The sequence below is a fragment of the Zingiber officinale genome, chromosome 2A (assembly GCF_018446385.1).
Source record: "Zingiber officinale cultivar Zhangliang chromosome 2A, Zo_v1.1, whole genome shotgun sequence".
Classification (NCBI taxonomy): Eukaryota; Viridiplantae; Streptophyta; class Magnoliopsida; order Zingiberales; family Zingiberaceae; genus Zingiber; species Zingiber officinale.
The window spans coordinates 152,489,388-152,561,476 of record NC_055988.1 but is presented as its reverse complement, the minus strand read 5'-3'; the positions used below and the strand labels follow the sequence as shown (position 1 = coordinate 152,561,476).

The 72,089-nt window shown below is 38.9% G+C and overlaps 4 protein-coding genes across 9 annotated transcripts; 2 read left to right on the top strand and 2 right to left on the bottom strand.

Annotated features, from left to right (window-relative positions):
* The first annotated feature begins 27,340 nt into the window (after positions 1 to 27,340).
* LOC122042764 (lipase-like) lies at positions 27,341 to 32,875 on the top strand. 2 transcript variants are annotated; one of them, XM_042603066.1, is made up of 11 exons: positions 27,367 to 27,502; positions 27,618 to 27,687; positions 28,367 to 28,446; positions 29,422 to 29,487; positions 29,643 to 29,690; positions 29,780 to 29,847; positions 30,445 to 30,517; positions 30,630 to 30,791; positions 31,953 to 32,147; positions 32,267 to 32,358; positions 32,447 to 32,875. In XM_042603066.1, the coding sequence occupies exons 2-11, from the start codon at positions 27,621 to 27,623 to the stop codon at positions 32,679 to 32,681; spliced, it is 1,086 nt and encodes a 361-aa protein (XP_042459000.1). In that variant the 5' UTR covers positions 27,367 to 27,502; positions 27,618 to 27,620; the 3' UTR covers positions 32,682 to 32,875. The 2 variants fall into 2 exon arrangements, with proteins under 2 accessions (XP_042459001.1, XP_042459000.1); XM_042603067.1 differs by lacking the exon at positions 27,618 to 27,687 and having other exon boundaries at positions 27,341 to 27,502.
* Positions 32,876 to 33,303: 428 nt separating this feature from the next.
* Positions 33,304 to 36,893, bottom strand: LOC122042766 (protein ENHANCED DISEASE RESISTANCE 2-like). The gene is made up of 3 exons (XM_042603068.1): positions 36,627 to 36,893; positions 34,943 to 35,893; positions 33,304 to 33,668 (listed from the first exon to the last, which is right to left on the bottom strand). The coding sequence occupies exon 2, from the start codon at positions 35,866 to 35,868 to the stop codon at positions 35,122 to 35,124; it is 747 nt and encodes a 248-aa protein (XP_042459002.1). The 5' UTR covers positions 35,869 to 35,893; positions 36,627 to 36,893; the 3' UTR covers positions 33,304 to 33,668; positions 34,943 to 35,121.
* A 1,662-nt stretch (positions 36,894 to 38,555) lies between these two features.
* Positions 38,556 to 40,466, top strand: LOC122042763 (U-box domain-containing protein 52-like). The gene is made up of 3 exons (XM_042603065.1): positions 38,556 to 38,690; positions 38,779 to 38,880; positions 38,963 to 40,466. The coding sequence occupies exons 1-3, from the start codon at positions 38,688 to 38,690 to the stop codon at positions 40,184 to 40,186; spliced, it is 1,329 nt and encodes a 442-aa protein (XP_042458999.1). The 5' UTR covers positions 38,556 to 38,687; the 3' UTR covers positions 40,187 to 40,466.
* LOC122042762 (protein TRANSPARENT TESTA 9-like) lies at positions 40,440 to 69,466 on the bottom strand. 5 transcript variants are annotated; one of them, XM_042603061.1, is made up of 21 exons: positions 69,239 to 69,466; positions 58,777 to 58,828; positions 58,625 to 58,701; positions 58,414 to 58,547; positions 58,227 to 58,323; positions 58,057 to 58,114; positions 57,376 to 57,484; positions 57,152 to 57,275; positions 56,731 to 56,917; positions 56,344 to 56,645; positions 47,204 to 47,292; positions 47,051 to 47,121; positions 46,609 to 46,716; positions 44,159 to 44,215; positions 43,443 to 43,580; positions 42,692 to 42,797; positions 42,532 to 42,603; positions 42,356 to 42,402; positions 41,485 to 41,644; positions 41,246 to 41,412; positions 40,440 to 40,930 (listed from the first exon to the last, which is right to left on the bottom strand). In XM_042603061.1, the coding sequence occupies exons 1-21, from the start codon at positions 69,295 to 69,297 to the stop codon at positions 40,667 to 40,669; spliced, it is 2,478 nt and encodes an 825-aa protein (XP_042458995.1). In that variant the 5' UTR covers positions 69,298 to 69,466; the 3' UTR covers positions 40,440 to 40,666. The 5 variants fall into 5 exon arrangements, with proteins under 5 accessions (XP_042458995.1, XP_042458994.1, XP_042458996.1 ...); XM_042603060.1 differs by having other exon boundaries at positions 58,227 to 58,547; XM_042603062.1 differs by lacking the exon at positions 46,609 to 46,716 and having other exon boundaries at positions 58,227 to 58,547.
* Positions 69,467 to 72,089: the final 2,623 nt, after the last annotated feature.

Genomic DNA, 72,089 nt, shown 5'->3' with positions numbered 1-72,089 from the left:
TGAAGCGTGTTGATATTCATTCTTCAAAATGTTAAGTAAAAGTGTGGAAACTTCCACAAAGACAATGTGGACTATGATTGAAATATTGAAAAATAAATGATAGAGCGCCTCAGTTTGAGATGCTGAACCAATTGAGATGACTTGGTTCAGATATTAAAAAAGTTGGCTAAAATACAGAATCAAATAATTTCCTAATATAGACCAACAATGCTGCTCTACATCAAAGCCTTAGAATTCATCCTTCATTAAATATTTGTTGGCAAAATTAGTTTAAGTGAAAGTGAATAATTACCCTAATATAAGAGTGCCTCTATGTGTTTTATACAGGAGATTAACAAACATGGCAGAAGTAGAATAGGATAACACAAGAAAAAATCCCCAGTAGAGTAAGGAGCTTAAATAACACACAAAGTAAGGAGTAAGGACGAATTAGACATTTAAAAATAAAATCAAATAACAGCGTCCACACACGACTAGAAAAGTAAGTTGCAATCACACAAATTCTATCCAAAATTAGAAATCATCCAACAAGTTTAATCCAAAATGGCATTCATTCAATAAGTTTGTCTTAAATAATATCATAATTGTTCAAAAGTATATCAAAATATAAGATTCAACAACCTAATTCAAATATCTAATTGATTTTCTAATTGGTCGCCTATGGATTGATCTCAGAGAGCTGCTTCATCACATAATCTCTCCTAAATGTCTTTGGCAATGCAAAGAAGTTGTCAACCTTATGTTTATCCTTGAGAATGTACTCCCCAACATCCATAATTTCTTATTGAGAAAAATCAAAAAATTTCATTAACTCATCATATGTCCTCATTTTCCTATCACTGATCTCAATTTATTTCTTGAAGTAGGTAGAAATTCTCTTCATCTCCTCATTCGCCTCTATAGTAACAGTGACATACTTGCTAATCTCTCCTACCAAGTCACCTAGAACATCATCAAACTTCCATTTTTTCTTTATAGTAGCTGCCTTTTTGCTTGATGGATAAACTGATAAATCCTGAGTCTTCATCTCAGATTTCTTTGTTTCCTCTCTGACATATTCTTCATCTTTGTAAAATTCAGCATGTTTATCTATTTCACACTCAAATTTGTCAATTTCTTCATCGCATAAATTTATCTCTTCCACTGCATCGGCTAGGGTTTTTGCTCCAGCTCCTGTGGCATGATCTTCCCCCACACAAACATTAAGTCACCAAGGTGGTGTTGGGGGGGGGGGGGTTGTTTTTTCCTTAAATCAATAGTAGTTGGATGACTCTAAATTAAAAATATACTATTAGCAGAAAAAAACCCACATTCATCAAAGAAATGAAAAACCTTATGAAATTATGAAAAAAGTTATCTTAACCCAATCATCAAACACATCCTTTGATGCAGTGATACATTTCTCAACATCGTTCCACCCAAATCCACTGCTATGATTTATCATCTCGTTGATAGCGTGGAACTATCTCTTCAGTAGCTTGTACCTTGACTCGAAATGAGGGGTAGCCTTCAGATTGCTTGATGGCACTTTAGCAGCCATGAGTTTCTCTAAATGCAACAAGTACCCAGTTCTAAAACCATTCTCACTCTTCCAAGCTGAATCTTTGCTCAACTCAACCAACCAGTCAACTAATGCAGCATTCTCTTGTTTTATCCACAAGTATTTGGTGCTATGATTTTTTTTTAACCTTCATTGGTATTGAACTTTCTACAAGTTCAGTTGCCCTTGATAGAGTTGGTTGTAAAGTTGGTACGTCCTTTGTTGTTGCTACACCTTTTAGCATCTTTTTGTTCTTTCCCTCCATTGGAAACTGAAATTAAATAATCCAAATACAACATTATGCATGTGAAAAATATAATCTAATTGTTTAAATTGATAATATATAAAACCTAAATACAATCAAGTGTTTTAACATAAACAAAATGTTCAAACATAATCAAATTGTTTAAAATTTTCAAATGGATAATAAACTCAAATACAACACAATCAAATAGTTCAAATATATGGAATTGAAACTCAATTTCAAAAAATAACATTATATTTAATTAACTAATGACTGTCAGCTCGTAAACATATCATTTGTAAGTACCTTTGACCTCTATATGGTGCCAAAAATCTTTCCCCATTTGTGTATACAGCATCACATAAATAATAAGCATCTATAAATATTACAAGTGAATATATATATATATATATATATATGCTGCACATCCTTCCCAACCCGGTAAGACATAGCTAAATTGTATGCGCGGTGTACATACATCCAAGACATTGGTTGCAATTTCATCTTTTCTGATTCGATACCTAGGTCTATCATCTGCTCGGACATTCATATTAATATAAGTCTCATCTAATACTCCCAAACAACCCTACACTCAAAGAAGTATCATAAAATTAAATTGATTTTATTGTGTACATTAAAATAATTAAAAAATACATTTATGGAAATTATATACTTGTACCTTAAACCATTTCCACCTCTCATCTGTGTGATTTTCTGGTATTGGTTCTGGTTTCTCAAGTAAAATGTTGTGTAACCTTAGAGTGGAGTTCAAAACTAAATGAAATTTTCTATTAACTGTCTTACCGGATCTAGATGTTTGGCGTTTTAGAACCCTATTCTTCACATTATGTGCAATAATGTGAATAAAAGATATTATAAGTTCACTAATTGATATATTTCTGTTTCCTTGCAATTGTTCACGAGTCGTTAGCAAATAACAAAGTTTGGCTAAAGTCTTTCTATCGATCCTACAGTTATTGATGCATTGTCGATCACTACGAAAAACCATCTCATTTAAGTTTATAGACCTAATATTATATCTACACAATTCTTGATTAGCATATGATATCCTCCTCCTGAACCTAGCACTTCTTCTCTTGACAGCTAAGACAATTGTCAATAATAAAAGCAAAAAATATCATGCTTTCCATCATCTTTATGTGCATAATGAATACAGAAACCATTTTCATCTCTTGCCTTACTGACAACCTAGTCATATCAACCTATCATATAAAAATTAAAGGACAATGAACCAAATAGGAAATCAACAAGGTGGAAAATCCCAATAACTGATAAGAGAAAAACAAATACAAACATAATGTATTTACAAAGATGTATTAGGCATAGATCACAAAACTGAAAGGGATGAGCAAGAAAATTAAAGGTGGGTGATGGAGATTTGAAATGGTCAGAGACGGAGAAACTGGAGTCCAACCGAGACGGAGAAGCTTTAAAAATGTTTTTTTTTACCCGAAATGTGAGATCCTCTTGAAGTTGGAAACTGAGACGGAGAAGCTTGCTACCAATTATTCCAAGGACCCGAGGTGGAGAAGCTTGTTGTCGCCGCCGATTTGAAGAAGACAAAGCAAGAGAAGTCTATCACCATCGATTGAAGAAACGAAGCGAGAGAAGTCTTGTCGTCGCCGCCGGTTCAAAGAAGACAAAGAGGGAGAAGTCTGTCGCCGCCAGTTCGAATAAGACAAAGTGGAAGAAGACAAGCAAAGATGGAGAAGTCCGCCGCCGCTGCTGTTTCGAAGAGAAGTTTGTCGCTGCCCTAAGTTTGCAAAAAAAAATTGGAAGAAAAGTTGTTTGATAGGTAAACAGCGAATGTTATATTTGAGAAAAAAATTTACTTAATCCCGTAATCATCCAAAACCTTACGATTCGGAGGTTTTCTGATTCCGAATTATAATCTCATTTTGCTAACGTGGCGAGAATCAAATATCACTTTGGAATCATCCATCACCCTGAACCAAACAGGATGAAATAATATATCCTTGGTTGGATAACTAAGATTATAGAGAATAATCCTGAATCAAACAGCCCCTAAGAGCATCCATTTGGCATCCATTTGGGAGTTCCTATTATGGATGTGACAGGAGGGAAAGAGCTCCCTCTCATGGTAGGAGGGAGTTCCCTCGTTTTCGAGAAGAAGAAGCTTCCGGTCCTTCCTTTTTATTTTTTTTATTTTTAATTAAAATAATTATTTTAATTTTAATTTAAAAAGTTAATAAATTTTTTATTTTAGATCTTTTATTTCAAATAATGTAATTTATTTTTAAATTATTAATATTATTTAATGATAATTTATGAATTTAAATTTTATTTATATATAAAGTAAAATATAATGAAAAAATGTACGATCCATAAAAGAAAAAGTTGATTAGAGGGTTTTTTTATAATAGAGAAATACGTGAGTTTTTTTATTTTTGACGTGACATATATGTGATAATAAGAGAGTTCATGGACAGGTTTCACGACATGAATGCCCTAAAGGCAATGTTTTTTTCTTTTTGCTTTTTGCTTTTTACTTTTTTTTAATACTTGATGTAATGTAAAATTATGTTTGGTAGATCTTTTTAACAAAATGATTTTTGCATAAGATATTTTTTGCACACCAACTCAAAACAAGGTGCAGGAAAACAGATGAGCTATGCAAAAGTTACAGTTAAATTGAAATAAATAAAAGAAAATTCAGCAAAAAAATTAATTAATTAAAGAGAGATGCCAAAGGAAATACTGAAAATGCTGAAATCATTAAATATTATTCCACAATTCCTGACTGAGAAAAGCAAATTGACAGAAATTTTAAGAAGCATTATTAATTTTCTGTTTCTTATTCTTCAGTAACAGCGGCCGGGGCAGACTGCCACCACCCTCCGCCGGCGAGGTTGCGGGCTGCAGAGAAGCATGAGCAGCAAAACGACGACGACGATGATGAGGAACCCCATCATGTCGATGCTGAGACCGCCGCCACCGTCGTCATCGTCGTCGGAAGCGCAGCAGGCAAATTTCCCCATGGCCGAGAAACGCAGACAGGGCGAGAGAGGGAGAGGAAGGGATTGAGGAGGAAGCACGGAGCTTCTAATTATTAATAATAAATCCCTTCATATTAGTTTAATCGAATTAAATGAATACACAAAATGGGATTGAAGTAAACTTTTGACTTATTCGTTGTCAAGGTAGACTTTGGGTTGTATGATAAAGCATCACGATAAAATAGTCCCTATTGCAATTGATAGAATTGTTAATTGTACTATTCGGTGAGTTTAGATGTGATTATTGAAATTAAAGAAATATGGCAATAATGCAAACGGGTTGTGCTGCGGCGTGATGTGCTGTTCTAGTTAGGTAGCTAAAATAAAACTTAGTAACACATACAAATACATAAAAACAATAATATATATATATATATATATATATATATATATATATATATATATATATATATATATATATATACTCTGATTTTATATTTATCAGTATGTAAATTAAACTATACATTATAATACATGATTTCTCTTACTAAATTATCAAACTTTATGGCTAGCTTTTTTTCTTAAACAATACTATATTTTTTTGCTCCAATATTGATATATCCTTGTTTATATGAGAATGTGTTCTGGAAATTAAAATAATAAGAAAATTTTAAGTTAAAAGTCTTATAGAAATAATGCAAGGTCTATAACTTGAGAAATTCCATATATATTCAAGTACATGTTTAATTTAGCTGATGTTCTGTTAGGACAAGATATATGTATGTCCAACATCCAAAAATATCAATTGGTATCTACTAAATTTTAAAATAAGAAAAGACTCTTCGGATCTATCATCTAATTTCATCTAAGAAATGGAAAACATGAATGGAAGATGAAAAAATCCTATTGTTTTATCCTAACTCTAAGCTAACTCATGCAGCGATTTGCATGGATGTTGTTTCTGAGGTGGAAAATTGTAATTCATCACAATTGACTATTTGTAAGATTCTGAAGTATATAGTTGACTTTTTTTTCTTCGCGTGATACATAGTTCAAATTGGATATTTAGGATTGCTAATGTGAACTTTAAGTTCATGTCGATTATTGTTAATCGTGTGACCTAGATTTTGTATAGATTGAAAATTTCATTTGAATTCTTAATTTAATTAGAAAATAAATGGTGAAGATAGGTATATTATATGAGTCTTATGGGTCGTGCTTAATGTATCTTGATCCGGTGGTAAGGACGAAGGACCCTCGTTGGCGGGAGGTCAACGACACGTGGAGGTCAATGGTCAAGAAGGTCAACCCCAAGGTCGTGCTGACCGGACATCTGGCTAGGGGTCTCCCGGACCGAACGAAAGACAGCCCGACCAGGGGTCAGGGTTCTGATGCTCAGGTAAAAGAGTCCATGGGTCGGGCGGACAGGCAGCTTGGCCGAGCAGCGGGACAATAAGGCGCAATTCCATCCAAGCACATGAGCAGGGCTTCCCCGCCCGGGCCGAGGTATGCGCATTCCCGGAGGCCATGAGCGTCGAGCGGCTAGTCCGCTCGGCCCGGGAACAGGTAAGAGCGCTAGAAGACAAAAAGGACAGCTGATAACTGCATCCTCGAGACACTTGCCGTCGACAAACAGCATGGTCGGCAGCCGAAGCGGACAGAGTATCGTACGGTGGAAGTTTCCACCGTCACATCCGGAATATGCTCGGACGATTGCGGAATGGCGTCAGGCATGCTTTTTCTGACACAACCCTACTGAGGTATGTTTGGGGAAGCGTGCATGCATCGAGAAGCGTGCCCGCGCCTCCCCGGGGTCCTATATAAGGACCCCCAGACTTCGACAGAGGTATGTGATTCTGATCACTGTAGCCACAGTAGCGTTACCTTGCTTCTCTTCTTCTTCACTGCCTGACTTAAGCGTCGAAGGGTCGTCGTCAGGAAACCCCTCCCGGCTAGGCTTCTTTGCAGGTTCGCCGGAGATCCACATCACCAGTCGAAGACAGCGGAGAGTGTCACGTCCCCAGTGTCCATCGACTCAACGCTCGGACAGGATCAAATTGGCGCCGTCTGTGGGAACGCTCATGAATCCCAGCAGAGATGATGGAAGAAGTTGGACGCCAACTCATGGTGACACTCTCTCCCGAAGAACTAGACGCGCTCATCCAAGCGCGGGCAGCCAAGATAGTTGAGCAACAGCAAAAGGCTCAAGCCGATCGGATAGCGCAACAGGCAACGTCGGCATCAGGCGGTCGGGCGGCACCAGACGACCGGCCGGAGCAGCTCTCAATATGGGGCCAGAACAAAGGGCCGACCGGCACTCAGGTGGAAGCCTCGCATGCCCCGATACCGTTCCATCGGGCTTTATTCCAAACGCCCTCAGAAGTCGCGCAAGCCAACCTCGACCGGGGCTCTTCGTCCGATGAGGCGCCCCTCCACGATGCAAGGACGGGCAAGGCGCCACGGACAGACGCGTCCCCCGAGAGGGTCAATAGACAATTCTCCGAGGTCATCCTGCGCGACCCACTACCAAGGCATTACGCGCCCCCGGTGATCAGAGAATACAACGGGACCACCAACCCGAACGACCATCTGGGTAAGTTCGACAACACAACCACTTTGCATCAATATACAGATGTTGTGAAGTGGCGGGTGTTCCTCACCACCCTCTCGGGATCGGCGCAACGATGGTTCCGGAGGTTGCCGGACGGATCGATCATGAGCTTCAAAGAGTTCCGCACGGCCTTCCTCCATCACTTCACGAGCAGCATACGGTGTCCGACAAGACCTACCATACAATGCTTCAAACAGTGTCATTTGGATAGTCGAATGCAAACCGTTGTTGTAGGCGAACTCTACCAATGGCAAATGGTCCTCCCAACTGCCTCCAAAATCCAATACGCAAGACCTCAGCAAGTCCTTTAGAGTCTGAATGGTCCGCTCTAACTGTCCATCTGTTTGCGGATGGAAAGTTGTACTAAAACAGAGCTGCGTGTCAAAGGCCTGCTGCAGACTCTGTCAAAAATGAGACGTGAACCGAGGAAACTTCACCTGCTTACAGATAAGACATCTAGCTACAAATTTCGCGATGTCTTTCTTCATACCGTTCCACTAGTAGGAACGCCTCAAATCTCGATACATGCGGTTTCGCTTGGGTGGATCGTAAATCGAGAGCAATGAGCCTCCTGAAGTAGCTCCGACAAAATCGGGTGAGACTGAGGTATGCATAATCTGCCTCGGAAGTATATAATACCCTCCTCATCTCGTGTGAACTCGGTCTGCTGCCCGAAAGCTATCTGACTGCCAATGAACTGCAAATACTGATCACCAACCTGAGCCTCTCGGATCCTCCTCCTGATCGACTACTGAGCAACCATGGTAACCCGAATACTCTGCTCTGTCTGTCCCTGCTCCTCAGGTCTAACTCAGAGAAACCCTGAACCAAGTCTGTAACTGAAACTCGGTGGCAAGCCAAAGTCGCTCTGGACTTCCTGTTGAGTGCATCGACAACCACATTAGTTTTCCCCGGGTAGTAGCTAATGGTACAATCGTAATCCTTCAGGAACTCCATCCATCTCCTCTGTCGGAGATTAAGCTCCTTCTGAGTAAAAATATATTTGAGACTCTTATGATCAGTGAGAATCTCAAATGTAGTACCGTATAAATGATGCCGCCAAAGCTTCAGAGCAAAAATGATGGCAGCTAACTCCAGATCATGAACTGGGTAGTTCTTCTCATGCTCCTTCAACTGTCGAGAAGCATAGGAGACTACCCTGCCGTGCTGCATCAGAACAGCGCCCAAACCCTGAAGAGACGAGTCGGTGTAGAGTACAAATCCATCCTCTCCAAAAGGTAAAGCCAAAACTGGAGCCAACACTAGTCTCCGCTTCAGCTCCTGGAAGCTGGTCTCGCAATCCTCAGTCCAAGAGAACTTCACGCCTTTTTCTGGTCAGGCGTGTAAGTGGCATAGCAATCCGAGAGAACCCCTCAACGTATCTCCAGAAATATCGAGCTAAATAAAGGAAGTTGCGAGCCTCTTCTATAGACTCTGTCTACACCCAACGGTAACAACCTCTATCTCCTGTGGAACCACGGTATACTCCTACTAGTGACCGTGTGTCTCAAACATCTCACAGAAGACAACCAAAATACGCACTACTGATCTTCACATCTAGACGTTTCCATCGAAACATCTCTAGAACTATGCAAAGATGATGTGCGTGACTCACCGTGGATCCGAAATAGATCACAACATCGTCAACAAAGACAATGGAAACTGATCCAAACATCCTAGGAATACCAAAATCATCAAATCTTTGAAAACATCTAAGGCTTCCCAAACCCTAATGGTAAAATCAAGACACATAATGTCCGTATCACAGACATTTCTAACCATAAGATCCCTGACAATAAATCTGAAATATAATCACCAACAATACAAATCACCAAAGAATAGATCCACCAGTGTGAGAGCAACGCTCCATCACAGAAACCACCACATATGTGGGAGCAACGCTCTACCACAAGAAATCCTCAATGTGTGGGAGCAACGCTCCACCACAAATAATCCGAAATATGTATCTGCAATAAATATGGGAGCAATGCTCCGCTACAAGCAATCCGTAACATGTGGGAGCAACGCTCCACCACAACACAATCCCTAAATATGTGGGAGCAACGCTCTACCACAACAAACAATAATATGTGACCAAGACATCATACTATCCAATTAAAGACTGCACGAGATCACTCAACCACATATCACTGTGGGCAGCCAAGGGTATAACACCCTAATAAGCAAATCAAATCCATAGTCAACTCTATCATTATCCTAGTGGGTCGGTCACCCACTAATAAGAGAATTAGTTGACAAGGTAATACAACAAATATCATAATGTAGACTTTTAACATTCTACATTCAACATAGGTAGAATCATCATGATGCTACCAACAATACACCTGGCACACGTGCACACACAACATAGGTATGATCGACATAATCATCCAATTAGTACACACCAAACACACTCATAGCACAGGTATAAATCAGTGTGATACCTCCAACAATACCTATCGAACCCGTGTGCATATATCAACATAGGTATAATCGACAATACACCTCAAACAACCTCACATGGCATATATACACCTATGTCAAGAGTATAATTAACGTAATACTTCCAACAAAGCCTAATAGACACAAGTGCATCCACAAATCAAATATAATCAATAAGATACCTCTAGTAAAACACTCAAACACATGCGCACATTCCACAACATAGATTAAATCAACAAAATACCTCCAATAACCAATCAGACATGTATGCCTAACCACTCGAGTATAATCTACTAAAAATCCACAATAATCATAACTGGACAAGTATACACCCACTACGTGCAAACTTAAGCCGTCTATTATAGAACTCCTTCAACACATAATACTCATATGTACACACCTCATACCTATGCAAAAATCAGCATACTTAATCCAATCAACCTGATATTCTCTATTCTACCTTCTATGTTATCCAACTAAATACATACAGTCAAAAACTTAAGTACCCATGGAATAGGATACATCGATCCTCTATAGACTGACCAAATCGACAACGGTATACGGCTAAGTCAGTCTTTCCCCACGTCAGTACAAATCATGTACTCAATGTGCTCAAGATATCCAACTAAGCACGAATAACCCAAAGATCAGTATCTTTACAAAATAGAATAAGTCGATACCCTGCTGATCGGACCAACCAAAACAAATGAATCAGTCATCGACTATCTCTACAAGGGTAAATCAGACTTCTACTGACCGATCTAGCAAGAATAAATCAATTATCTACTAATAAAATTAACTAAGATAAAACGACATTCTACTGGCTAAGTCAACAGGAATATGTAGGTATCATCCACTACCCAGTAAATAATAGCAGAGGCTGGTGTGTGCCTCCATTTCATACTAGTAGTAACAGAAACTAAAACTACTGATGGTATGATATGAAAAATCACCAGAGACTATAATCCTTGATCTCTATTAAGGTCAGTCATGCTCAATGGCTAACCCATCACATGTAATATGTGTTACAACAACCAGACAGGTACTAAATAAAGAATGCTAATACATGTCATAAACTATAAAATTAAACATCATACCTATATGTCGTCTGGAGATGTTCCATCGCTGTCCAGTCCCCAACTTCTGACCTCAAAATTCCGAACATGAAAATCGTCGGAAATCTATATAAATTCGAAACGGAAATCCGAAACATAAACATAATGGAAATCCGTGCTAATCCACAATCAACACCCAGTTTGACTCGCAAACTTGGGTTAACCCAAAAATTCAGAACACCAAAAGCAAGTATCATAACCCGCTCTGATACCAATAAATTGGTATCAGATAAATCTCGAAAATCCGTAACACGAAAATCAAAACAAGTATCGCCAACATTGGCGCTCTGATACCAAATAAATTGGTATCAGGTTATCTCAAATATCCAAAATACGAAAACAAAAATCGTAAAACTTAAGCTCTGATACCACTATATTGTCATGCCCCGGAGGAGTCCTTGTCCGAAGAAATTTCGGCAGCATCTCCCCTGTACGGCAGACAATCTAAAACTTTACTACATCACCATATACCTCAGCTACATGCGGCTGGAATAATAACATCAATAAACAAACAATACATAGACATCCAAGCAGTTTAATAAGCAATCAAACTGAACAGTAGTACGCTAACTCGAAAACAACCCTACTCCACTACACCCATAAAGCACAAATCCGACGATAAGATCCACTTACCTCTTCTGTCGTCTAGGCAGGTATGTAGTAAAATATATCGAATAAAAATTCATCGACAAGTACAATCCATACAGAATCCAAAGTATTCAAAACATAACAAGTTCAAAACATAGTCTAGTACATAAAAGCCAAAAGACAAATAACAACATCGTGGTTGCAAGGGACTAGCAACTGGAACTCTCTCCTGGAAGCATCAACCTGAAATAGCAACGGAGGAGGGTGTGAGTCCAACACTCAGCAGGTACAACTGATATACATAGTAAGGAAATAACATCTAGCACTAATCATGCGTACAGTCTCCTGACATAACAAGGATAAATGCAAACTGAGATAAACAGGAGCATAACTGTACTAACCAGGACCAGGTATAAATATCACAGAGTCGTCAGACCAAGAAGTACCAATATCCTGTATGCATGTCAAGCATATGCATCCATCCAAATGCAGCAAATAAAATGCAGCAAACACAAACACAACCAATAAATGCATCATGCATATGATGCCCATGACATGTCCTGGTCACCCCTACTTTCCAGTCAGCCGTCTCACATATGATGGTGAGACCGAGTGGGTAGGGTTGTGACAACCGTGCACTCTGTCGTCACTACTCCTTATGAGTGACCGAGTGGACGGGATGCTGTCGAAGTACACCTATCATCCTACCCCAAATCATAAATGGGGGAGCTCAATGCTCTCATCTCCCGGTACACGATGACGGGGAGGGATCTCTGTCATACTATAACGTTGCGTCACACTAACCCATGAGTGGACCAACGGAGCCCTTGACAAAGCAACTGCTGCAACACACCCTGTCTGAATATACCACTAACCCATGAGTGGTCTGTTGGAACCCCAAGGTGTTTTGATGTGATCAAACAAGCTAAGTTAGGTCCTGCGTTTGTTTAACCCTTGTGTCTAAGTATACAGGAGCTTAGGAACACAGGAAGTCGAGCGGAAGACGCGATTAGCGAGAAGGACGGCACGGGGAGAGAGCCGACGGGCTCGGTGCGTCCGAGGGACGAGGTGACCTCGAAAGAGTACACCGGTGGACGAGAAAAACGTGCACAGCGTCCAAGGGATGAGAAACCGGGAAGGAAGGCTGTTCGAGGAGAAGGCCGGAGATTGGGTTCGGGTGAGCCCTATTCCGGATGGCCGAGATCACCCAAGCGGGCGGATCTGGAGGAGAAGAACCGGACCGAGACGAGCTGAACCGAAGTAGAGCGATCGGACGGAAAAAGTCAACCAGAGTTGACTTTTGGGGTCCGGGGCGCCCGGAGCTGACCGGGGCGCCCAGACCAAAGTTGTTGACCAGATCGAGTCAAACTCGATCTGAACGTTGGGGGATAAAGTTTTATCCCCCAGGTCCCCGGAACCCCTTCAGGGCGCCCCGACTAGTACTATAAATATAGCACTGGTTGCACAAATCATTCAACTCACTTGTAATTCATTTTTCTCTGTGCTTTATTTTCTTTTGTACTGTCAACGTTGTAAGAGGCTACTTCGCCCAGAGGAGAATCAGATAGAGCGTCATCTTTGCCTTGGATTAGCAATCCTATGATTGCAAACCAAGTAAATCCTCTGCGTCTGTTTTAGATTCTGTTTATTTAGTCTCTGTTTCTTTTTAATTACAAGTTCCTTAAATTAGTTGAATATCCGAGAAAGGTTTTGGTTTAATTTTTTAAGGACAATTCACCCCTCCCCTCTTGCCGGCCTCCAAAGGGACTTACATGGTCGTGTGTGCAGATACATGTAACTGGCGATGTGCTCAACAATAATGGAGCCAACAATCACACAGCATGCAATCATGCGAATGGTGCATCACACTAAGTATGGCAATATACTGAACCAATCAACATACATATATGATGTGCACTATAGTCAATAAAACATATCAAGGGTACACAGATCAGATAAGGTATCACACCTAGGTCCTAAACATGGTGAAGTATGGTTATATCACTACCCGTATAAGCACGTATAACCAGGTAAGTAATAACATGAGATGCAAAACAAGCAATCAACCAAGCATGTAACAGGTATCGGGTAGTAACTAACCAAAGCAAATAAGAGACATAATTATTACTATTTGTTAAATTCACTACTATGCATATCAAAGACATAAAGTCAAAAGTACCCGCCTCCAATCAAAAGTCCAATCCGACGTCGAGATGCTCGTCTCGCGTCAAAGCCCTATAATATCAAACATATACGGATTTAGCTAATTCCTACATGTATCCAGTAGCTAAATCAAATTCCTATTAAACCAAGAACCCTAATCAACATCACACTATTATCATCCTTAATAGAAATGAAATAACATCAAGATTCACCCAAATCCGGATGGTCTGCCGGTGATTCACAGCAGGAGACCACTTGCTGCCAATAGACCTGACTGGAGAGAGGCTGGAGCTGTGGATTTCCAAAACAATTTACCCTAAAGAACATCAATACATCCACAGATAAACATTAGATCCAATTACTAATGCATAACCACTAAACCAATCACTTACCCCCAATCGACCCTTTTCTTCTGGCCGGAACAAAGGAAGAACCCGGCACCTGGACACTAGGGCACAGCGTGGAGGCAGCCGACGATGTTCCGTGCGGCGGCGGCGCCGTGCAGAGGTGCGGTAGAGAGGCTTGATGGTGGCTCAGTCCTCTCTACCCGAGAGTTAACAGAGGGAAGCTGGATGGTGACTCGGTCCTCCTGGTGATCAGCAACCGGTGATGTCGAGACCACGTCTAGGGCAGAGGGAGACGACGGTGGTGGCGTCGGCTAGGGCAAAGTGGCGGCAGCTGGCGTTAGGGCACGGCTTCGGGTTTGGCAACGGCAAAGAAGATGAAATGACGGCAAATGAAGAAAAGGAAAAAGAAATAGGAAAAGAAAAATAAATCCAACTTTTCCTCGCTTAAATGGGTAGCCTAAACAGGCTTTCCCGGACACCGTTTTTATCCCCGTAAACTCATCCATACGAGCTCCGAAAAAATTCTCGGAAAATTTCTAAATTCTGGAAAATTCCTTTATTATTATTCACTATTTTTTCGATATTTTACATAACCAGCAGCACAGGGTCATTCCTCGGGCGTCACATAAACGACCCCGACCATCCGCTCGGGAGGAAGAGAATAGAAGCAATGTGTCTCGAGAAGAAATCAACATCATAGCCGGAGGGCCGTCCGGAGGAGACTCCAATAGGGCACGGAAGGCGCATTCAAGGCAGCTCACGATCCATGCAGTTGGCTGCAGTCAGGAGCGGGCGAACGGGCCGAGATCAGCTTTGGGCCTAGGGACCTCGAAGGAGTCGAAGTCCCGCATGATGACGCCCTCATCATCCGAGCGGTAATAGCTAACTACACTATTCACCGCATCTTTATTGATACAGGCAGCTCGGTCAATATAATCTTCCGGAAGACATTCGACCAATTGCAAATTGACCGAGCCGAGTTGCTGCCGATGACAACCCCCCTCTACGGGTTCACGGGTAATGAAGTTTTGCCGGTCGGACAGGTCTGGATGGCTATCTCACTGGGAGAGGAGCCGCTCAGAAGAACGCGGACTGCCAACTTTATTGTAGTCGACACTCCCTCCGCGTACAATGTGATTTTGGGGTGACCGGCTCTCAACGAGTTCCGAGCGGTCATCTCCACCTTCTGCCAGAAAATTAAGTTCTTAATAGAAGACCAAGTTGGAGAAGTCAGAGGGGATTAACTGGCAGCCCGGCGATGCTACGTAGAGATGGTCCGAGCCGAGGCTAAATCCGCTCGGAAAGTGCCACGAGTCGAGGTAAACACTATAACCGAAAAGCCATCTTCTCTAGTTTATGAAGAAAAGGAGGAGGTACATATCCACCCTACTCGATCGGAGGCCACGACTTTCATAGCGTCCGGCCTAGAGGTAGGTCAGAAGGAGGAGCTAATCGGATGTCTCCAGCGAAACTGCGACGTCTTCGCCTGGTCAACTCATGAACTGTCGGGGGTCTCGCCGAGCGTAGCGTAGCATGAACTCCACGCCCGACTGGACACTCGGCCGATGAAGCAGAGGAAGAGAGACTTCAGCGCTGAACAGAACATCATCATCCCAGCTGAAGTTGAGAAACTGCTGGAGGCCGGCCACATACGGGAGGTGCAATTCCCAAGCTGGCTCGCCAATGTGGTGCTGGTCTCCAAGCCAGGCAACAAATGGAGAGTCTGCATTGACTTTCAAGATCTAAACAAGGCATGCCCAAAGGATTTTTACCCTCTGCCCCGGATCGATCAACTGGTAGACTCCACCTCGGGGTGCGAGCTGATATGCATGCTGGATGCATACCAGGGATGCCACCAAGTGTCACTCGCTCGGCAAGATCAGGACAAAGTGAGCTCCGTTACTGTGGACGACACCTACTGCTACAGAGTGATGCCGTTCGGACTCAAGAACGCTGGGGCTACCTACCAACGACTGATGAACAAAGTATTCCAGGAGCAAATAGGGCGCAACCTGGAAGTCTACGTGGATGATATACTAATCAAGTCACTCCGAGCGGCCGATCTTTGTACAGACATAGAGGAAACCTTCTGAACACTGAGGAGGTATGGAGTCAAGCTGAACCCCCAAAAATGTCTGTTCGGAGCAAAAGGCGGGCGCTTCCTGGGATATATCGTAACCGAGCGGGATATAGAGGCGAACCCTAGCAAGATGAAAGCACTGCAAGACATGCCTCCTCCCAGGAATCTGAGGGAAGTGCAATGCTTCACCGGCCGGATAACGGCATTATCGAGATTCATCTCTAAGACAGCCGACCAAAGCTTGCCATTTTTCAAGATCCTACGTCGAGCCACCAAGTTCCAGTGGGATCAGGAGTGCGACCGGGCGTTCGAAGAGCTAAAATCCTATCTCAACTCACTACCTGTACTGGCTAAACCAAACGTGGGTGAGCCGCTCCGTATATACCTGTCATCAACCGAGCATGTTGTCGGCTCGGCACTGGTAAAGGTAGACAGAGAGGAGCAGCCGGTGTATTTCTTGAGCTACATCTTAAAAGATGCTGAGTCCCGCTATACTGGTCTCGAGAAGCTCCCGTTCGCCCTAGTCCTGGCCGCACGGAAGCTCCGTCCTTATTTCTTGGCGCATACTATCATCGTTATGACAAACAGCCCGCTAGGAAGAGTGCTCCTAAATCCGGAAGCGTCCGAGCAGCTCATTAAGTGGACGACAGAGCTTAGTGAATTCAACATCCAATATCAACCCCGCTCGGCGATGAAGGCGCAATCCTTGGTAGATTTCATAACGGAGGTACAGAATCCTAAACCTGAAGCTTTGTGGAAGGTATTTGTGGACAGGTCGTCTACTCGGCTTGGGAGTAGGATCGGCATCTTGTTGCTCTCTCCCCAGGAAAAGCGGATGCATCTGTCCGTCCGGCTCGATTATCGGGCAACAAATAACGAGGCGGAATATGAGGCCCTCATAGTCGGCCTACAGGCCGCTCGGCATGTGGGAGCCCACCGGGTGACACTGTACTCTGACTCCCAATTGGCCGCTCAGCAACTCTAGGGGTCCTTCGAGATAAACAGCGCAAGGCTCTGGCTCTACGCGGAGGCCTTTGAAAAGCTCAGAAGTAACTTCATCGAGGTTGTCATACAGAAAATCCCCCGAGCCGAGAACGAGTCAACGGATGAATTAGCCAAGCTCGCCAGCTCAATATCGTCGATCGTCATCCAACAGCCAATTGAGCAGGTGTCCTTGGTGGAGCACATCGACCGGATGGAAGGCCTCACATTCCCGAGCGATTGGAGAACAGCCATAATAGAATTTTTGCATTCGGAGGTCACGCCGTCTGATCGGGAGGAAGCCCAGCTACTGAGGAGGACAGCCGGTCGGTTCACGCTCGTTGGGGATCAGCTTTACAAAAAGGCGTTCTCCCGCCCGCTGCTGAAGTGTGTCAGCTTGGAAGACGCAGAATATATTCTCCAGGAAGTACATCAAGGATCCTGCGAAGGTCATCCGGGCGGGCGATCATTGGCTAGGAAGATCCTGCTAGCCGGATACTTCTAGCGAACTCTACAGGGAGACGCCGCTCGGACCATCGCTACCTACCTTTCCTATCAGAAGTTTCACAGCTTCTCCCATAAGCCAACGGAAAAGATGAAAGCGTCTACTGTGTCTTGTCCGTTCGACCAGTGGGGTATGGATATAGTGGGGCCTTTCCCTATAGCGACCAAGTAATGTAAGTTTTTATTAGTGGCGGTCGACTATTTCTCCAAGTGGGTCGAAGCCGAACCACTGGCCAAAATAACCGAGCAGATGGTCAAAAAGTTCATCTGGCAGCATATAATTTGTCAGTTCGGCATTCCTCGTCGGCTCATTTCGTATAACGGGCAGAAATTCGTTGGTCAGGAGCTCGAAGAATGGTACAAAGGATACGACATCGAACAACACTTCACCTTCGTGGTGTATCCTCAGAGCAATAGTCAAGCCGAAGTAGCCAATCGGGAGAACCTGCGAATACTTTGGGTTCGGCTCGATCACATGGGAGGAAGCTGGGTGGACGAGCTGCCCGGCGTGCTATGGGCCATTCGCACAACCCCAAAGGAGGGAACGGGGGTAACACCGTTCCACTTGGTATATGGAGGCGAAGCGGTCGTCCCTGTCGAGAACGGAGTTGAATCCGATCGGATCCAGAACTATGATGGGGACAATGTCGAGCGGAGACAGCTGGAGTTGGACCTAGTTGACGAAGCACGAGTTAAAGCTATCATCCAGCTGATGGCGTACCGGCAAAGAATGAAGCAGAATTACAAAAGGCGTGTAATTCCCAGAGCATTCCAGGTCGGCGACCTAGTATGGAAGAAAGTGAAGCCGGTCGACGATGTGAGTAAGATGATAGCTCCCTGGGCGGGGCCCTTCAAAGTTGTCGAGAAGCTCCGATCGGGTGCATACTACCTGGAAGATGAGGACGGACGGGGGACCGGCAACTATAAACCCCCCGGCTTGAAGACCGTCGAGCGGCGACGTTAAACTCTAGAGTCGGACCGGCAACTATAAACCCCCCGTCTTGAAGACCGTCGAGCGGCGACGTTAAACTCTAGAGTCGAACCGACGAATATAAACCCCCCGGCTTGAAGACCGTCGAGCGGCGACGTTAAACTCTAGAGCCGGGGCTGGCGACTATAAACCCCCCGGCTTGAAGACCGTCGAGCGGCGACGTTAAACTTTAGAGTCAGACCGGTGACTATAAACCCCCCGGCTTGAAGACCGTCGAGCGGCGACGTTAAATTCTAGAGTCGGACCGGTGACTATAAACCCCCCGGTTTGAAGATCGTCGAGCGGCGACGTTAAATCCCTGAGTCGGACCGACGATTATAAACACACCGACCCGAAGACTACTGAATACCATTTGGGGAAAATACGTGCGGAAAAGTAACATTAGCATAGACGGAATTTTATGTTAACGCGGCGTACAAAAACAACGTAGTCAAGTAGATGGAAAGTCAGATTAAGGCGGATAATTGTGACTCGCAGAACGGCGAGCATACAGACAAAACTTAAAAAAGATGATAATGTTAACTCGCCGAACGGTGAGTATACAGACAAAAATTCAAAGCATAGACAGAGACAAGTGAAAGACGCTCCTCACTCTAGTGCGTCAAAGATGGGCTTAGGAATGGTCTCTAAAAGGCCGACCATGTCTTTGGGAGGTCTAGAGGTCGTCTCCGGGAGATGGCCCTTATCTTTCAGATAAATCATTGTCGCCCGGATGGCTTCCTCGAAGGCTATAACTAGCTGATCGCTAAACTTATCACCAAATTCATCCGAGCATAGATAGTTTTTCTTCATCGGCTCGAAGCGGCCTGATTCACCATCTTGATATTCCTTTAGCGCAGCTCGGGAAACGTCAAGACCGTCTTGGAGGTCTTTCTTGTCTCCTTGGAGTTTAGCTTCAGAGGCCGCTCGACCCTCCTGCTCAGCAGATAGTAGATCGGCCAACTCGTTGACGCGCTGCTCCAACGCTCGGGCCTGCACATTCTTTGCCTCCAAATCGGAGACGGCCCTATTTTTTCTATTGGTCGCCAGCTTCATCTCCTGGTCATGAGACTTGACCTAGGCTTCAAGCTCGGCTACCCTGGTCTCTAGGCCGGAGGACTTGTGCCGCTCGGCCGCCAGTAATTTCTCCGATTTGTTCACCTCAACTCGAAGTGTGGCATATGAGGGCCCCTGAACTAGCGCCCCTCCAGAAAGTTGAAGTTTTTTCAATTCTTCCTCCAGTGCTGCCAGGCGATTGCTGACCGCGATGTTCTCCACCCAATTCTGCGCACAGAGGAAATAATATCATGAACCAAGTCAAATAGTCATGTAATGTGTTAAGAAGCACACCCCGGTAGCTTGCTGCAAGTGGCTGTCACCGAGTTGATCGGGAGTTATCAAGGTGACGCGAGCTCTCGCATCCTCCCATATCTTGGCGAGCGGTCCGCGGATAGTAATCTGATGCTCAGGGGCGACTGGCCGATCAGCCGCCAGAAGAAATTCTTCTGTTGGGAGGTGGAGAACGGCCTTAATCACTCGACGGTCGCTCGGATCAGATTGAGCTGAGGTTACGCGCCCGGATGACTCACCGAGCGGGGCAGACACTATGCCAGAACGCCTAAGCTGAACGGGAGCTTGTGGCTGGGAACTGATAGGCGGCGCTCCAAGGGAAGCCATCGGTAGATCAAGCTGGGAAGGAGTTCGGTCCGAAGAAATAGCCTCGACTAGAGCAGGGGCCGGGGCAATTGCTACAGTAGGGGCGTTGGTCGGCTCAGTCACTAGCTCCACAGATGTAGTTGACTGGGTGTGGAGATCTGTCCGGCGCCGTTTGCGTATTATCAGTGGGGAGTCCTCGGTCGAGTGCCCCGCTTCTTCCGATGCTGGTTGTCCGGCAGACGAGATAGCATCACCGACCGGTGCAGTTGCAGGGATCCGAACGGTCGACTCTCCAACCACAGGTGAAGCTTCTTCACTTTCACCCTCGTGTGAGCCGACCAGGGCGATGTCCAGATCGGCCATCTCCTTCGCGGTCGCCGCCTCCACTTCAGCAACTTTCAGCTTCATTCGATCAACAACCTTGGCACGCCACATGATGTCAACTACATAAAAGAAGAATAAATCAGTTAGGCCAAAAGGAAGGGGGCAAGGAAAATGCTTACCCATGCTGCCCGGAAGCTTCGTTCTGATCGGGCTCAGTCCAAATATATATAGCACCCCCTCGTGGAGCAGCTTGTTGATGTTAAATCTTTGCCCGACCAGTAGATTGGCTGCGTGAAGGTAATCTGGCTGGCTCTTATATTTACCGAGGTCCAGCGGGCTCGGCACAGTGGTCTGCCATTTAGTGCAAAAGGATGGTCGCTCGGGAAGACGAAGATAGAAATAGTTTTCCTTCCAGTGTTTGTTCGAGGTCGGCATCTTATCGAAGAAAACGGATGAATGGGAAAGCGCAGACCGGCCACGAACTGATCTCGAAAAAAACAAACAGTGTCGGTCGGAGGGTTGTGTGGCCGATCGGAGAGTGTGGCTAATATCAGTTCATGGTCAGATGGGAGTTCAAAGGTTCGGGTGAAGCTCAGCGCATCCTGCTCATCGAACCGGCTCTCGATGGTGGTATACCAGAGGCCGGGGGCGAGGTCGAATGGACAAGAAGAACTGGCCATTATCAAAGACAAGGAACGACACAGAGGAAATCGAAGCTTGACAAGCAGAAGGGTCAAAATAGTGTCCAAACGAGCACGAAAACAATGAGAAGTGCGAAGAAAATCACAAAGGAACTGAAAAGAAAAGGGCGAAAGGGCCTTACAAAAGATAGGATCGAAGGAGGCGGTGGTGGATCACCAGAAAGCAAAGCAACGAGTTCGCTGGAGCGCTGGACGAGAAGAAGCAGAAGCTTTCAGATCTGCACGCGATATCGTGAAGCGGCCGAAGAGAAGATATGCTTATAAACATTGGGCTCAATCAACCAGGGTCGTCCAATCTAGATCACGGGATCCAAGGAGGGGATCTGGTCGTCAAATTTGAAAAAGCCAAAGGTCACATCAGACCTGACGGCTCAAGTGAACAGTGATGAATACGCGACCACGTGGCGCTCGCTCACATGTCGCATTTAATGAGCACCATCATGCGAGCGTGGCCGCGTGCTCAGCATTAATGACGGTGATTTACACAAAGGCCGAGGAGTTTTCTAGGGATAATCAGCGTGACCGATGCCGGAGCGGCGGGACAACGGCAGGCAAACGAAACTTTCCAAGTACCAACCGGGGACACGCCGAGCGGCGTTACCTACTTGCATATTCCCCGGACGGTCGGACACTAATCTCGGTGGATGAGCGGCAGACACGCCGTCCAGACGCAGTCCAGTCAGTCGGACTTAGCACCTCCTTCGACTAGACTTGGGGGGGAGACATGTGATCCGGTGGTAAGGACGAGGGACCCTCGTTGGCGGGAGGTCAATGGTCAAGAAGGTCAACCCCAAGGTCGTGCCGACCGGACATCTGGCCAGGGGTCTCCCGGACCGGACGAAAGACAGTCCGACCAGGGGTCGAGTTTCCGATGCTCAGGTAAAAGAGTCCATGGGTCAGGCGGACAGGCCGCTCGGCCGAGCCGCGGGACAATAAGGCGCAATTCCATCCGAGTACATGAGCAAGGCTTCCCCGCCCGGGCCGAGGTATGCGCATTCCCGGAGGCCATGAGCGCCGAGCGGCTGGTCCGCACTGCTCGGGAACAGGTAAGAGCTGTAGGAGACAAAAATGACAGCTGATAACTTCATCCTCGAGACACTTGCCGCCGACAAACAGCATGGTCGGCGGCCGAAGCGTACAGAGTATCGTACGATGGAAGTTTCCACCGTCACATCCGGGATATGCTCGGACGATTGCGGAATGGCATCAGGCATGCTTTTCTAACACAACCCTACTGAGGTATGTTTGGGGAAGCGTGCATGCATCGAGAAGCGTGCTCGCGCCTCCCCGGGATCCTATATAAGGACCCCCAGACTTCGACGGAGGTATGCGATTCTTATCACTGTAGCCACAGTAGCGTTACCTTGCTTCTCTTCTTCTTCACTGCCTGACTTGAGTGTCGGAGGGTCGTCGCCGGGAAACCCCTCCCGGCTCGGCTTCTTTGCAGGTTCGCCGGAGATCCACATCACCAGTCGAAGACAGCGGAGAGTGTCACGTCCCCAGTGTCCATCGACTCAGCGCTCGGACAGGATCATATCTATATCATGTATATGACTTGATGTTGTATCTATTTTATGGAGAGACATAGAAGAGGAGAGTAGAGTATCATTTTTTGTCCCCTCCTGTCTCTGATAGTATGATTGCATCAGATTCATATTGAAACTTTCTATAAAAAAAATATAAATTAACAATCAAACATGCACTAGGAATTCAGATGGCAACATTATATGCAAGACTTGTGGATATGTTGTTGAATGTGGTGTTTACATTCATTGCATATATTGTCTCTGAGAAAAAGTAATTTAGCATGTTTCTTGGACTTCTATGGAAATAATAGTTAGAGTGACTATTGGAAGGCTTGCTAGTGTGAAATTATTGTTATGTTTCTTAATTTTGTGTCATTTTCATTTACTTTCAGTATTCCTTCCGCAGAATGTTGTATTTTTTTTAATCTAAGTAATGAAAATTTGATTGTTAGATTGTTATTTCATGGCATCATCAAGTTATAGCAGCATCGACAATACAAGATTTCAAGCTGTAACATGTAGGGACTGCAGACAAAGAACAATGGTTTGTATTTCTAGATCAACCAAGAATCCTAGAAGATAGTATTACAGATGTGGTCAACATAGATAGCAAAAGTGGGTGATGCTGATACTAGTTCATCTGGCAATATTAAAAGTGAACACAATACTTCTCATGGACATAATTTGGGAATAATTCATGTACCAATATTCATTTGGATATCAGTGATGGTGAACTTGATTCTCTTAGCTATAATCTTGATTGTATTGTTAGTTCATCTTGTTAGTTAGTGTTAAGTAATGTTGGTGTTGTAATATAACGGGTTAAATGTTTTTAATTCTGGATGCAAAATTGATTTGTTAGTTGGTGTTGGAAACGTTAATCACTGTTGAATAATGTTTGTGTTGTAATTGTGGTATGATAATGATGTTGTTTGTGTTAAAGATAAAATTTATCTGAGTTGAAACATCTTGATTATTGTTATGTTATTTAGTCAAATTCTTATTTGTAGTCAATTATCATGGAGTTGGCTAATTTTGTTTTGGTATTGAAGGAAATGAAATTGTTGGTATTTAAGTGAATCCTATAACATTTGAGATCTTTTTTCCCACTATGTATTATGCAATTCATGGTTTGAGATCTATTAAATTTATAACAACACCAAGCACCACCATTTTATTGTAAACCCTACGTAGCTCCTCCTGCACGTAGGGCCTTATATATCAAGCCCTATGTAGGGGTGCGTATGCAGGGCCTGATATTTTAGGCCCCACATAGGGACTGATATTTCAGGCCCTACGCAGGGAGGAGCTACGCAGGGATCGGTTCGTGTTTTTTTTCCACCTAGGAATGGGATGACTCACTCCTTGAACTTTTCGTGCTTTTCATTACTGCATCATATCATTTCTCGGCTGGAGTAATCTTTTCAACTAAATAAGAGCTATCACAAAAGGTAAATATAGATGGCGTATTGTATCCATTCGATAAATCTGCTGCAAGTAATAAAGAACAAGTGTGCGATTGATTTGCCAGTAATAAAGAACAAGTCAGACATGCCAACATTGTACATCTTTCTTACACCAAGTAAAATATAATTATACCTTAAATAAGAACAAAATCAATATCCCATTACAACATAGTTGAAAACGTCTCCAGATTTCACATCACCAATAAGATCAATTGTTGACCCATCTTTCAGTGACTTCAGAAACACTAGCACCCAAGTCTAGTAGTAAATGCACGATCTCTACTTACCCATTTAGTGCTTCCATATGTAGAGTTGTGATGCCAACTTAACTGATTTGATAATATCTACTGTTTTTATTTGGGGCAATATTTCTTTGCCCCTGACTGTATATCTGCAAAATGAAAATGGTAGAATAATTTCAGAAATTTTCAATCGTTAAAGACCAAGTAAATCTGATTCTGATGGGCGCACACTGCATCATATAAAAGTTATTCCTAAATATTTATTAGTCGAAGAATTAAGAATTACCCAAAATATGAAAATTGGCCTTCATCTAAAGACAACCCTCCTAAGCCAGACTACAAAAGGAGGATTAGCACTTGGTAATTGAAGTTAGATGAATGAAATAGACCAAAAAGCACTAAACCAAATAACAAACACCTAAATACAAGAAATGCACTAAATCAATCAAACATACAAATAAAGAAAATAGATGAATACTGATCCGGTGATAAGGACCCACCCCTCAGGGGGTCATGGTCACGGTGGAAGTCAAAGTCTAAGTGGTCAACATCCATGTATCGGTGGTCAATTGGACAACTTACTTGCCCGACCGAGACAAAGAAGTATCAATCAGATATCACCACAGCTCGGCCAGGCACCGAGCTTCCGACGTTCAAAGCAAGACATACGCCAAGCGGCTGGCTTGCTCGGACTTACATCAAACCTCGAGAACCAGTGAAAAGGGATCACAGCACAACGGAATGCTGACAGTGAAATGTTGGCCGAGCAACCAATCCGCTCGGTCGAAAGGCTAGACCACCCGAACGGCCAAGGGTTGGCCGAGCGACCATCCCACTCGGCCTATACTAACAGACAAAAGGAGGATCAGCTGATATCCTCATTGAAACTCGCGCCGCCGACAAACGGCATGGTTGGCGACATGGACAAGCAGAGGATCGTACGGCGGAAGCTTCCACTGTCATGTCAGAGATATGCCAAGGTCTTTGAGGTATGGTGTTAGGGACGCTTTCCTAACATGTCTCTTTAGGGGAAGTTTTGAGAAGTGTATATGCCTCGAGAAGCATGCACGCGCTTCCCTGGAACTCTATATAAAGGGCTCCAAGCTTCGACGGAGGTATGCACATTTTACTGTAGCTACTGTTACTCTGCTTCTTTGCTTCCTTGCTTATACATCGTGGGAGACTGACTTGAGCGTCGGAGGGTCATCACAGGGAACCCCTCCTTGGCTCGGCACTGACGTTGCTATGGTTGCAGGTTCCTTCAACTTGGAGTCCGTCAACATTCAACAGGAGTGCCACATCCCCCAACGTCCATTGCCTCAACTCTCGGACAGGATCAAATACCATCCATAGATAATTATAACATCCTAGCGCATGATGTTATTCCAATCACCTGTTCCAATTTTTAACTAGAAGATTAACTAGTAAATAACTGCAACCAATAATCAAGAACAATTTCTAAGGTAAACAACTGCAACCAAGAATCAGGAACAAGTGTCAAAAACAACTTGTTGGCACCATAACCCTAATTTTTCATATCGATGAATACAAAATCAAAGCAAACAAAGTACCAGCAACCGATCAAGGAGGGAAGGGCGTGCCTGTGAGGCTTCGTGGCGGTCAGGAACCGAGGCGTGAGGAGAGAAAAGGAGGGGAACTGAGCTGCAAGATGAGAGAAGGAAGTTGCGGCGTTCATACGCGAGAAAGGGAGGTGCAGCTGTCTGATCGCGACTAGAGGGAGGCGACTGAGAGGAACTGAACCGCAGCGAGGAACTGCAGTGATCTTGTCCGTGCGCTAAGTCGATGGAAACTGGGGACGTGGCGCTCTCTGCTGCTCCCAGGTGATCTTCACAGCGACGTAAGCCTTCGATGAACCTGTAACAAAGTCAGGCCGGGAAGGGGTTCCCGGCGACGACCCTCCGACGCTCAAGTCAGGCGATGGCGAGAAGAAACAAAGGCAGAATAAGGACTGTGGCTACAGTAGATTAGGAGAAAAATCATACCTCCGTCGAATTCCGGGGGTCTTTATATAGGACCCCGGAGAAGCGCGTGCACGCTTCCCAAGGCATGCACGCTCCTCAAAGCGTACCTTAGAATGGTTGTGTCAAAAAAGCATGTCCGACGTCATACCGTAATTATCCGAGCATATCTCTGCCATGGCAGCGGAAACTTCCTTCGTACGATCCTTGGTACGGCCAGGCCGCCGACCATGCTGCTTGTCGGCGGCAGACATCTCGAGAATGATATCACTAACTGCTCCTTTTGTCCTCTTCTAAGCCCTTTGTCTCTAATTGGGTCGGTCGGGTTGATCGCTCGGCCTCCAGGGCGCCCAGGTATACATGCACCTCAGACCGGGCGAGACGACCGCTCGGTCACATACTCGGATGGGTCACCGACTGGTTGTTCTGCAGTTCGGCCGATCAGCTTAGCTACTCGGCATAGCGGTTCCTCTATAAAGGAGCTTGTGAGCGTCGGAAGCTCAACCCGAGGTCGAGCTGTTTTCGTGCCGACCCGGGGTCTACTTAGGTCGGTCGGCCAGGAGACTTCTTTCCCGCTCAGCCAGACCTTTGATTCTCCCGTGTCATTGACCCCTTCCTTTATGGGCCCCCGATCCTTACCACCGGATCATGCGGTGAAAGAGGCGACGAGAGAAGGAGATGCGGCTGGCTGATCACGGCTAGGGATTTTCGGGAGAGCGACGCTAAGGTTGGCGTAGACGTAGAGGCATATATAGATAGATAACCCAATATGATGGTCAGAAAAGAAATTAAAATATTTATATGGAGTTTTAATTAGTAAGTATACAATTTTATAGTGTTAAAAAATAATTCATATATAATTTTCTGATTTTCCACTGGATATGAATTCGATGTCAACGGCGTCGTCTCTTGTACGAGTGAGTATTGGGGCAACTCAACGGTGGTGGCTTTACTTGTACACAACCTCTCCTTCCCTCTCGATCCGATTCATCCCCGAATCTTTGTCGTAATTCGTGGATGCGAAGACTATCTCGATCCTGCGAAGGTATTACTCATCTCAGATCTTCCTCTTTTCTAGCTGATCTCAATTTTAGAGTGTGGTGTGCTGATTGCTCTGCGGAATATTTATGTATATATTTTTGGGATCGCTTTTCTGATAGGTTATGGATCGGTCACGCTTTCTGGCGTTGTTGATTTTGATGTTCGTTTTACCTTCTTGTCGAGGAAGAGGTAATCCTTTTTTTCGACCTAGTTGACACAATTAGGGTTTTGAAAAGGATGGGTTTTGTGATTTTCTTACTTTCAGGATGTTATGGCAGATTAATGATCTTGAGTAGGAAAAAGGTTCCATTTTCTTGGGCCCCTAATTGAACTATTCAATTCTATGTCATGCTGTTGAAGGAAAGGGAAGAGAGGAAGCAAATTATGTTGGTGAAACTGAGCTGACAAACTGTTAGCTGCGATATTCTTTGGCTTTATTTTGTGATATTTTTACCTTTGAATCATCCATCCAATTGACATGAATGACCATCTGTGCATGCTTTTCGCATGAAGTTTCTATGGGTCCTGGTTTTGTAAAGGATTTTTTGAAATAAAAAAGTGAATTGTAAACTGTTGCTGCACACTAATGTGTCTGTCATTAATTTTTTATCTTGTGCTTTTCATCCCCTCCCCTCTTCCTACTCATCCATCCAAGTAGCAAGACAGTAATTGGCTGTGTTCAGTTTTAATCAAGCTTTCAGTTGAAGTTTATAATAGGTCCTTGTTTTATAAATGACTTTTTTTAAAAATAAAAAACAAAGAGAAGAAATTATACACTGTTGCTGTGTATTTATGTGTTTTTTTCATAGCTTGTGTTTTTTTGTATATTTGTTCTTGGTTGTCAAATTTTGTGTTTTGGACTTTACAGAATTTAGGATTGGTCAACATGACAACAGCGATGTATATAACCATACTCTTGCCACAATACTTGTTGAATATGCTTCTGCTGTAAGTTTGTTTTCCAATTTCTTTCTACTAGTAATTTTGAAATCAATAAGCATCGTTATTTTTAGAGTGATTCATGGAGGTTCTATGCAGTACTACATTGCATTACAAATTGCACTTGCATTGTAATTCTAGAATTTAGCTTTATATGGATATGCAATGATATGGTGACTTCATAGTGCATATGTAGTCAAATCTTCAATTAGTTTCTAGATCATACCAATGTGATGGGTTGAAATCATTGAAGCAAGATATGACCCTAACAAATTGACTACAGAAGGTTTGTATATGATATCTTTCAGATTCAATTCTGTGCAGTTATATTGTTTGCATTCAATTTAATACACTCATAATTATCAAGAAAATGACAAGGGATGCCCTTGGCCTAAAATTTGTGATAATTGCAAAAAAAAAAAAAAAAAAAGACTATTGTCTTATTGATGATTTAAAAAAATACGGGTCCCTGTGAGATCAACCTTGATGTTGCATTTTCGTATAAACATTTTGGGAGCTAATGCGCTCTCTGCAATAAGGTGGTGCCCCAAATTCACTTGTTAAGGGTAGCAAAATTAATATACGACAACATAGTTACATAGTTTGACTGGAGTGTGGAAGTCTGTGATTGCTATGAGAGACAATGAAGATTGTGTCAACAATGAAGCTAAAAGATACTATTAACTCTTCACATCAATTTCTACAGAAGTACATATTTACTTCATTAGGCACAATGTAGTAATTAGATTGCATTCACCAGCATACACTCTTTAAATTCTTGGGCAACGTTAATTATCCTCATGTGTTAAAATTGACTATTAATTTTTAATTTTTGAAGGGTTCAGAACATTTAGTTTCTTACTTTGTTAATAAACTTTTCATTTAACTTCTATTGATTGATGCTTATCAGTGAACCACAAATTTTCAGATATGCCTACCCACCTTATCGTTTATTGCATTGTTAAAAAGGAATAACACCTGCAGGTGCAATTGTCAGATTCAAATGCATTAATTACATGGACTTGCTCCAGATGTAAAGATTTGACTGAGGTTTGTAGTTTTTTTTTTTTTTGATAATTTTAATTTTGTTTATTTGATAGTATTTGGGAACCATGAATAGCTTAGATCTGCAGTTATTAGAGTTTTCTAAAAGTTTTTTTTTTTACCACAAATAACTGGTGAAACTAACAAGAAATCTATAACAGGGTTTTCAGGTTATAGAACTGATTGTTGATATTCAGAATTGTCTGCAGGTGTGTTCTTTCTACATTACTCTGATTGATAACTAATTTCATCCCTTTCATTCCATGCATGAACTTACCATATTGGTGACTATGAACAGTCATTTGTTGGTATTGATCACGGTCTCAATGCTATTATAATTGCATTCAGAGGAACTCAAAAGCTCAGGTATTTAGGAAATTATTGTTTTTTAAATTACTTACAGATCAGTTATAGGTGAACTTGGTCCAGAAAATGGATATCTTTCTTTTTCCTGCTTGAGAAACTTGTTAATTATGTATGCCATTGTATTAAAATGATGCTATTAGGATGATGCACAAAAAGTTTATTACTTAACTATCACTTTAAGCTGAAATGCTAGATCCCTAGAAGATTTCTGACTTTGGGATTTTTCTTTCTACTTATCTGTAATGTGGATTTAGTTTAGCTTGAACATTCATCTTAATTGACTGAAGCAGGTTATGAACCAAAATTATCTTCTGTAATTACTGAATCTGTGATTTGACTGTAATGAGAGAGCAGTTTGAGTTGTTCACTGCTCCAGATTTTTTGTTTTTGTCTTTTGTTAGCCGACCTTTTTTCTTACTATGCTTCCATTAACTTAGTCATGATTTTTTTATTTTTTTTGGCTTTCTTGAAGAGACTCGAGTTCTACCTTCTGAGATTCTTATTTTTTTTTCTTGCATAGTCAAGCTGTTTGTCATATCAAGTGTATTTTACTTCTGAATTCCCTTGTAATTTGACGGAATTTTATTACTATGCTAGCATTCGCAACTGGATTGAAGACCTCCTGTGGAAACAGCTAGATCTTAATTATCCAGACATGCCTGATGCTATGGTATTCTAAGATAATTTAGATTTTGTGTCAAAGAATAAGGAAGACTTGTAAAGTTTCTACTTGTAAATGTCTTCTAATAATTTCTAATTGTATATTTTTTGTGTAACTAAAGGTGCACCATGGTTTTTATGCTGCTTACCATAACACAACCCTTCGTCCTGGCATTGTTAGCGCAGTTCAAAGGGCTAAGGAATTATATGGAGATATTCCTGTCATCGCTACTGGGCATTCAATGGGAGGGGCTATTGCTTCATTCTGTGCACTTGATCTGGCTGTAAGTTCCTACATTTCTTGTATGGTTTTATGCATTTATTATTCTATACTGTACTACTGTTGCATTTAGTTCACTCTCCTATTAAATATTACATTCAGCATTTCACCAAAAACCACCCTTCATAGTTAGTATTTAACAAAACACACCCTTACCAAAAAGCACCATAGATTTATTTTTTTTCTCCATAGTAGTTGCAAACTGATTTGCACTATAAAAATAATAAAATTTTCAGGTGTAAACTAGTTTAAGACATCCATTTTGTACTGTCAGGTGTAAAAAGACATTTTTGGTCATAAATCTTGCTGCAAGTTAATTTGCAATGAAATGTCTTCTATGTCATTTTTCATAGCACAAATTGCGTAACAAATTAGCTTGCCTGGTGAAAATCACATATCTATCCCATGTGTAGCTTTGAGACAACCCAAGTTGAGTATTTCAAGTTTTAAATATTACCACAAGGTGATATGCAAATCAACTTATGACCATTGGAGTTGTGATGGGAGACACAGTGCAGAATTGAGGAGAAGGGTAAGCATCTTGGAGTTGTGATGGAAGACACAGTGCATAATTAAGAAGGGCAAGCATCGCTCTTAGTTTTTTAAGCCTCCACTAGACTTCTATTTGCAAGATGATTGGTAGAGAGGGCTTTGTGTGCTAGGGTTCTAGCCCTTTGTTTTGGGCTCTTTATTTTGGTGCATGATACATTGTTTCAATGAGGTAAATTGTAAGCCACCTCTTCTTCCTCTTGTATTTCTTCTTTTTATCCTCCTCAATTCCAGTCTCATGTCTTTTCATCCTCATTGGTGCCACAGGCAACACGTGTTGGAACACTAACTCTACACCAGTACTATTTAATTTCAGTTAGACTCAAACTCCATCTTGGAACAAAATTTTAAACCTTGAAGGAGTGTATGAAATTGTAAACATTGAAGAGGTGTACTGAATTTTAGATGTTAGACTATGAAATTTTAAGCCTTGAAGGAGTGTAAGAATTTTAAAATCTTTCAAGTGTATGAAATTTTAAACCTTGAAGCAATGTTTTTCTTTCACATTTTCTGGCACTGTTAAAATATTTTTTTGGTAGTTTGATTTCTATTTCATTATATATATACAGATGTCTTTTAAATGGTTTTGTTCTAAGAAGAGGTATCTTTCTCATAGATTAATTTTGGAATACACAATGTTCAACTTATGACATTTGGACAACCTCGGGTTGGCAATGCTGCTTTTGCTTCATATTTCAGCAAACATGTATACCACACAATTCGCGTTACCAATGGGCATGATATTGTGCCACATTTACCTCCATTCTATTCTTACTTTCCCCATAAGACATACCATCACTTTCCAAGAGAGGTAAGCAGTTCAAATGAGTAGTTCTTCATTTCCTTTCCAATGTTGATACGAGAAATGTGTTATGACTAACAACATACTTTGACCTACATTTCAATTCATGTTTTGTGAATTTTTATCAGGTATGGATCCATAACAGCAGAGTGAGTGGTACTTTTGTTTCTATGGTTGAGAAGATTTGTGATGAATCTGGCGAAGATCCTTCCTGCAGCAGGTATGCAATACTACTATTTTGATATTGCCATCTTGGTTCAATTTGATTTCTTGGCTGATGCATGCTCCATTCATCTTTCCCATCGAAGGTCTGTAACTGGGAACAGCATCACGGATCACCTCAGGTACATGGGGGTCGACATGCGGGCAGACAGTTCAGACTCCTGTGGAATTGTGTTCTACAAGGATGAAAAGTTACATTGCTATGAAGATCTTGCAGGAAACTTTGTCGTATCAAAGCGACCAATAATATCATCAGTTGTGCAAACAACTACAGATGTAGATGTGTCTGCTGACATTGAGGAGGAGCATTGCAGCAGATGATAGAAAACTATAAACCTATGAGAACAAATGCTTGTAAAAAGTTATTATTCAATTTCAGCGACATTTGTATCTATGCATGTTCTACTCTAGGCTTCAAAGAGAACCTAGAAAAGAAAAGAAAATTCATCTTGAGAATTGGTGAGATCTTGCAGTTGATACTTTTCAGATGATATATATCACTGTTGTTGTCTTTACATATTAGCAGCCAGTATTTGTTTCATGTCAGGTCAACTTGGGCTTCAGCAAAGTGATGATACTGCTGCCACCATGATTTTAAAACCCTCGTCGGCACTTGCATAACATCCTTTGAAGTCTATGGTGTCTTCTTCGAGTGCCTTCATTGCATCTCGACTGGATAAGCATGTTAAAGAACTTCTCTTCACAAAAACATCACCCCAGCATAGAACTCCTCATCTGAAACATCTACAGGGTAGAGGTGAGCAACATCTCTAGCAGCCAAGTGGCCACTGAGACCGGAGAGGAACCACCCTGGTCTTCTGCCATCATAAAGACCTTCCTCCAACTACCTGCGGCACACAAGGTGGGTTGACATAACAGACCAATGGTATTTATTAGCAACTGCAACATCATAGAAAGCGAGTGATTCAGGATTCATCCGATATGACAGTGAGCATAATGACATAATTTAGTAACTGGATCACTGAAAGAAATGTTTCAATGTACAAGTCTGGAACAAATACACATATAATCTTTATAAATGACCTCTCTCTCTCTCTCTCTCTCTCTCTCTCTGAAGATTATAATCTTTCCAATGATAACGGTGTTGATGGAGCAAGTTGAGAGCCTGCAAAAGTAAACATAGATATTTTTCTATAACCCTTTCTTCGATAAAAATTGAAGCAGGGCACCATCAAGGTAGTTCAATAGATAGCCATCAATGGAGGTTAGTCTATCATCCGTCGTAATATCTTGAAGCCCGAGTACAAACACAAAGTTGTCTTGAACTATATAATGCATTTGGGATTTCTGCAAGTAAAAATGCATCTAGTTAGTTATGTTAAGGTACACATCAAACAGAGATCAAAGAGGATGTTGATGTTGTCAATGCATTGAAATTTGGTGGTTGAAACCATTTGTAGGTCCTGCTCCACTGAGACTGAAACTTGGGTTGTTCAAATGAATAATTATTCTACTAATTCTTATGAGATAAACATTTCCATGTTCGATTGAAAAAACTAATTTAAACTACTACCTCATAAAATTGTGAACCTATTCATATAGTTATTCCTTCATTTGCATGAGTCAAGCTATCTCGCATTACCAATTGGGAGGCTAGTCGGTGGGCCAGATGAACTAAGTTGGGAGGTTCGGATTAAGCGAGCTAACTAGGTCAAACTAGCTAGTCAAGTTCGTTGAACAAATCAGGTCAAGTAAGTTGATTTGGCAGGCTAGTCCGAATGGGTTAAAAAAGCTAATTGGGTTAGTCAAGCTGAATAGGTTAACTAGGTTGGTTGAGCCAGTTAATTGAACAAGAAAGTCATGCCAAAGGAGTAGCCGAGCCAAATAAGCCAAAAGGGGTAATCAAGCCAAATAAGCCGAAGGGATATTTTAACCAAAATAGGTCAAAAGGGATAGTCATTGAATGGGGTAGCCAAGCCAAATAGACCGAAAGGGGTAGTCAAGCCAAACAGGTTGAAAGGGGTAGTTGAGCTAAACTGGCTGAAAGGACCAGCTAGATGAGTTGTGTTAGATGGGTCAAGCTATCCAAGTCGATCAATTGGATTGAGTGATTGGTCAAATCAGTCAGATGAACTTGGAATATTCAAGACGTGTGGGTCAGGCGAGTTACTAGACTTAATCCTGCATGATCAATTTTTCATTCATCCTTGAAACTGACATTACAGTGTTATCATTTTGAAGTCGAGATGAGAAACAATGATAACGATGTAATGTCAGTCTCGAGAATGAATGAAAAATTGAACATGTAGTAGATTAATTCTAGTAACTAGACAAGAATCCCACAAGCATAAGCATGAATCTTAAGCTATTTGTTTGAGACTAAGGATTTTTCATATTATCTTAGGTCTATGCAGCCACAGAAGGATGCTTTTTTCTTATGAGATTCAACAAGGCACTTGTAATATAGAAAAAAACTTTCATAAAAAGGATTGAAATTCAAATATTGTGATCATTAGGAGTAATGTAACTGTGTCATGCTTACAAGAAACATAATAGATAAGAGAAAAGGATTTTTTTTAAAAAAAAAAAAACAGTGTAAAATAAAGTTTAATAATATATACCAATTTTCATCCTTCTTTGCATCATCTTCTCCATGAAGATTTCCGTTGGCATAAGGTTCTAAGCTCCCCTGTGACGGCAGGCTAGTAAAACCAAATCCAATTGATCTCCACAATCTTGTGGGAAGCAAGGGTGGGAGGCTTACAGCATCCACATCAGATGTTAGATCACAGATGCCAGCTTAAACTGGGTTTAGATTTGAGAACCTTACAGCCCCAAGAATTTGCTCCGGAAGTTCCTCTTCAGTCTGGCTCTCGATAAGAAATGCTAAGTCCACTGTCAAAGTTGTTACATAACTAAATGCCAAATGCACAATTGCATTTGCAATAATTGAAGATCCAATATCCACATCTACCTCCATGTAATTCAACCCTGATGTGTACTTGCAGGAAAGAGCTCTCCCTAGAATACATATAGCCTGCTCGCCAACAGCTGTTCTCACTATCCATGGACCCTGAACAATATTAGCTATCAGTTTAAGCCTAGAATTACGGAAGCTGTCATCGCCTTTCAAAAACTTATCCATAAGAGTTCCATCTTGGATAGGTTCAAGGGCTACAAAGTACATAACTGCGCTATAATTATCCTTGGTTGGAAGTTGTAGATTAAAGGCCCAAACAAAAGGTCTATTACCTCTTGCAATTTCATCATCAACAGCTCTCCTGACACGGTGATTTGCATTTCTAAGTATTTCACTAACTTTTGCAGGACCTTTTATCCAATCAAATCCAAGAGGCTCTAGTAAGTAATCACCACCACGTATTTTTATCTTGTCTGAGAGATAATTGGGACCTCTAACCATGAAATTATCACTTGTAGGAGTCGCCCAACCATTTGAACAATTTTCTGGTTCAAGATATGGAACTGCACCTCCAGATCTCACTTTCTCTATCCACGAATAATCCTTCTCACCGTCATAACCAGCCATGTGCAGAAAATGCAATTTTAGACTCCTACAAAGAATAGTAAAGATCTCAAACATCAGGAACAGGATCTGTGTAAGCTATGCATGTTAGGGAAGTAGATTCATCTTAGGGGCCTAAGTAATAATGTTAACCCATCAGGAAAAAAAATGGTGGTGAAACATTAGCAATTATTTTCTGGAAGAAGGATCATAGGCAAGAAATGAATAATCTCCTCAAGGAATGTTGTGAGATAAAATCTTAGGTATACAAGCTTATAACAGTGCCATCTTTTTTCCCTGGATTTTTTTCCCTTTCTCATATTTCCACTGGAATTTGACTAATAAGCTAATGTATGATACAAACTATAGTAAAATTAGTATACACATACAGAATTCTCATTTGCTCATACTGACTTTGGATGGATATGGATAGGGTTTGAGTTTTGAACACAAGGATATGCTCTTGGCATTAAGCTTAGTTTATCATAAAATTGACTAGGAAACTAAGATCAAGAAATCGATGAATACTGTTTTATTGTTCACAACTTCTGAGTCCCTAAATCCTCAAGCCATCCCTACATCGCATCGAATAACCAAGAGTTCCGCACGGCATAGCATCTCTAAAAATTCCTTCCTAAGTCCCGAAAATCGATAATTACAAAACTTAAAAACTTCAGCACCTCGCGACGAAAAAAAAGGCAACTTCCATCAGATCACAACCAAAATCATACTAAAAAAAAGAAAATTCAAGACTATGGAAGGGTCTAACAGAAGACGATTACTCGAATGGAGAGAAACTTTAGCCTTTTTTCCGATCGCTCCGTTCGTCGAATCAGGAGGAGGGCCGGGAGGCGAAAATCGCAGAGAAGAAGGGCGACGAATGACTCGATTGCGCAGATTTCCGTGATGAAACGGCGGGCGAATTTAAGACTGGTAGTTGGAGACGCTTTGACGGGAGCAAAGGCCAAAGAACGGACTTTGCGTGCGCCGCCCAGTCGCATCTCCTGTCCGCACGCAACGAAGAGACAACCACCGGGATTCGTTCCACGCGGAGTGGAAGTTGACTCTGCACTCTTTTAATAGACTATAAGCCTAGTGGAAAGTTAATGGGCCGATAAGGCCCAAAATAGACAAAAACATTAATTTGACCATTCAAAAGCATTTGATCGTATATTTTAATAACACTAATTGTATTCATCTTTTGTAGTATAATAAATATCTTTATTTAGTGGTAGTAGGTGATTATAGTGTGCATTTTTTATTTAATTAAAACAAACATGTTTTTATTTTAGTAAAAACAAAAATAACACATTCAACATACTTTTTTTACTATGTCATTCATACTTAAATTTTTTTAATTTTTCTCTCATCTTCATATGAATTCTCTTCTATCTTTTCCATATAATTATGCTCATTTTTAATTCTCTTTTCTCTCCTATATATACTGATTTCTACATATCAGCATCAACATGTGCACACTCTTACATGAGCGACGATGGACAAACACCCAATGTGAATAATATGATACGGCCAAAACTCATTTTTTTATTTCTCTCTCATCCACATGCAAACATTTTTTTTCTCTTCTCTTGTGTATACACGCAATTTTTTTTCTCTCTTGCATGAAAGATGGTTCATTTAAAGATATCGAAAACCTCTTTATCTTGCATTGTTCTTTAAATCTCATGTAACTCTAGACGAAGAAGGTAGCTACAAAGAGCCAATGGATCAACAAATGAAGGAAATTTTCCTTCCATTTCGATGCTTTTGTACTCGGAAAGATGTAATCTCATAACTTACTTTCTAACCCCTCATTTTTTCATTTTTTTTGATTCGGGGATGAAAATATCCCTAACAAATAATTTAACGTTTTAATTGATAGATAACATGCAAAGATATATTGCTCGAAGACTGTGACGTGGCCAAGGCTATAACGGAGTTTGTAGCACAAGTGGCAATAGAGAAATTGGTGCTTGGCGCTCCGGCGAAGAGTGGATTTATGAGGTAATACACTTGGCTTAACTTTAATTTTGAAAAAAAACGTCGTGCTAAATTATAAAATTCAGTCATTTTGCTATGTGAATTATGTGTTTGATTTTGCGATATGTTAGAAGATTCAAAAGTCCCGATTTATCAACCCACATCACCAAGGGCGCACCTGACTTTTGCACGGTGGTCATTATATCGAAGGGGAAAGTGTTAGGCATGCGGAACGCGGTTCGGTCGGCTCCGACCACCTCTCCCTTGCGGGCTCAAATTCAAAACTCGATGAGCCTCAAGCCGCCTCTCAATGTCGATAGCATGACCCCTCGCCGGAGTTTGCTAACTCCCAAAGGTTAGCCTTCTATTTTTGGAATATTTTGTTTGTTTGTTTGTTTCTTTTTTTTTTTCACACGCTTACATAAAACAATTTCACTCTTGTAGCACAAAGTGAGCCCGGGAAAGATAGTCACAATTTGCGTCACAACGATTCGATACGGTAAATAATAGAATTAGAAGGGAGAAAATTGCATATTTGTAAAAAAATAATTTTAAAATTTAATTTAATTTAATTTCTTGGAATATCGATAAATAGGTCACCGTTCACAAGAGGGTTGCGAGGATACACGGCGAAGTCGTACGCCGAGATTTCGACGTCGTCGGACACCGACATATCCTTCGTGAGCTCCGGCGGGCGGCTGAGCTTCGAACAGGCCTTGCCTCCGAGGTTGTCAAATGGATCCGACGGCCTAGATCGCAGCTTCGAGTCGGTCCCGACGCCGCTCAAGTCGGTGGATTACTCCACCGGAAATGAGTTCTCCTACGCCTCGCAGGCCAGCACCGCAACCTCATCGTCGTCGCAAATGGTAAGCGTTCGTTTTTCGGGGGTTTGTAGGAAAGATTAAGCTGAATGAATCGGATGAGGAAAAGGGGATCTGTTCGATTGGTTTGCAGGAAGAAGTGGAAGAAGAGATGAAGAGATTAAGGCTGGAGCTGAAGCATACAATGGATATGTACAACAACGCCTGCAAGGAAGCAAACACGGCCAATCAAAAGGTGATTTTTAGGGCAAAATGAACTTTCCCCCCTTTTGTTCAGAAGATTGATTCAAGCTTCGTGATTTGGGCGAAATGAATAGGCGAGGGAGCTGCAGAAGTGGAAGATAGAGGAGGAGAAGAAGGTTCACGAAGTCAATGTGGCAGAGGAAGCGGCCGAGAGGGAGAAAACGAGGTACAAAGCCATGGAGGAGGCGGGGCAGGCGGAGAACCGCATCGCGGAGCTGGAAGCGAGGAAGAGAGTGACTGCAGAGATGAAAGCGATCAAGGAGTCGTCGGAGAGGGACTCGATCGGACCGATGCGCCATGATTTGCGGTATCGGAAGTACACGATCAATGAGATCGAGGTGGCGACGGAGTACTTCACCGATCGGCGCAAGATCGGGGAGGGCGGCTACGGGCCGGTGTACAAGTGTCACCTGGACCACACGGCAGTGGCGGTGAAAGTTCTCCGGCCGGACGCGGCCCAGGGGAGGTCGCAGTTCCACCAGGAGATCGAAGTGCTGAGCTGCATCCGCCACCCGCACATGGTGCTGCTGCTGGGCGCCTGTCCGGAGTACGGCTGCATCGTGTACGAGTACATGGCCAACGGCAGCCTCGAGGACCGCCTCTTCCGGCGCGGCAACACGCCGGCGATCCCCTGGCAGTACCGCTTCCGCATAGCCGCTGAGATCGCCACCGCGCTGCTTTTCCTCCACCGCATGAAGCCCGAGCCGCTCGTTCACAGGGATCTCAAGCCGGCCAACATCCTTCTCGACCGGAACTACGTCAGCAAGATCGGCGACGTCGGGCTCGCCCGCCTCGTGCCGCCCTCCGTCGCCGACAGCGTGACGCAGTACCGCGTCACCTCCACCGCCGGCACCTTCTGCTACATCGACCCGGAGTACCAGCAGACGGGGATGCTCGGAGTGAAGTCCGACATCTACTCCCTCGGCGTCATGCTGCTGCAGATCATCACCGCCAAGCCGCCGATGGGGCTCACCCACCACGTCAGCCGCGCGATCGAGCGCGGGGAGCTCGAATCCATGCTCGACCCGGAGGTGGCCGATTGGCCCGTCCACGAGGCGCAGCGCTACGCCGAGATAGCACTCAAGTGCACGGAGCTCCGGCGGAAGGACCGGCCGGATCTGGAGAAGGTAGTTCTACCGGAATTGAACCGGCTGAGGGCGCTAGGAGATTGCAACTTCGTCTTCTTCCCCATCAGGACTCCTACGGATGGCTCGCCTGGTTGTCAAGTTTCTCATCATCAGGTGAACCATTTTCATCGCATCAAAACAAACAAGAATGTGAATTTACCGGAGTTCTGATTGATCATCGTTGAGAATTTCTTGTAGGATGCGATGAGCGATCCGCTGATGGGCCAAGAAAGACACGGTTTTAACGGGTACGCGAACATGTCATCGTAAGATGGTAAGAACTGCTGAGTCTGGTACTTCATCCAGCATGGGTTTCTATGCGGGAGATGAACGTAGTCGCCAAAACATATAATCTTTAACGAAATTGTGTGTATCAGTTCACTGACTAAGTTTTATTGATTCTCTATTAAAAACTTTATCTATCTAAATACAACGACTGGCTTCCCTGTAAGGATTTGTTTTTACAATGGATATGTAAGAACATGTGGACTACAGAATTGAAAGTGAAACTCACGGAATAATTTACAAAGAATCGCATCAAATGGCTCGAACTCTACGGGTCGAAGAAGCGGCTTATGATTGCTTCAGTGCAGTCTAGTAAAAAAGAAACTGAGCACCGAGTTGGCGAGTGCATAGAATGGTTTCGCGCCTTCAGTCGATTGTTGTATCCGCATTGAGCAAACGAATCAACCTTCTTTCCACCTCGCTTCGTTGCAAATTTATCTCCTCCACGAGCATTGCCACCGCAGCTTTGCAAGCTTCCTCATCGTTAAATGCTAGTGTCCATCGTCCGTCGATCAAATTTTTTGTTTTCCCCTTGTTGAAAGACTCAGATCTTGCAGGATCCAAAAATGGCAAAGTGGAAGGTCGGATGCGCAAATGCAACCACTTTGGATGTTTTTCGTCGATTTTTGGCTGAAGTTAAAAGATAAAATACTAATCCAAATTCATCTAGGCTAATAAGTCAGTTATGGACAATCATTCTACTAAATGAAACTTGCAAACTTTCTATCATGTGGTAAACACTAAACACTACTACTGCTGAAATGAAGCTAAGATTTCTAACGTTCTTGCCCACAGGAAATAGAATTATGTTCTCAAACTCAAGCAAAACTGCAAATGATTCGAGATATGTTTTATGTGGGCCTTTTTATATCTCCAAGGAAAGTAAATCACCAACATGGAAATAATTTCAATAGCATATGATACTTCTGAGTTAAGAATACATACATCTGAACTGGGCAACGGTGCTGCGACACGAATAATGCCACCTTGCTGCCTGATAGGTGATTCTTGGGCAAGAAGAATCCACCCAGATGTTCCTCTAGATATCGCTAAGAAGCAGAAGTGACGCTCTTTGCCTCTCTCAAATGCTATTCTGCAAGGTATTGCATCAACTGGAAAAACCAACAACATAAATGAACACAGACCATGAAATTTATGGAAGAGAAAACTATGTAACAGCATACCTAGGCAAATTTCAGAACCAGGTTTTGGTACTACAGCATCTAAACCTGAAGTTTTGGCTCTGGATATTTCTAGAGAAACGAGTGGAGATTGTATATTGGGTAGATCAGGTAAGGTTCCACCTAGCGAGAAAACAAGAAGTTGGCGTAGAAGAACAAAAACCTGAAAATTCGCATTATGGACCAATTAGGACAAATATCTGGCCTTAAAGACTTCAGGTACAACATCATTAACAAATCCTAACATCTGAAACCGAAATATGTAGAAATTATATATAACTTCAACTCACATATAACGTAAATTTATAAACAAGATATCCATAATATTTTTATTTGTAGCTAACTCCTTATTCATCTAATCATATTGTCCTCCTCATCTTAAATCCTTTTATCAAACAAGATCCCCGGAGCCATGGTGCCGTGGTAGGATATTCAGGTTGTCACCCAGGCACCCACAGTTTGAACACCAGCTACGGTGTATTTGTAGAAATTTTTCCTTCAAATGGGGGGCATAATCAAAGGATGCTGGACTTCTTGGTTAACCGCCGCGTGCGCTTCCCGATTTACCCTAGTGGCCGGTGGAAAATTTCCATGGGATATGGCCGGTCACCCCGGGGATAGTCAATGAGACTAACTGGGATTATCATTTTTCTTTTATCAAACAAGTGACAATAGACAAATAGCCAGAATAAATCAACCATTTCCAAAAACAGTACAAATAGAGGGTTTCTTTAAAAAATAACCATAAATTATTTGATCAAAACCTGTATCATGGCAAATTACCTGCAAATGACAGTGTATGAATCTACTAGAACAGAAACAAAGAGATATTAGCAACACCAAAATTTATAGAATGACTTCAGAAAATAACAACCTTGACCATCTTGCACATTCTTTCAGCAGCACCAAGAGAGGATTCACCTGAAATGCTATTACATGAATAAACATATATGCAAAGCCTTTATATAAAAATACAAATTAGCCACTCTCTCAGGAATTAATTTATGTACCTACGGATCAGAATTAAAACAAGTGAAATTTAAATCTAACCTCCAGAAGAACATCCTTGTGATGGCAAGAGTATGAATTTGGAGTCTTTTGGGGGAGAGGAAGCTTCAAGTACTGATTAGTAAGATGAGGAAATAAATCATGAATCCAATATATGCCAGCAAATGACAATCGAGAAATTTATGGTAGGGCAGACAATTACCTCGTTTGCATATTTTCCATGTGTCTTGAAGGACAGATATGAGTGCATCGCACCAAGCTCCCTTAACTTCCTCAAAAAGATTGCTTGTATACAACTTGTATGAATCCTATATGCAGGACTTACATTCCATAAACTAAGGAAAAGGAACAATTCAACAACTGAATGTGCAGTGACTCCAAAGTAAAAGGGTGGTCTGTGTTCTATTATATTCAGGTTCAATTCATGCTGCTATTATGGTCAACCATAGAGGTTTGCCAGGATAGGGTAAAGCAGAAAATGAAATAATGAATGCTTTATGATCCAGTCAAAAATTTAAGTTGAAAATTTGTAAATATCCCAAAAAGAAAATGATTTAGAAAAACATTAAAAAAAACAGGTTACATAATGCAAACAAGTCTGTGCAAATGATTAGAATTTTTTGTAGGAACTTGAGAAGGAAAGTAGTAAACAATCATGCCATCTTATTTCTAACATTTGAACACTATGAAAAGATGAAAATCATCATCAATGCAGATGCCTATGAATTAGCAGGAAGTAATGGCTACAATGTCGTATCAAAGCCGCAATTAACTAGATAATTCCTCCTAACAACTAAATAAATTTATGAAAGTACGTACTAGTTTGCAAACAATAACTGAACATCTCACATAAAGAAAAAAATCCTAGCATATCTAAAAATCAGATAGATTATGCAACAAGTGCATCACTGATATCAAGAACCACGAAGAATTCATAAGAAAACTAGAACTACCTTGAGTCTGCTAAGATGAGAAGAAGCAAATTCTCCCTCACCATGAGGAATAAGCTGCCTTAAGAGCCAACCACCAAGCCATAATATCTCTGCAGATATATTGGACCGGAAGAAAAGACTTACTAATGCATCAAGTACCTACAAATGGCAAACCGCCACATAAACTGCTAGTTATTTTAAAAGACTTTGTTATGTTTCAATGTAAAGTTATACTACATTTAAAAAAAAGGGTATTTATCGGGTTTCGTAGCCTACCACAGATTAATGAATAGACATAAGGCACCACCTTGTATGTGGAAAAATTATTGCTCAGATATTTGAACTTTTGCCTAATCCAAATATTACTAAAAAATTCAGGGAAAGTCCTATACAACAAGAAAACATTCCATCTAATTCAAAATATAGTTGTTAAGCTTTACAGCCTATCAGAGGTTTGGATACACATAAGGCACCTCTTGAATGTGGCAAAATTTTGTCATATGGAAAAATGAACTTTTGTCATTCAAAAATTATTGGACAATTCAGAGCTAGGAAACAGTTGGCATTGCCCTTATAACAATAGGGTAGCTAGCCAATATATTAGTTCAACATTGCAAGTTTTCCTAACCACATTTGGTATTCATCCTCTAAATTCAAGGAAATTAAAGTGGTATCTTCATATAGAAAATCATTCAATGAACAAGGAAGAAAGAATCGGTAAAAAGCAATGGTTTTACCTGATATCTATGCATTTTGGGGTTTACGTTGCATTTGGCATGATACCCATACTCATCCTGTGAAAACAAATAAAACGACATCAACCATTCGAGAAGAATAGGGTAGCAGTAAATAGCAAGTTAAAAGAACTTTCTTAGTTAATCTTCTAATATATAGTTTGTAAACAGGTTTTATTTCAAGTCACCAAAGTTTATAAGATAAAAACTACATTAATTTAATAGATGACCTAACCACATGGTTCTGCTCATGTCTGTCAAGATGTCAAAACTTGGTTGGATTAGTAGTTAATATTCATCAGTCTGAATATCTTTAACAATATTATATAATATGACCTATAGCTAACTGGATCCTTTCACAAGGATGTATTCACTTCACTCTATGTATTGTGTTGGCTAGCATTACGTGTGACAACTCATAAGTTACGGGTTGTTCTAACTAGTATGAGTACTGTAGTCTATTAGTACTTCAAAAATTCTTTTGGCCAAAAATCAAAAGGGCGCCCATCATCTGCAAAATCGTCAGATGGGCGCCCCATTTTCACTTAAAGTTAAATGGGTGCCTAACACAAAATACCATTACATTTTCTGATCATTCGGTTGTGTAGAAGCTAGCAACTAGCTTTTACAATTTCTAGTTGCTAGCTTCTACAACAGTATTTTATATATTTTGATTTTGCTTCTTTAAGTGATAACATGGTTAAAACAATATTTCAACTAGCAAACAAACGATGGGGACTCCATGACACTCGCTACATTTTCAAATGAACATTATTTGATCACGATCAACCGTGTAGAAGCTAACATGTAGCTTCTACAAGGTACAACGTAGAAGCTAGTTGCAATGGTGACTTTATATCATTTTGATTTTGCTTATCTGAATGATAACTTGGTTAAAACAATATTTCAACAAGCAAAACAAACATGTAGACTCCGTGACATTTGTTACATTTCAAATGAATATATTCTAATCATGATTGAGTGTAGAAGCTAGCATGTAGCTTCTACAATGTGTAATAGCTACCAGCTAACTTCTACACAACTACTCGGTAGTTTCTACAACAACGCTAAATCTAGAAATATTTTCGGGATAAAATCATGGTAAGGGCATTGAATTGAATTTTTTGGAAAAGGGGAAAAAGGGGCGCTAATATGATGTTTCTCATAATTTGGGGCGCCCTTTCGATTTTTGCCCAATCTTTTCATATCAATGTATAAAATCTTATTATAAAGTTTCTCTAAAAAAACTATAGTTTATTCTAATTAGCACTTGGTTTATGAGTTGTAGGGTACTAGGATGTAAAGTCCTAATGCTTCAGTTGTGCTTTTGTATTTCAATTCTGAAAAAAAAATCCAAATTATTGTTTTTTTATGATTTCTAGCTATCCAAGAATAACTATAAGTATCTAGTAAAAAAATGTATACGTCATACAGCTGGATCCGAGCAATCTATCCTTGTGATTTGGAATATTGAATGCATGTCAGTTATTAGATTCCATACCGGAAAATAGCACTATTACTCTAAACCAAAATGTATTATGAATAAATGGATAGATAGATCAAAATAAAGAATTGACATGCCTATATTGTAATTCATTACATACATGACAACAGATGGCTGACATGCTATGCTTCAGCATCATACAACTTTGTGTTCTTACTATGCTGATGGCAGGCTACCACAGTATGCCACGCCATTGCTAATGAAGATAACCAGAAAAAATTACAAAACAGAGAAAAATTAGAAGAGATACCTGTGGGATATTTGACTGTTTAAAGCAATATCATGAAAAATAGTTTGTTATTCAGGTATCTATCCATTTTGGTCCAAATGATTTACAGAGCCGTTAAAAGCCTCAAGCCCATTTCACAATGAAAGATCACTCTGGAAAGTGTCACAGAGCATAAGAACAGAGGATAGAGATAATGCTTATGACACCAAACCACCAAGTTCATCCAAAATGTTGCCAATCTAGTAGCCTAATTTTTCTTGGAAAAAATAATCATATTGTATAAAGATAACATATAACATAAGTGAGAATGTTAAAGTAGAAGTGTGGGGTTATCAAAAAAGATAAGTTTTTTTTTTAAAAAAAATACTAATTCCAAAAGCCATTAGGTGTAGCTTGAATATATGACAAAATGAGAGAAAATAGGTTGAGAAAATATTTAAATATTCAAAGACGACTAACAAATTCTGTGATTAAAAGGGTTGAAATATATTCGGCTTGAAGGTGTTTAAATTTTTGTGTTAATATTGATATAGCATAGAGTTCAATGGAGGGTAAGATTCAAGCAGTCGACTCTAAAGAGGGGAGGTGAGGGGAAGGGGAAGGGGGGAAAACAATAATGGTGGCTATTTTGGTCCCAACTCAAAATAATCAATAAAAGATTAATCTTAGCAAGAGTTGTCTAATATGTCCAAATGCTGGAAGACAAGTCAAAAAATAAACCTCAAGTTTTAGCAGGAAACTCTCAAGTTCAGTGCTCCTATTATCTTTTGGCATGCAGGTTGAAGAAAACAATTGCTCCTCCCCATTGTCTTCACCAACCAAAGCTTGCTGCAGGACATAATACATGTCGTTACCCTCTTTTAGCTATAGTATAATTGAGATTTTTTTATCATATGTTGTCGCTGTAGATAATAACATTTCAAATCAAGTTTACTGTTTCCTTTGGTAAAAGAGATGGTATTTGGTAGATTCCAAATAGTGGCTAAATAGTTAACATTTTTCCTTCAGGAATCTCAAACATTTTTGCTCTTTCGGAGCTTGAATAGCTAAGTAATCAGTGGCTTAAAACAACTAAGCTGCTATATAAGTTTTAGCCACGATAGGAAAATAAAACAAATGAGAATCAAGATGATAAAACTGCAATGGAAGTGTCAATACTTACAAGCAGCAGCTTCTTGTGTTGCTTTCTTTGAGGAAGAATTCCAAGCCCATCCAGCACTGATTCATCTAATTCTATCATAATGGCAATATTAACTTAATTAAAACCCATGATGATACCAAATGAAAGAAAAAAACAATTTGGTACCAATATAACCTTTTGTTTGCAGCAAGGTAGCCAGAAGACATAATGAGCCCAAAACTTGCAACTCATCCCCATGAATTATATATGATAGCAATAGCTCCCTGCAATGCCAAAATGCGATTATAAAAGTGAAGAATTACTACCAATCAAAAAACATAGGATAGGTAATGAGGAGGTAGTATAAGATTTATTTTTTTTAAAAAAATCATTATTAGAAGATCTCTTTGACACATGCATGCTAGGACACAAATTCAATGATTCAAAATGTCAAAACAGTTAGGGCTGTAAATGAACCAAACATTCGTGAATAAACTTGGTGTTCGACTTAATAAGCGCTCATTTATGTTCGTTCAATATGCATAAAGTCACTTAAATAAACAAGCTTGAATAGCTCGATAAGCTAAATGAACAAGTTGGAACACATGTGTTCGGCTTGTTAATGTTCATGAACAATGTTCGTGAACAATGTTCATGATCAGAATCATATATGAGCTTGTTTATGGGATCATTTATGAGTTTGTTTATACTCGCTTGTTTATGGGCTCATATTTTAAAACACTTTTTGGACTCAAATATTTTGATATTCAAGTTAGGATATTTTGTAGCTCAAATTCTCAAATTTTTTTTTTTGAATGCATTAGATAATTTGTAAATTAGTTTATATTTTAAAAATTGACACAATGATTACATTCTAATTTATTAAATAATTTTGACCAATTTTTTATTAAAATTAACTCTTTAAATACAAGGATAAAATTTCTATTTAGAATGTTTCACAACTTATAATGGTCTTGAAGGAATAATTGATTACAAATCATCTTAAAATTTGATTTGTGATCCAAATGATTTTTCTAGATTTGATTGATTAATTTTGTTTAAGGTATATAAGTATTAATAATGGTCAATTTCAATATAATTATTCAAATTTTTACATGAATTTTTATGTATAAATCGATTTATTAATCAATAAAAAAAAAGGACAGCTTGGTGCACGAAGCTCCCGCCATGCGGGGTCCCAGGGAATGATCCATTGTATACAGCCTTACCCTGCTTTTTGCAAAAGGCTATTTCCAGAATTCGAACTCGTGACCTTTTGGTTACATGACAACAATTTTACCGTTGTGCCAAGACCCTTCATCATTCTGAGTTTTTAAAATATTTAAGTGTCCAACTTAATTATCTTATTTTTAATATATTAATATATTAAACTAATTTCATTTTAAATTTAATAATAATTTAAACTCAGAGTTTACTAAAAAAAGTAATTATATTATATTTTATTTATTTGATTTATATAAAAAATTTATTATAAAATATAACAGTCACACATGATTGAGATCATAAAAAAAATGAAATGAGTATCATAAAATGCAATATCTCAATTCTACAATCCCTGGGCACGGTGCAACGTCGAGCACACTAGGAATGACAATGGGTTGAATATTCGGATTCCATATTCTCCATCCTCGTCCCCGTTTATTATATTCACTCCATCAAGTATTCAACTTTCATTCTCATCCCCATAGTTGTTAGAGTATCAAATATTCATACCCTACCCAAATATCCTATTACCAACTACAAATTGTCAATTTCAATGAAGCTATGGATATTTATCAAATTTTTAAGAAAAAATATTATATATATTATAATTTAATAGGATATTCGGGTCAGATATGGGTAGGATTTTACCAAACCAGCCTCTATACCCGAATCCAAAAAATCTCCATACTCGATTATCAAATTATTTAATCGGATAAAAAAAAAATCCCTCTATGTACCCTCTTCCATTCTAGTCAAGTATCGGATCCTCCATTGATTCCTTGCAATCCCTAAAGCACACAGTATCCCGAGCACCGAGGGTTTAAATCTCAGGGATTGCAAGGAATTCACCTCCCACATTCTAACTACTAGACTATTAGGCTGTTGTGTGACTTGCGAATCAAAGGAAGAGCGTTCACCTTCAGGATTAATTGGACTGAAGGCTCAGATACTTGGATTATAAAAAAAAATTATAAATTTAATAATTCACCTTGATAACACGTTTGTTTTTTTGTTTAATTTATAGCAAAAGCAAGATAAAAGTGACTTTGATTTTATTTATAAAAGAGTATATAAGTTAAATTTCATGTTAATTTAATTAATTTAAAATAATATATGAATAATTAATTAAATATATATATATAGTTGGATTAACCAAATAATAATAATAAAATTTAACTATCAACAAACACATTATTATTTTTTAATAAATTATAATAATTATTATCCTAATAATTATTAATTTATTTATTTTGAACACAAATACTCAATTTAAATTTTAAAATATATAATATTAATTTTAAATAAGATTATTAATTTAATATTAAATGGTGGAGAGATATTTAATTTATAGTATCAAATATATTTTTCTCGATTGTTTTTAAATGGTAGAGAAATCTCCTTCCCAAGGTGGCAGTCTCAATGTCAATGTGCAGTTTTCCAACATTCTATTCCCGGCTTTCGTCTCTTCAACTTCTATAAAAAAAACCTAATCCTATTCTTAGGTTACTTTCCACTTCTTCATTTTTTAATTTATTTTTCTTCTTGTTTCTACTTCTTTCTTCCTCTTCTCCTCACAACTCGCTTTCATACTGTTCTTCTCTGTCTTCCTAGTCCGCCAAATCATCGTCACCAACCAAGATCTTGCACTTCCAAACTCATTTTCCTGGCCACACTCAACGCCGCATGCTCTTCGCCCTAACTTTCCATTAGCGCTTTACCATGCTCCTTCCATATGTGCTTTGCCTTGCTCCACAAAAGGCTAGTAATTTTTATATTTTTCTCCTTTTTTTAGTGGTTACTCCATTGTTTTGTTTAATTAAGTTTGATATGTTTTGTTAACTCTATATGATAAGTTATCAGTTCACTTTTGTTATAATTAGTGACAAATTTTTAATATCATTTGTTTGGTTTTGCTTAAGGTGAAGGGGAGCCCTGGCACAAACGATAAAGTTGTTACTTTGTGACCTAAAGGTCATCTTGGAAATAATCTCTTACAAAAAGCAGGGTAACGCTACGTACAATGGATCCTTTCTTGGGATCCCGCATGGCGAGAACTTCGTGCACCGAACTATCCTTTTTTGTTTTTTTTTTGTTTTACTTGAGGATTTTGTTATCTTCAGTCATCAATGGAGGAGACAAATGTTTCTATTATTGAGGAAAATATTGATAAAGTTGATGAAAGTAAAAAACTGCCCATTTGATAAAAAGAAAAAAGACTTCAAATGTTTGGGAAGACTTTAGTGAAGTTAGTCTTGCTAATGGCAAAAGAAAGCCCAAATGCAACCATTGTTGCCAATTATTTTCAAAGAATAAAGATGGCGCCACAACACAATTGTTTAGATATCTTAAAAAGTTGTACAAAGTGACAAATTTTATTGAAAAACTTCACATTGCTCAAATCGCAACTTCAATGAGTACGGATGAATTAACAAACTTTGGATATGATCAAGGGAGAATTAGAGAAGTTATGTCTCACATGATTATGGTGCATGAATTACCATTTAATTTTGTTGAGTACGATTTATTCAATGTCTTAATGAGAATGGCTACTCCAAATTATCAAAATATTTCAAGTGCAATAGCTAAAGGTGATTGTATAACTAGCTATAAGATGGAGAAAAAAATGATTAAGTCGTTGAAAGATACAAATAGAGTTAGCATCATAATAGATTTATGGAGATCAGGGCAAAAACTCAAATACATGGTTTTAACATGTCATTTCATAGATTCTGATTGGAAATTGCAAAAGAGGCCCTTAAATTTTTGTAAAGTTCTACCTCCTCATACTGGAGTTCAATGTTCTAAATGGCAGTCGAGGGTGGCTGCCTAGGCGGGAGGCGGGCATCAACCACATCGCCTTTGCCTAAGGCAGTACTTTAGACTATAACTCACCTCCTTCCGCCACCGCCGCCGTTTCACCACTGCGATGCGTCCGGAAGTGTCGCCTGGGCCCGGGCCCGGGCCCGGGCCCGACGACGAGTCTGGATGCATCATCCCAACACGTTGTCAAGGCGACGCATCCAGAATCGTCGCGCGGTCCCTACGACGAGTCGTGCTCATCACCCTGCTGAAACAAGTACGCCTGTAAGTTAGGATTTAATTAAATATCTTTAGGTTAATAATTTTAATCAACTCCTAGTTATGATTGAAATAATTTAAATAGACTTAATTAAAGTCTAATAAAAATATCTATTATATATATATATATAATTTTTTAATTAATATATTTTATTAAAAGTAAATATTATAAAGAATAATGATTATTTATAATATATATATATATATATATATAGTAAAAAAAATTCAATAGCCTAGGAGATGTGCGGTCACTGACTGCCCCACCATGGCCTATCGCCTACCGCCATTTACGACTGTCTTACATGATGCTTTATATAAATGTTTGCAAGAATGGAGTATAAAAAGTAAAGTGTGGACAATCATGGTTGATAATGCCTCTAACAATGATTCTATTGTAAGAATCTTACGAGAAAATCTTTTGTTCCAAAAGAAGCTTCCTTTAAATAGACAACTATTTTATGTTAGAGTATAATTGAAAATGTTCGAGAAAGTATAAAGTACATTTCAGTTTCTGAGGCACGCCTTCACAATTTTTCTAACATAACTAAACAATTGAGGTTATCGTCAAAAAGGTTGATTTTGGATTGTTGCACTCAATGGAATGCTACTCTAGGAATGAAATGTCGTGTTGTGCAGCCCGGCAAGGAAGGTTTTTACCATTCCGTTGCACGGGCAAAATCGGCACACCGCACGGGATGATTTCGGCGTGCATCACGCGCATCCGCAACAACACGCGCGACAGAAGAGCGACGAGGTATGATTTTCCCTTATTCGCAAACAGCCCAGCGCTCCCATCTCAGATGCATCGCAGGTGGTGCTGGAGAAGTCGCGGGACGCCTCATGCATCGCCCCCCTCTGATCCCCTCCCCTCACGCGATCCGTCGAGCCCCTCGGCGATATTGCTTTTAAAATTAATTTTTTCTTTAATTAATTTAAACAATTCCCAAGTACGTATGATATTTCGAACAGATTTTTATAAACTCTAATTAAATTATCCCAATAAAATATATAAAAATATATTTAAAATTAAAATTTTAAGTAAATTTTATTAATTAATATTCTAAAAAATTATTTTTTCAAAAAAAAATTATAATAAAATTCTAAAAAAATATAATAACTCTGTTTTATATTATAATATTTTTTTATTATTTAAATTTCATTTAAAAAATCTAAAAAATTATAATAATTCTAATTTATATTCTTATATTTTTTATTATTTTAAATTTCATTTAAAAATTCTAAAAAATTATAATAACTCTGGTTTATATTTTAATATTTTTTTATTATTTTAAATTCCATTTAAAAATTCTAAAAAAATTATAATAATTCAGGTATATATTCTAATATTCTAAAACAATCTTTAAAAATTCAAAAAAAAACTAATAAATTAAATTTATATTCTATTTAATTGATATTTTTTACTATTTAAAATTTATATTATTTAAATTAATTAAATGAATAAATAATTAATTTATATAATTATTATATATAAAGTAACATCTATTTGAATTTATATATTTATTATAGATAATATTTTTTTTATCTTAGAATTAATTTAAAATTTGGATCCATGAATATTAACATATTTAGCTATTTTACTGTTAAGATTCTTACTTCTTGAACATATGAAATATATATTTTTATCTTAAAATGTCTCTATTTGATCTATCTAAGAAATATTACTTATCCTTTATTTTAGAAGTTTTGATAAAGGTATGCTGTCAAGTTTATAATTCCTAATAAAATATTTATAATCTTGTGCACTTGTGATCATTCTAAATTGAGAAAGTTAAATTAATATTCTTAGGAGATTGTTTCAATTTACTTTATAAAAATACTAAAATCATATCGACACGATACGATACCGAAACCGTATTGTTCCAGTCTGGACCGAAACCTCAACATGGGTCAAGATTTTAAACCTTAATGCTACTTATGCCATGCTTGCCTTAGCTTTGGAGTTCAAAGATGTATTTCCTTGTTATCAACAAAGAGATCCTGATTATCAATATTTACCAAGCGAAGAGGATTGAATTCGTGTTCAAGAAGTTTGTTCAGTTTTGGAACTTTTAATGAACTCACAAAAATCATCTCAATTATCAATTTTGATTAGTTTAATATTTATTTTACATTATCTTTAGTTAATTCAGTGATAAATATTTAAATTAACACGCTAAATAGTTCAATAGTGCAAGTGTTTTTATTTAGTTGTATGTCTCAACTTATCATCTCTTTGTGATATGAATTTAGGGTACTATTATTGTTTTTGACAACTTTGTTTGCATAATTTTTTGATAGGAAGTAAATATTTGTTTGTTTGTTGGAGAGACTCTATGCATGAATTTTGAATGCCCTCTTGAAGTAGCAGATTTTATTGACTAGCTATTGACATAAACTGGATTTTTTAAAAAAATAATGTAATTGATTTGTGTTCAAGAAGTTTGTTCATTTTGGGAACTTTTTAATGAGTTCATGTGAGTTTTTTATTTAGTTATTCTCTCAGCTTATTTGCATCCCTAAATCATTCCACTTAATTATTTGATACGAAACCTTTTTCCAATTTCATATTACAGGCCGTGAATATCCTACCGCAAATCTATTTCTTCCTAAACTTTGGCAAGTGAAAGAGATACTAGATCAACAAATTTTAATTGGGAGTTCATTCATGAAAGCAATGACTATAAAGATGAAAACTAAATTTAATAAGTACTGGGGTCAATGTAATTTGGAAATCTCTATAGCTGCTGTTTTAGATCCTAGGAACAAAATAAAGCTTATTGAGTTTGCTTTTCCTATAATTTACCCCGAGTATGAAGTTAGTGCCCATTAAATTGTTTTAGTGAAGAATAATTTGCATGAGTTATACAATGAATGTCACTGCACATGCAGAAGAAAAATCCCACAAAAATCTCAATGGTGATTCAAATGGTGATGGTTTTGACACCACTTCAAATGCCAATAATGAGAAAGGAAAAGCTATTGTGACGGGACAGTCTAAGTTTGATAATTTTATTAGAAATATTGAATTGTTCAACATGCCACATCTGAATTAGGAATCTATTTGGATGATGGTGTTTATATATGTCAAAATGATGAAACTCTGATGCATTAGTGGTGGAAAATAAACAACCTCAAATTTCAAATTTTGTCAAAGATGGCTTGCGACATATTATCTATTCCCATTACTACTCAGAATCAGCTTTTGGTGTTGGTGGTAGGATGATCGATAATTATCATTTATGATATCAAAAAGAAAAAGAAAAAGGTAATTCATTATTTGTTTTTATGATTTTTGTTCATAATTTAGTATTTAACTTATGATATTTTTAATCTGAATAGGATCACGAGGAAGATGTGAAGGAGTACAATTTATCTTAGCCATTTTCATATAATAAAGCAATGGTTCTAGATGGTATGTTTTTATTAAATTATTGATCCTTTAATATTTTTTGTTGTGGTTGACTTGACTTCCTGTAAGTGATGATTTTTTTTAGTATGCTAATATAAGTTATGAACGAAATTCTATTTAACTCCTTTTGATGGTGCATATAGTAAAACTTTTTTTAAAAAAATGATTCTTTTTTATTGGCTAAATTGTTCTTTTCCTCTCACTACAGTATAAATTGACACTTGTATCTGATTTTTTTTTTATTTTTAGGATGAGAAAGGGTAAGGTGAGTCCTGGAGATGAGGAAGTTACATTCTATTAAATACTTATGAGTTTCATAAACATTACAATTTAGTAATATTTTTGCAATGAAGTATGACTTCTTATTTTAAAGTTATGAATTAGAAATTGGATACTCTATATTAATATAATTGTTTTGTCATTTTGGTACAAAGTTATATTCTTGTGTGATTTATTTATTTGAGTTATGAATTACTCTACTATTTGATGTAGTTTTTAAAGTTTTTATAAATGATATTTCTTTATCATGATTCAAAATACAAAATATGATTATTATGATCATTAAGATATATTTATCCTAAAGGTTTTGAGTAATCAAGCTATGACAAGACTTATTAAGCTTTAAATAAACAAACAAGCTCTTATCAAACAAGTACATAAATCAATTTTAAAATAAACAAACAAGCTTAAACAAGCTAATTTAATCAATTAAATAAAATTTAAAATATTAAAGTTTCAAACATACAAACAAGCTCGACTTAAGAGCTTGGTAATGTCTAAAGCAGTCAAGCTTGATAATGTCTAAACAAGCCAAGCTTGATTCGAGTTTGAACCAAGCTCAATATCAATTAAACGAGCCAAGCTCGATTCAAGCTCGATCTCAAAAAAAAATGAACCAAGCCAAACTTGAACAAACATTTCAAAAACTTGGTTAATTTTACGCTTGACTCGGCTCGGCTTAGTTACCTTATCAAACAAACACGGTAAAGCTTGGCTTAGCTTGGTTCGTTTACGGCCCTACTTAAACAGTCATCATCAAGCAACCACTATATTTAACTGAAAGTCATTCTTTATCGAAAAATCACTGCAGCAGTACATATATATACACTTATGCACAGGATTAAAATTATTAGGAGGATAAACTTAACATAAACCAAGGTAATATTGGTACTCAAATTTTGGATTCCTAAGCCACAAATTAAAGTTAATTCATAAAGAATGTGTTATTCAATACTAGTTTTTAACCCATGCAATGCCAAGGTATTTTCATAAATTAACACCTAATATCTATATAACAATTATTTTTCGTGATTATATTTTTAATATTTTACAATCGCTTATTAATATTTAAAAAACTAAAATATTCATATTATACAAAATTTACTTTAAAAAAAACAATTATTCTAAAACATATTCAATTGAATCATTTTAATATTGTAATTTAGTTATATTAATTTAATATAAAACACTTAAAATTAATCTATGTTCAACTTGATGCACATTTAATATCTGACAAATAAACCAGTCAATACCTCACTAACATATTGAACCATGGTTTGATCAACAAAGAATATTTAAACAATTATTTTTGTTTGCAAAAGAAAGAAACTTAAGTATGAATTACCTCAATGTAAAATATGAACCAGAATTTTCGATTGCTGAAGAAGATTGACTTGAATTAGGAGGAGATTCTGAATTTTCTATATCCACTTGAGCAGCCCAATGACAAGCACCAAGCTCTCGTGAATCCTGAGGAACATATTGATCAGTATCACTGCCATTTATTGTGGCTTCAGATACTGTGACAAAAGCCTCTATAGGGCAGAAAAAAGCTGCAGCAATAGTAGTGGCCAGATCCTTGGTCTTAAAAATGTGTAATATACTGCAAAGTAGATGTAAGGAGGTTGCAATGCGAATTCTTGTGCCCTAGACCAGCAAATGATGAATTAGCAAAACAAAAACTACAAAAATTTACAAACACTTGTTGATGGTTACTAATGAAGATACTTACAGAATTTTGCTTTCTTAAAGAGGGCAGAAGAAAAGGAAAAACTAAAAGCTGCAATATATTATCAGTAAGCAATCTTCCAAGATCAGGAACTCCTGAAGATATAACATCACTAAAATAATAAAGATCGTCTTCAATATCATCTACAGCATTGAGAATTGAAGAACTTGAATCAGATGCATCTAGCTTCCTGCCCACAAGTTAGAGGAACATGATGTTAACATAATGAAAGACGTGAAGAAAATAACAAAATATATAAACAAGCATCTTTCATTCACCATGAATATTTGGGTAGAAAGAACTTATACTATTAAAGAGCAACCAAAACAATCTAGGATGCCATAACTTAAATGGGCACAACTATGTTAAAAATTGAAATAGAAGGGGTAGAGATACTACAAAAGGAATAAAGTAGTAGTCTCACCTAGAAGCTTGAACTATAATCTCATCCAAGTTAATACATCGCTTTAAAAAGTGTCTCACAATACTGGAAAAATAATCAGATTGTGGGCTGCGTACTAGGAATTTATTCACATATTCATCTCCAACTGAGAAGATAGAAGAGGAACAATGAGAACAACATTTTAAAGCAGCAACAGCAAAAGAGGGGAAAAAACGGTAACAGGATATGAGGCCTTACCAACTTACCATGATAGACATTCAGTGTTAAAGCATGAACAGCAATTCGAATCATATTTTCATCATGGAAGGCGAACCGTATGGCCTCGACATAAAGTGGAAACGAAACAATTTCTTCCTATTGAAAAGGAAATGACAGGCAAATTAAAGAAAACATATGTGCTAAATTGAGTATCTTGTAAGTACAATACAACCCCATACTATTGAATTTACTTGAATTGTTCCCATGTAAAGATGTTGAAGGCAGCAAAATAAGTTATAGCATAATAAGATATGTATGAATATAAAAGTTGAATTAAGTTTACAACCTTTAAGCCTGTGTTTTTCCAAGGAAAATTATGAAAGTAAAAGTAAATGAGACATGTTTGTGAGTATCCTTTTAACTTCCTATATGATAAAAAAAATTACAGAAAGAAGGATTGATCTTCCTGATAAATGAGATATGATTGGCTATCTATTATTTTGGTTGCATTTATTTTCTTGTAAAGTTTAAAAATTCTTTTCTTTGAAAAATAAAATAGAAAAAAAAATTATCCCAAAACAAATGCAGAACCTTGCTATAACATATCACTCAACCTTTCTTGTCATACCTACCTAGAGCATTATTCCAAGGTTATTACTTGTACCGATCTCAAATCTATTATACTACTTGACCAAAAACCAATATAGGATTAAGAAAGAAACTGTTACATTTTTAATCTTCACAAGCAATGAGATTGCACTCCTGTTCAACTTCCCACTGATTGCCCTTCAAAGTTAAAATCCATGTAATTGAGCAATGTACCAGACAAAATAGAATAGGAGGTAGACAAGTATTAAGATAAAATATGCATTCACACAGACAAAATAAAGAAACAAACCTTATGAAGGATATGTAGTAAGACAATAGTTCATCATTTTGAAAATCAAAGGAATATGTGATGAGGTAACTAATGAGTTCGTTACTGAAAATGTAATCTGCAAGGGAAGTGAAAATCATGAAAAAGACCAAAAGGTGATAATTAGTAATGCTCTGACATGTTGACAACATGTTATAAATGAACTTACAGATTGAAGGTTCACTTTCTAAATTCTGTATCATAATGCTGATAGTCTGTAACAACTGAATTGCAACCTTTGCCATCTTACTAATCCGCAATATTCGTGCAAATTCACCCAAAATCTGCTTCTCCATGAAGAACCTAATAGACAAACAAGGATCTAGCTTTAATACCAATAGATAAAAGGGACTGAAGCAACCTAAGAAGTAAGAACTCACTCAAATATTGATGGATCATGTTGATCACCATAAGTTACCAGTTCAGCAAGAGATCTCAACACTTCGATAACAGAATCCTTCATGAAGAACATTACATATGAACATTAACAAGAGAAGCTTGGATGTATAAAACAAATCAAGCAAATAATTACCTTGTTAGCATCATTCACATATTGAACCCTTTGCAACTGATCTGTTAGATATCTGTACCAAATGGTGCAGAATTATATATATTAAATAGCAGAAATTATACTGTGCATTGACTCAGAAACAAGAATAATTTGAAGAAATACAATTGTGTCAGAGACACGGCAAAGCATGTTCATAATGAGAGAAAAATATCAATTTTTAAGGAGGCTTTTGGTAACTTCAAAACAATTTGGATCAAGAACATCAAATTAATAATTGAATCTAAATTAATCAAAAAAACACCAGTTTGTAAAGTTTAAAGACAATGAAAGTGCCCTAGGGCAATGGTGCAGCGACAGGGCGCCTTCTCAAGCATCTACGATGAATTTTTCTTAATTGGTGGTTGACCTAAGAATGTTGGGCTAATAGGCCACCTACTGCGAGCACTTCCCAATTTACCCTTGTGGCTTGGTGTCCGGTGGAAACTTCTGTGGAGCCGGGCCGGTCACCTAGGATTAGTCGGCGTAAGTTGGATTCTGGTGCCAACTAAAAAAAAAAGACAATGAAAGTATCGTAGACAATTAGTTATTTCTTAACAAGGACCAAAATCAAAGTTAATTACTTAATCATACACTGAACATCCTAGTCCCCTTTATGTATCTCTGGCTTTGTGGATATAATGCCTTCAAGGACTATTTGACATTCATAAAAGTACATGTAACTGAGAGTCTGTACAATCAAACCATCTCTTATGCAGAGTTACTATGGTTTAAATCCAAAACAATTTGAGAGGATAAACTCAGAACTTCGAACAGCTAATCTTCACTAGTTCAGAAACATCAGCAAAATATTTAAAAGCTCGATATACATAATACTACCATCAGTATCATTATTGAGGAGACTGGTAGATCAAGCTCATGAGGAAGCCAATTTACTCAATTAGGAAAATACAGCAGATCAGTGGAGAAGATATTTGAGCCACAAGTTGGCTTCCTCAAAGTTGTGAGAGACCAAAGAAGGTGAATAGTGGAGCTCAGTCTTCGTCGTCAGGGAAGATAATATCTGAAACAGGATGGATGTCAAAGATCAAGGGTCAAGACTACTAAAATTGGGCCCACCTATGCTGGATTTGATCCCATCTGATATTGTAACTAAGGCCTGTTGGACAGACAAACACCCATGAGAGGAGGCGATTATTGGGTAATGGCCCTTAAGCCACATGTCCAGCACCTGTACATGCACCACGATGTGGTAGATTAATTCTAATCCTAAGAATTTTTGGTCCATGATCAAAAGAAGTCATGTGTTATGTGTTAAATGGAGAAGTCAATGCAATATTTAGTGCTTGATCTTCATTGATTGAATAACCACATCACCTTGTCGATGATTTGATCATCTCAGTATAATATATTGCATGATGTGTATAAATGGGTAAAATTTATGAAATTCTTGACTATTTAAAGAGCTAAGCATTGAGTTTGTAGGGAATTCACACTTGAAGTCTCTCGGCAGATTTTTCTAGCCACTGAGAGTTGACAAATGATTTTCCTATAGTTATAGGTTTGCATCAAGGATCACTAAATCTCTATTTCTCTTGATGAAGTAACCAATTATATCCAAGAGAAACCCCTTTTGAGCAAGTTATTCATTTGCATATTGTATTAATTGTTTATAATGTTAACACATTGAATTTGAAGCTCGAGTTTTGAAGAAAAACTTTGGAAACTAGTGGTTTAATGAAAATTAGAATGAAATCTGAATATATGAGATGTAGTTTCAGACATAAAAAAATTTGATGGAATAAATAGATGGATATGGTCACTATATGTAATATATTTAGATATCTTGGAACAATATAAGGGGCATTTAATAGGATGATATATTATTGTCCAGTGCCGCTTAGGCTAGAATAAAATTTTTATAAGAATATGATAAACTCCACAGCGCTTTATGGTTTTAAGAATTTTTGGATGTTGAGAAGTAACTGATACAAAAAGTTAATATTCAATAAATAAGAATGGTAAGATGGACATGTGGACTTAAGAAAAAAGAATCAAATGAACAAATAATAGTATCCAAGAGCAATTAGGTGTAGGGAAAAAAAATAGATTGTGATGGTATATTGACACTGAAGGTGAGATATTATAGATAGAATAATTGAGTTTATTGTAAAACAAGATTGAGAAAATCATTAATTAAATAAAAAATGATTTGATTGATTTGAATATTACTAGTCATACACCCTTGCATATTATTCAAGGGAAAAGATTCATGTAGCCAACCAAAAATAGTTAGCATAAACACAGTATGATAATGATGATGGTGATTCTCAAGAGACTTCTTGTGAGAAGATGAGAAGGGCTTGGGTTTAATCCAAAAAATATGTAATGTACATTTAATTGGTTGATCCAGATTGAAGGCAAACAAGGAGTGCCAATCATTTAATTCTAATCTATTATATTCATATATCTTATTTATTTAAAGAGGGAAAAATCTGCTATAGTACATAGGCCTTCATAAGGTATAACCACCTTAATGCTTTCTGGGCTAATTATCAATAATGTGATCGAGGATTTGAGATCTTATTCTCAAGATGCAAAATCTTCAATGATGTGTTGAAGTATATTGTGTGATAGCTGCAACTCCCTTTTGATATTGACCAAAGCACTTGAAAAAAAAATGATGTGCATTCTAACTTATGTGAGTCAACAACATTGTCAAAGGACGCTTGATGTCTGTAAATGGAGTAGTTCATGTGTGTGATCTGCAGAGTGGGCCTACACGGGCCACCACTTGGACCGGGTTACCTTTAGTTATATAATGTCGGTATGTTATGTCCAGCTCTAACTGCCTTTGTATTATACTTGTCAATGTGAATTTCTGGGGATAATTCATTAAAATGTCCCTAATGTTTCAATCTAGTCCTGATTATGTCCCTATAGTTTGTTCTGAGCCATTTATATCCCTCATGTTTTATCAATTATCCCAAATATATCCCCACCGTCAACTCCTTTGTTAACTGATACGGAATCAGTCATGTGGTAGCCACATGACTAACCTGTAACGGGATTCTTAAAGAAAAAACGGAGAAGCTTGGCTTCGCTTCATCTTATTTCCTGATCCCCCCTACCCTAAAGCCTAATTCTTGCAGGATCGTTGGCGGTGAAGTCATCAGGTAGTGAAGACGTCTAACTCCAGCGGTGAAGACGTCTATCTCCAGGATCCTCCTAATCACTCATGTATCAACCGTTCAACGCCATGTTATTCCCCCCATGATAGCCTACTAATTCGCCATGGGATCCACGGTGGTGAAGACATTTAACACCTTCGTCTAATACATCACACTTTGGCTGCTGACTTTACGGGCAACGTTTAACAACGTTGGGAGCACAAATTGGTAAGTCCTACGAGAAAACTATGTTTTGTGATAAATCTTACAAGTTAGAAAAATTTTAGGATCTACAACTAATAATTTGATTCTATTGAACAGTGAAGATACATTTATTGAGTTTTGATGGCTAGACGAAGTAAACGCTTGTTGCAATTCACCTCGGACTATGGTATTTTCTATTCTTTTTTCATAATTTTAATTATATATTTGTTGTTTAATTACTTGTTAGATGACAGTTATAAAACTTGTTTTTGTGTATTTATTTTTTATTTACAGATAATGTTGGAGAACCAAATGAGATTGGAATTGAATCAAATGTTGATGGAAGTGGACCAGATGATGAGGACGATGAAAATTTTCATGACAGTGGGTATGAGTTTGATGAAGATGATAGGATTTTTTTATAGTCATGTTAATCATGATGGCGAAATATTGGACAATAGAGCAGCTATTGATAATGGAGTAATTCGGAATGAGGTTTTATTTAACATGCAGGTTGGTTTTTTGCGCATCTTGTTTAAGGATTGTTTGCACATATTATCAATATTTATAAGTTTTTTATTCTTAATGATTACTATATCAATATTTTTGCACGATGTAAAAGGCAATGTTAATTGTGTTGATATTGATGAATTGGTTAGTAATGTGGGTTATGATGATGATGATTATGAAGCTCAAATATTTCCTTTGTTCAACCCCATTAAGGATGCAGAGAACCCTGATTTGCAGGTTGGTATGATTTTTAGCTCAAGAGACGAAGCTAAGTTTGCCATTGAAAGTCATTGCATCAGATGGGGAAGGCTTGTTAGGTTCGTTAAAGTTGATAAGAAGAGGTTGCAGGGAAAGTGCAGAAATGAAAGTTGTGATTGGGTGATTCATGTGTCGCCAATGGGTCATGATAGTTGTTGGCAGATTAAGAGTTTTCAATCCAAACACAACAATTGTTTTAGGGATAATGCTAATAGAACTGCAAGCTCAACTTGGCTAGGAAAGAGTTTTGTCAACAAGTTTAAATCAAACTCAAATTTGGGGACTATAGGTTTCAAAGATGAGATTTTCGATAGCTTAAGATTGAGTGTTTCGAGGAAAAGAGCTTACTTGGCTAAGAGGAAAGCTCTTGAAATGGTTTAGGGTCTGTTAGCCAACAATTTAGCAGGATCCGAAATCATTGTGCAGAGTTGATGAGGGTAGATCCAAGTGCCAGAGTCATTTTAAAATTAACTGAGGATGAAGATGGTCCAAGGTTTCAACGTATGTATGTTTGTTTTTCTGCATGCAAAGAAGGATTTAAGAAAGCATGTAGACCTCTTGTTGGTGTTGATGGATGCTTTCTTAAAAATAAGAATGGTGGACAATTGTTGGCAGCAGTTGGGCTAGATCCCAACAATTATATCTTCTCTATTTGCTATGCCTTGGTTGAAAGAGAAACAAAAGACAGGTGGATGTGGTTTCTGCAGTTGTTGGACACTGATATATGTTAGGGTTGAAATGTACTAGGGGGGGTGAATAGCTCGTCGTGCGCTCGTCGCTTATTTCTTGGTGATGATATGCAGCGGAATGTACAAGAAACAAAGATACAATGCTAATACAAAGGATTTACTTGATATCCACCTCAAGAAGAGGTGACTAATCCAAGGATCCACACACGACACACACTCTCCACTATGAAAACACTCCTTCTCGGTCGCAATCGGAGGTGGAGAAACCTCGTACAAACTCACACAACAACAAAAAGAAAAGAAGAAGCAAAATACAAGTAAACCTTACAAGATTTTACACAGTAAGCCCTAGCTAGCTTCCCCTTCCTGTTTGGAACACCTCTTGACCTTGGAAATGCAAGAATACCTTGCTCCAAGAAGCTTCAAGATCTGGCGGAGAGCTCTGTGGAGAAATCGCTGTGTGTCTGAGATGAATCGGGCGAGAGATCTGAAAGAGCTGCTGAAGAAAACGCTCACAACGGCTTTATCCAACGCCAAAGGTCGGATCCCAATCGATTGGATTGCTCCCAATCAATTGGGGAGGCTTTGGATCGATTGGTCGATCGATCCAGAGCGCCTGTGCTCTTTGGAAATCGCCTGAATCGATTGCCCGATCGATTCAGGGTTCTCGCGCGATTTCCTGCGCTCCAATCAATCGCCCGATCGATTGGAGGCTCCCAATCGATCGGGTGATCCCGATCGATTGGGAGGCGTTCTGTGCGACGCCGATTCTTCCCCAGTCGATCCACCGATCGATTGGGAGAAGCCTTTGTCGCAGGACTCACCCAATTGATCAACCGATCGATTGGGCATGAATCAATCAATCGGTTGATCGATTAGACTCACATGTGACATGCCAAAACACGTCCAAAGCCCCTAAAACCAACATCCGGTCAACCATGACCTGTTGGGACATCATGCCTAGCATCCGGTCACCCTCGACCTGCTAGGACTTTCTCACCAAGTGTCTGGTCAATCCCTTTGACCCACTTAGACTTTTCTCCTCGTGCCAAGTATCCGGTCAAACCTTTGACCTACTTGAACTTCTCAATACCAGGTGTCCGGTCAACCTTGACCCACCTGGATTTCCACGTGCCTGGCTTCACTCACCAGGACTTCCCTTCTACCTAACTTCACTCACTAGGACTTCCCATCTGTCTGGCTTCACTCACCAGGACTTTCACCTAGCTTCACTCACTAGGGTTTCCCATCTGCCTGGCTTCACTCACCAAGACTTTCACCTAGCTTCACTCACTAGGGTTTTCATACTGCCTAGTTTCACTCACTAGGTCTTTCACCTGACTTCACTCACTAGGATTTTTCAACTGTCTAGCTTCACTCACCAGGACTTTCCATCTGCCTGACTTCACTCACCACGACTTTTCAGTCAAGTATCCAGTCAGTCTTGACCTACTTGACTCTTCTTCACATCTAACTGACCAACCTTGACTAGAGGAGAATTGTACCAACAATCTCTCCAAATGAACGATTGCACTTGCAATCTCCATGTATTATCAGTCTCCATGTATTATCAAACATCGAAACTCAAACATCAAGACTCAAGCTTGAGTCATCTCAAACTTAGTCAACCAGGTCAACCTTGACCTAGGGAATATTGCACCAACAATATAGCCATTGGAGATAGACATAGATGGACATTCATGTCAGACAAACAAAAGGGGCTGATTTCGACATTCGAAAGTTTGTTTCCTGCTGTTGAGAATTGTTTTTGTGCTAGGCATTTGCATACTAACATGAAAAGGGAAGGGTTTCCAGGTATGTCTATTAGAAATTCACTTTGGGCAACCAAAGCAACAACAATTGTAGAATTTCGTCATAGGATGGAAGAGATGAAATAAATTGATGTGAAAGCGTACGAGTGGTTGGCTAAGAAACTCGAGGAACATTGGTCCAAGTCACATTTTACCACAACCCCCAAATGTGATGCACTTTGGAATAATATGTGTGAGTGCTTCAACAGTTTTATCTTGGAGGTCAGAGAGAAGCCAATTATTTTGATGTTTGAAGCTATAAGAAATTTGCTCATGGTTCGATTTCAACTTAACAAAGAAAAGGCTGAGATATGGGACAACAAAATTTGTCCAAAAATTATAAAGGTTTTAGCACAAAATTGCAATGACGCGACACAACATTGTTTGATACAAGCTGATCATATGCATTTCCAGATCAATGGACCATCCGATCAGCACTTAGTCAACTTTGGTGTAAATTCGTGCAATTGCAGATAGGACTTGACTAGCATCCCGTGTCAGAATGCGGTGTGTGCAATTTGGTACAAGTATCAAGATCCACTTGATTACGTGCATTCCTATTATGGGGTTGAGACATATCAGAAATGCTACGAGAAATCTATTTTGCCAATTACTGGTTCTGATTTATGGCCTGAATGTTCATTGTCATCTCCACTACCTCCGATATTTAAAGAGAAAGTGGGTAGACCTGCTAAATTGCGAAGGAGGGAAAGAGATGAACCTCCTAGTTCTAGCAAAACACATCTACATGGAGCAAGAAGAAATAATAAATGCAAAAAATGTGGAGAATTTGGCCATAACCAAAGAACATGCAAAGAACCCAAGGAACCAAGGAGACTATGCAAGAACATTCGACACAACAAAGTCAAACAACGCCTATTGTTGATTCAAGCCAAATTAAAAGAAAAGAATTACAGGTTTGGATATTCAAATTTTATTCTTGGTTTCAATTTTTAATCCATGTTATTTAAGTTGTTGTTATGCTTTGATGCTATTATGCTTTATGTTGCTTGGTTTTAATATTCTACTTTGAAAGTGGGCAGACCTGCTGTTATTTAAGTTGTTGTTAATATTATGCTATTAAGTTGCTTGCTGTTAATATCCGAATTTCTAGTTCTGTTGTACAATCTGTTGTTAAGTTGTTGTTAATTAATAAGATCCCTTATTATGCTTTACACAGGTGATAAGGTCGGTTTGTGGTGGGAAAAATGGAGCAGGAGGGAGATCGAGATCAACTGGAGCCGGAGCATCGTTAGCTGATCAGAGAATCATGAAAGGGGGGAAAAACTTTGTGACTCTTTCTGGACTCAAGTCATCATTAGCTAATCAAAGAAAGAAGAGCCATGAAAATGCGAGGCTTGTTTCGAAGACTAAATCAACTACATGTGCTTTAGAATCTTCGATTGTGAATCTTCAGAATCAGTAGATGTAATGCAGTGGTGTTTTGGAATAATTTTTTGTAGATGCATTTCAATAGATGTAATGCAGTGGTGTATTGGGATAATTTTTTATAGATGCATTTCAGATGTAATGCATTTCAGTAGATGTAATGTAGTAAATGCATTGTAGAAACTATCTTAGTCTATTTTTTTGTGAACTTGGCAGTTCCCTTATTTGGTCACAAAACTTGTCTGTGTTTAGTCACAACGAACTTGTCTCTGAGTATTATTTGCCACGTATATATGCAACTCATTTTTCTGCACAAATCTATCATAAAAATAGGAGGTTTTAATGAGCAACCAATGAGACAATCATCTTCTTTTGATCAAGATAATAGTTCTTGAAGTTATAGATGCATGTACCAAGAATTAGATTTGATCCAAATGATCTTGGCTAGAACATTGCTCAATGACAAACCTTTTACAATTTAGCCAATGATTTCCATTCTATTTCTTGGATGATCTCTTAAATGATAACCATGACATTTCAATGAAGTGAAAAAGAAACTTGATGTTTATCTCAATACATCGATCAACCTTCATTACACCATAAAAAAAACTATTTGGCATCATCTCTAACACAGAGAGATTTCAAACCTTCATTACACCGTAAAAAAAAACTACTTGGCATCATCTCTAACACAGAGAGATTTCAATTATTGTTCTATGTCCACAAACATCCCTGCAACCTTTAAACAATGGTTATGATGCTCATTTGCTAACTCTAACTGTGCATCCATAAGTTTAGATAGCATCTCAAATTGGTCGGGTTTACTAGAACTCAAAGCAGTTGTTGAGCTTAATCTGGAAGTTGAGCTCGAAGGTTTCTTTTTAGCACCGGTAAAGGTAGTAGCTTGTTTGTCTTTGTTTGCAGTAAATGCTGCTATTGCTTCCTCACTAGTTTTATAGGACTTGTGTACAGCTCCGCTAAATTTGTTAACTTGCATATGTGTTTCCTCCCAAGTGCTATAAACACCAGGACTCCGTCCAACAAACACAACATATGTCTGTCTTTCTCTATAATTGCAACAAAATTTTCCAAAATACAATAAATAATCAGAAACATAAATTAAAATTCCTAAAATGGCTCACCATTTCCAAACTTATTTACTCTTCTTCCTTCTCTTGCTCGGTTTTGATGATCACGATTTGTTTTCCAATCTGCTTGTTAGCCCATCAGATCTGGTCTCCTCAACTCCGAGATCCCCTCAACTCCTCTAAATCAAGATGCAAAGTCACATTTTGCCAGCCATTTGAATGGATCAAATGTTAAAGCACATTCATAGACAACTTACCAATGTGTTCATGATACCACCGTCGTTCGTGAGTTAGACGTCTTCACCGCCAGAATTAGACGTCTTCACCGCCCGGCGACTTCACCGTCAGCGATCCCGCGAGAATTAGGGTTTAGGGTAGGAGGGATTGGGAAATAAGACGAAGCGAAGCCGAGCTTCTCCGTTTTTTCTTTAAGAATCCCGTCATAGGTTAGTCAAGTGGCTATCACGTGACTAATTCCGTATTCGTTAACAGAGGAGTTGACGGTGGGGATATATTTGGGATAATTTGTAAAACATGAGGGATATAAATGGCTCAGAACAAACTATAGGGGCATAATCAGGACTACATTGAAACATTAGGGACATTTTAATGAATTATCCCGAATTTCTACAAAGTTACTTCTTGCATATTGAACAAGGAATCCTTTTTGCTTGAAAATGAGTTTAAAGAAGATTTCCATTACGTATGGTTCAGGGTTTTTACCCCTAGCAATCATTTGCCTCATGGATCAGCTCGCAGCACTTCATAATATGGAATAACAAATATTAATAGCGATCATCATTAAGTCCTTTTCAACTCCACCCATCAAACATTGCATCGAGATCATTCTTAACAATCATCAAGATCATTCTTAGCATTTAATAGCCAACATCACATCCAAGTTGGCTTCCAGACCGAATGTTGAGAAATCAAAATTCTAGATGTTTGATGCTGAAGAACAAATAATCAAGGCCTATGCACTTGGTTAGAAGATAGTTAAACTATAAAGACTGTTCTCAGTTAAATGCTCGTCGCCTCTTGCTTGTTATTACTAAGCCTGCCGTTTTCGATTAGAAAGTGGAACCATTAGGTTCAAAATGCTGTCACTGCAAACGAAAAATTTCTATCCAGGAACGTGAGTACCTTCAAGCCCATGTCAACTAGTAAGTATCCGTTCTTTGATAACCAGGAGAATTAAACAAAGAGGTTTCTCAATTTCAGTTCGTAATCTTTAAAAATGGATAAACTTGAACAGCAGAGAAATAATAACAAGGCAACTTACGCAACCCAAATTTTCCCAAGGAAAAATGCAAGCAGCCCAAAATACAAAAAAGAACTGATAAAAAAAAAAGGATGGATTGACACACTGGAGCTCGTCTAGCGAGAAGCGGTTCCTGGATCTCCAGAGGCCAAACCACGAGAACATGATGAGGGCGATCCGATCTCTGAGAGATCACCAGCTGGAAGCCCGAAGAAGGCAACCTGAGCCTCGTATATCCGGCGTCTTCTTCTCTTGCTCGCCGTGCACGCCCTCACTTCCCTCTCCTCGCCTCTGCTCTCAGCGTCGGGGACGAAGAGACTCTCTCGGATTACCCTTTTCCGCTCGACAAAGAAAAAGAATCGAAATAAAATAAATTAAAAAAGGCGCCACCGTGGGCTCCATGTTGTCGGCAGCCGACGAGGCCGATACGTGGACGGTAATCTCAAGCTTCCGCAGTCGTACAACTGTGCGATGGAGACCCCACCCAGAAATGAGCGGTTCTGATCAATACCGAATATTATTTTTTTCAGCGTGTACGTGGGTTCTTGCTAAAGTCAATCGGCCAAATCAAATTTTTAAGGGCAATTGCCTAAAAAGATTTCCAGTTCCAACTTTATTTTATTAATTAACAACCTAATTGTCTCTTTATTGAAAAAATACTTTAATATTATATACCAAATATGGAAAATACTATAAGTAATATATAAATAAATAAATATATATATATATATATATAAAAGATTTTAAAACGCTGTCCACAGCTGTATTTTTTTTAAAAAAAAAACTTATGATTTAAATCGAAAAGCTTGGCCATTGCAGTTGGTCACTGCAATTTAGAAGAAAATTAAAAAGGCGCCATTTATTATATTTTATCATATAAAGCATTGCACCTAACAATTGGAACAATCGTAAATATCTTTAAATTGCTAACCATAACTTTAACTTCCTCTTCAATCCTGACTCAAACAAAATATGTCTCTACTCCCTGATAAAATCTCTTTTTACTTTTTCAACTCCTTAATCTGTTTCAATTTATCAAAATTTCATCTTCATTTTATTCTCCTCCGACTTATTTTATATTTTTTTAGACTTTCAGTTAACTCCCTCCTTGACTTCCACCCTAAATTGTAGGTGGTTTTCTTTGACGTTAAACGCAAAAATTGGAGAGGCGGCAAAATCCATCTTTCACCTTAAAATTAAGGATGATCGACAAATGTCAAGTCTTAAGAAGTAAGAAGGTGGTAATCAAAACAACTAAAGTACTACTAATATAAAGAAGTGGTTTGCGTTGTATTGTGAAGGTAGAAACAAACCTATTTGAGTAGAAGATAAGTTATGTTTTTGTGCATTAAATTTTGACTTATTTATTATTCCTATTTGTAGAATAAAATTAAGATTATTGTTTGTGTACATCTCTGTTAAATAATGTGAAAAATTGAAGGTTTAATTCATGAATGTTGTCGATTTTGTTAGATTGAATAAAATTAGGTTTTTTAGAATTATAATTTTATGAATGAATTTGTATTGCATCTTTTTCAATTCAAGGAATGAATGAGATATGTGAGTTTTTTTATAGTGATTATCAATAAACTGAATAATATACCCAATCTAAGCACTAAATGGCCCAAAATTTTTAGAATTTATACTTTATGGTATGAATACATAAATTATTCTAATTTTTTACGATGGCAATTCTGTCAGCTCGAATAAAATTAGTTTTAGTGATTCAATTATAGTTTTATAATTGTGTTTGTGTTTTATCTTCTTCAACTGAAGAATTGAAAGATACAAGATTATAAATACACAAGATCATTCATTAAATCCATATTGTTTCAATCATGTCTTAATTTTATCCCTAAACAATTCCAGATGTTGAATGCGTCTCTTATATTTTAAAATGTGTCTAAATATACCCTTCTCGTTAACTTTGTTGTTTATAATTAACGGAATGAACATGTGTTTCTAATATGATTTTTTCTATCGTGATCATCAAAACTAAGTATGAGAAAACAAAAGGAGGAGTAAATAAGTTTGGATATGGTGAACCATTTTATTTCAATTTCAATTTTTGATTATTTATTATATTTTGGAAATAAGTTGGAAAAAATGTAATGCTATTATAGGGCAAAATATATGTTGTGTTTGTTAGACAAAAGTCTGACATTTATAAAACTTGAGAAGAAACATAAATGCAAATTAACAAATTTTGCGGAGCTATACACAAGTTCTATAAAACTGGTGAGGAAACAGTAATAGCATTTATTGCATACAAAGAGAAACAAACAAGCACCTTTACTCGTGCTTAAAGAAACCTTCGAGCTCAACATTTGTATCAAGCTCATCACTGCTTTAAGTTCTAATAAATCTAACCAATCTAAGATGCTAGCTAAACTTATGGATGCACAGTTAGAGATAATAAATGAGTATTATACCTAATCCTGTCCGAAAGTCGATGAGATGGAAAGCCGGGAATGTGGCGCTCCTGCTGACCTCTTGTGGACTCCGCTCGGACCTACAACATAGATTACGTCAGTGCTGAGCCAGGGAAGGGGTCCCCGGCGTTAGTCCTCCGACGCTCAAGTCAATCACTGGCGATGAAGTAGAATGCGGAACAAAATGAACAATAGTGAGAACAGTGTCTATCGCGTATTGTATACTTCCGTCGATACTTGGACCCCCCTTTATATAGAGTTCCTGTGGCGCTTGTGCACGCTCCTCGAGGTGAGCATGCTTCCCAAAGTTTTCCTTGAAAATACTTGTCAGTAAAGTGTCTCTAACATAGTACCTCAACAGGTCGAGCATATCTCTGAAGTGACAGTGGAACCTTCCACCGTACGATCTTCTGGTTGTCCATGCTCGGTGTCGGCAGCACTAATTCCCAAAAGGATGTCGATGGATACCAGAGAGAGAGTATGCTGCTAGGCCGAGCGGGTTGGCCGCTCGGTCATAATTTCGTT

What these genes read in the sequence shown, in the direction of transcription:
- LOC122042762 (XM_042603060.1), bottom strand. Translation starts at nt 69,297, where the DNA reads ATGTTCTCGTGGTTTGGCCTCTGGAGATCCAGGAACCGCTTCTCGCTA. An exon ending in CCAAAATGCATAGATATCAG is followed by an intron (nt 43,581 to 44,158) that starts GTAAAACCATTG and finishes TGCCATTTGTAG; the next exon opens with GTACTTGATGCATTAGTAAG. An exon ending in TGGTTCTGAAATTTGCCTAG is followed by an intron (nt 41,413 to 41,484) that starts GTATGCTGTTAC and finishes TGGTTTTTCCAG; the next exon opens with TTGATGCAATACCTTGCAGA.
- LOC122042764 (XM_042603066.1), top strand. Translation starts at nt 27,621, where the DNA reads ATGGATCGGTCACGCTTTCTGGCGTTGTTGATTTTGATGTTCGTTTTA. An exon ending in ACCTTCTTGTCGAGGAAGAG is followed by an intron (nt 27,688 to 28,366) that starts GTAATCCTTTTT and finishes TGGACTTTACAG; the next exon opens with AATTTAGGATTGGTCAACAT. An exon ending in ATATTCAGAATTGTCTGCAG is followed by an intron (nt 29,691 to 29,779) that starts GTGTGTTCTTTC and finishes GACTATGAACAG; the next exon opens with TCATTTGTTGGTATTGATCA.
- LOC122042766 (XM_042603068.1), bottom strand. Translation starts at nt 35,868, where the DNA reads ATGGCTGGTTATGACGGTGAGAAGGATTATTCGTGGATAGAGAAAGTG.
- LOC122042763 (XM_042603065.1), top strand. An exon ending in CAAACACGGCCAATCAAAAG is followed by an intron (nt 38,881 to 38,962) that starts GTGATTTTTAGG and finishes CGAAATGAATAG; the next exon opens with GCGAGGGAGCTGCAGAAGTG.